Raw genomic sequence first — 64,583 nt, forward strand, 5'->3', positions numbered from 1 at the left:
TTGAAGAAAAAATAGTATACTTTATTCGGCAAAGAAGCGACTTTTCTTGACTTGCCCTCTATTACGCGCCTCACTTCGTTCGGCGCGTAATATCGGGCGCGTCAAGAAAAGTCATACTTCTCCGCCTCATAAAGTAATATACTTTTCTTATAGAATTATACATTTTACACAACTAGACTTTGTTATAATTTAAAAATAATTGAAAAACTGAAAATATCACCTTGAAGTCATGTCCACTAGAGTGGACATCATGCAATATGTAACTTAGAATTCCACTCTTGTGGTATGTTTTATAAGTGTAATTTTCAGAGGGGTAGTAGGTTTCTTGTTCACATATTTTTTGTTATTTTCTTGTCAAAGACTTAGTATTTATTTAAGGATTTTCGAGGGCATTTTTGATGTACTTACCTATATTATTTTAGTGGAAATAAATAAATTTTATGTATTGACATAATATTACTTCTTTAATGGGAAATTTTATTCTATTTTAGAAAGTACTTTTTGCCGGTAAAGAAATAGGGATGAAACACCTTTATATTTACCAGAAAATGAAGAATTTATAGGTATTGACAATGATGACATTATTTATGATTTACCAGAAGGTTCTGTTTTGGAATCGGATTAAAGTGACGAAGAGATGTATTCGCTCGAACATGTAACGGCTGAAGACCAAATTGTTAAAAGTGCCTCAGAAGAAATACAGTTGTTTTTCCCATTGTTTATTGAAGTTATACTTCTATACGCACGGTCGGCGTTGGAAATTGGCACGGGAGTGAATCTGTAAAACTATTATTGTGCATATGTAAGATAATGTGTAAGAGAGAGACATAGGGTATATTTTCTCTCTCTTCCTCTCTCTAGAATAAAAATGTTCCTTTTGTATATATATATATATATATATATATATATATATATATATATTTAATATTAAAAATATATTATATTATATATAATATTATATATATATATATATATATATATATATATATATATATATATATATATATATAATAATATAATATATATTAATATTATTATTTATGTGATATGTTTTGTATTATTTATTAAATGTTCATAATTATTTTAGGCTTTTGTATTTCAAAATAATCACTGTATGACAGACAACTGTCAATTTTGAAATCCGTTAGTATCATGTCTAATTGGAAAATCTTTTACGTGTTTGGTTCATACGCTGGTGTACGTGAGTTCGAATCCCAATATGAATTTCCTTTTTTATTTTTGAAATATTTAAAATCCTCACGTTAATGTTACTAAATATATGTAATATACGCAAAAATGCTAAATTTTAAAATAAAATGAAAATTTACAACATAATCCGAGTTGTTTGTTTTTTTATTTTTATCTTCGTAAAGTAAGTCATGTATATTGGCTGTATTTATATTCATGTATTTTAACCTTTAATTGTGGCTTATTCCCATTTAAATATTAATTAATGTATATTGGCAGTATTAAATACTTATGAATATTGCATTTTAATTTGTATTGTATTATTATATTGAATTATGTTGCAGTGTATTGTATTGTAATTTTTATATTAATAACAAAATAAACAATGAATTTTACTGCAGAGTTTGTGTAAAAAAATTTTTTTGCATTCAATTCCTTTTATACATATATGTAAATAAAAATATATATGTATTTTTATTAAAATATTGATACAAGCCTTCATTTACTTTACTACTATTTCAGGTCAAATGTTTATATACAGCAAACGATGCACCATATACCTATATACCTAATTCTTTTTCTCTTTCTGCTATCTCTTACCTATAGCAATAAATATGTAATGATTGTGCAGATTGACTACCATATAAATTTGTAACAGCGAACGCGTGTATAGAAGTATAACTTCTACCGGCAGTCCCACTGTACTGCCACACCCGTTTTTTTTTATCACTGTTCACCGCAGACATAATGGATGATATCGTCTTTCAGACCAATTTTTATGCTGGCCAAAACAATAAATTAAATTTTGGTTTTACAAAATATGAGTTACATATATGCTTTCTTTGTAGTAAATAGATTTGATATAATTGACCCCACAAACTTGAGCTTGAGCTTATACTTACCTTCCTAACACATATATTCAGTGATTCTACAGTATTCACTGCCTTCTCTCGCTTAACCGTTTCCATCTCTCTCTGTTGTCCCATTTCCATCGTTTAGCCCTCTGTTACTCATGGCGTCGTCTACTTCGTTCCTCCAGGATTTTCGAGGTCGTCCCCTTTTCCTGCTTCCTATGGGGCTCCATTTGGTTATTCTCTTTATCCATCTGCTGTCGCTAGTTCTTCTACATGTCCATACCACTTTAGTCTTTTTTGTTCTATATATGTTATGTCTGTTTCTATTGATATATGTTTGTTTCTATTGATGTTCTTTGCTTTATTTCGTCATTACGTCTCCTATCCTCTCTTGCTGATGATACCAGTAATACTTGAAGCAGCTCTAATATTTCAACGCTTCATTCAATTATAACCGCTGATTTTCTTATAATCAAGGCTTGGTCAGACTCCAACTTACTTAGTTTTAACGTGGATAAGACAGTAGCATTATCTTATAAAGGAGTCATTCAACCCTTGCTTTTGAATGAGAGCCAAATCAGTATCGTTAATTCCGTGAAATTTCTAGGTATTCTTCTCGACAGCGATCTTAAATGGTCCTTGCATACTGACTCCTTAAGGAAGAAACTAGCCTCAGCTTGCTTTGCAATAAGATCTGTTTCGAAGGAACTAAATTTATCTTTTGTCAAAATGGCATATTTCTCATTGTTCGAGTCCCATCTTCGATATGGGCTTCCATTTTGGGGTTCTAGTACAGCGGCCCAATTTGGTACTATTTTTAAGTTGCAAAAAAGAGCAATTCGTTATCTATTTGGTCTCAAACAAATAACTCATTGCAAGACCTACTTCAAAAATCACGGAATTTTGACGCTTCCCTCTTTATTTATTTTGGAAACGGTTTGTTTGATTCGCAAGCATCTAAACATTTTTCCCGATAGACCTGATCAGGGCTACTCCATTTGAAATTCGGATTGTAACGTCTATTTACCGATCCCGTCCACTCAGTTAGTAAAGAATTCTATTCTATATAGCGCAAAAAAACTTTATAATCACCTTCCAAGAGAAATTAAATCCGCAACATCTTTCATTAAGTTTCGTAAGATGACAAAAATCTATCTCTCTGAAAGACCATATTATTCAGTTGACGAGTTTCTTAATGTATAACAAAGAAACAAAATTAGTATTGTTTATAATTACATTTGGGTGTCTCAAGCAGTGGCTACAATTTGTCTCATTTGTTGTTGTCTGTACAAATTATGTAAGTGATACAATAATTTTACTAATTTAAAATTGTATTGTTCTGTTTTTTATTATATTTGTTTTTGTTTTATACTTTTTGTACTTTTTGAGTGATTTTTTTTTAGCTTTGTCCATAAAATTGTCCAATAATTTTCAGTGACAATAAAGCATATTCCTATTCTATTCTATTCTATCCATTCTTGTTACTCTGCAGCATCTTCGCAGGCATTCCATCTCTGTTGCTACTATCTTACTGCTGTTTTTCTTGTTTATGATCCAATTTTCAGCCCCATATGTCATAATACTTCGCATTAATGTTTTATAAATCTGTGTTTTTGTCTTCATATTTAGGTGTCTATCCCACCATACTGAGTTAAGTCGTCGGATTGCTGTTCTTGTTTGTCCTAATCTTTGTAATCAAACAAATAAAATTGCGCCCTCTAAGAAATGCACGCTAAAGCATAAAAAATATAACATTTCAATGGACTCATTGCGATTCAAACATTTTTGGCATAATGTTTTTTAATGAAAATACTTAAAAATAAGAGAACAAATGACCAGGAAATACCACAGCCGTACTGATAAAGGCTACATCTAGGAAGTTGACAAGAACGATATCTAAACAAGTTTATAAATTCGTGGCAAACGTAGGAAAAATAAAAATACCAACAGGGAAATAAATTTTTTTAATACAATTTTTATCACACAATTTTAATCAACGTCAACAAAGTAATCAAACAAAACAAAATAATTTTCAAGCTTCCATCATATTATTGTTAGTTCAATCAAATAAAGCCAACAAAGCAAAGCATTCTCTTTGAACATGTTTAGGGATATTTGGGAGAACATGGAGTATGGGACTCAAATAGATGTACTGGCTCTAAATGACTGTAGTTAGACATTATCGTTACGAATGGCGTAGTACGGTGGTCTAAATGCCAATAAAAGAGTCCACCAGAGAGAAGCTGAACTACAGTTCTTCTTTTTCAGGTACCATCTCCGCTACGGAGGTTGGCAATCATCATAGCTATTTTAATTTTTGAGGCAGTAGCTCTAAAAAGTTGTTTTGAGCTGCATCCAAACCATTCTCTCAGGTTCTTGAGCCATGAAATTCGTCTTCTTCCGATGCCTCTTCTGCCATCTATCTTTCCTTGCATTATGAGTCGCAGGATGCCATACTTCTCGCCCCGCAACTACAGTTGGTTCATAATAAATTCCGATGCACGTCATTATCTACGTCAGAATCTAAATTGACATTGTTGCCAAATTACAGATTCTTAAATTTATTTTAAATCAAATGTATCACACAGTTATTACAGAAGTGGATTAAAACACAATAAATTTATATTCAATGTAAATAAATAAAAAAAATAGAAATAGAAAACAAGGATTAAGAAATAATCGTACTTTAAAATCAAGTTCAGCCGCTTGTGTAGTATAAAGAAGTAAAATAGAATAAAAAAACAACACTGTTTTCATTACTTATTTAGTTTGAAATGTTTTGAATGAAAACTGGATTTTCAAATGATAATCAATATTTTTTCTTCAGCTTTATTTAAGTTTCGGTTTTATAATAAGAGTTAGAATTATCTGTATGCCTAGTTTATGCTCTTGGTTATAAAAGTTTTTAACAATTACCCATATTAATTAAAGGGCTTAATGTGAAAAGCATCAAAAAGGTAAAAGTGAGACTTTGAATATTAAAAATAATATTATAAAATCCAGTAACAACTTTTGTTGTTTTGGTTTAGATATGTCGATGCATCATGCCCTAGAGAACTATAGTTACAATAATATTATTAAAAGTACTCCAAACTTGAGAAAAAACAGTTTTTATTTAAAAAAAAAATGTAGCCTGTTACATTATTACATTAATAATAAATACCCAAAATCTTATTTAATCAACCAGCTCGACGACCTTATCAGCAACATCAGGGCTGAAATTCTCTTGTAAACTATTGTAGAAGGGATGATACACTGAAGGTGTGTAGGGTAATAGTAATATCACATTTTCGAGTTTCTTTTTTGTAATCCGAATGGGCTCAAAATACTTCTGTTGTAACTCAGAAAGCACATTTGGACGTCCCTTCTTGACAACAGTAACGGGGTTGTAGGTACCATTCACAGAATGCTTACCGTAAAATGCTTTTCTGTTATCACTCTTAAATAAAAAGGAAAAAGTATTGGAAAAATCCAAAGATTGCTGGTCATCAGTGCGAGTACTCTTTTTGATGTTCTCTAAGAGTGGTTGTACATTGAAGAAATCTTCCTGCTTCATAACAGTTAAGTTGAAGGACTTTTTTTATTAGATTCTTTTATAATTTTATGCCACTCCTCAAGAGAGTACACAAGCGGAGCATACTTCGTTTTTCTATAAGAGCAAAATCCCTGTCAAAGGGAAGGTGAGTGTGTACGCTGACTAAAAAATGGTGTGTAATAGACTTAAACTTTTGTTCCTTCACTAACTGAAACAATAAAGACGTTAAAAGCCAATTTTTGTTTTGTTCGAGACAATTCATCATCGTCATCATCAGTAACTCGACAACCCTTTCTGGGTCCTGGCTTCTTCTAGGATTTTCTGCCATTCTGTTGTGTTCCTTGCTTTGTTTTTCCAGTTGGTAATCTTGTGTTTTCAGATCTTGTTCCACTTGTTCCATGTATCTAAGTTTGGGTCTTCCTTTTGACCTCCTCCCTAATGGTGTTTGCCTCATTATATGTTTTGGTGTTTCAGTCTTCAACATCCGTTCAACATGCCCCATCCAGCCCAGACTTCCGATCTTTATGGATGTTATGACGTCGGGTTCATTGTATGCTGTGTATAGTTCAAAATTATATCTTCTGCGCCATCTGTCATTTTCTTTCACCCCCTTATATATGTGTCAAAGGGTTTTTCGTTCAAATGTACCTAATAGGTTCTCATCGCTTTTCAACAGTGTCCATGTCTCTGATCCATGTACAAGGACCGGTTTTATCATTGTATTGTATTGGGTATTGTATATTTTGGTTTGGTTTTTTTTGTGATGTTGTTAGATCTTAGATGTTTAATTAGTCTATTATAAATTTTATTAGCGATATGTATTCTTCTCTTAACTTCTTCACTGACATTATCTGTGGTAACTAGTGAACCTAGGTATGCAAAATTTTTCACGCTTTCGATGTTATAGTCTCCTATGGTTAGATTTTGTAGGTTTTGTGCCGCTCTTTCTATTGCATTAAATGCTTCTATCATCTCTCTTTCGCTTCTAGCTATGATATCAACGCCACCTGCAAATGCCAATATTTTTACACTTTTTGTTATTATTAATCCTCTGGTGTCGACTTTTGACTCTCTAATTATTTTCTCTAATGTGATGTTGAATAGAATACCGATTAGGGCATCTCCCTGTCGTAGGTCCGTTCTCACATGGATTGTATCTGTTAGTGCGTTTTGAATTCGAATTTTGCTTTGTACTTTAAGTGTTTCTTTTACTATATCAATGAGTTGAGTTGGAATATTAAACTCTTTCAGTGTATAGATTAAAAATTCTCGACGGATGCTATCATAGGCATTCTCAAAATCAATGAAAAGATGATTTATGTCTATATTAAATTCACTAGTCTTTTCCAAGATTTGCCTTAATCTGATCTATCGTGAACTTCTGCCTGCAGAAACCACATTGATATCCCCCAACTATTTGTTCCGCATATAGTCTCAATCGGCCATCACAATATTTGACAGTATTTTATATGCCACAGTTAGTAGCGTTATTGCCCAGTAGTTTTTACATTGAAGCTGATCTCCCTTTTTATGTAGTCGGATAATTACTCCGGTATTCCAGTCTTGTGGCAGTTGTTTGTTACTCCAGGTGTTATTATTAGTCCGGGACAATTATCCGTAAAGAAAACGAGATATTCTACTTTAATTATCTTTGAGCTCAGAAATTTGATGAGTACTGATGCAATTTCATCACTTTCTCTTTTTGAATCATGGATTCCTAGATTATACATCCATATTTTTCTGCAATAAAATTTAGAACCAGTGGTTAATTTGGGAAACGGTAACGCTTGCTGCAAGTCAAACGATAAACACATGTCTTCTTATCAATTTTGGACCAGGCTGTTTCGCTCTTCATCTTGATTTTTGTCGATAGGTCACTTAAGTCAAAAGATATCTAATTTTTACTTTACCGTCGAGCTGATACAAATTTTATTGAACATTGATTTCGCGTGCGTAACTGTCATTCAAAATCGACGGTCGCTTCAAGCCTTGTTTGGGAGAACGGTTCATTCTACACAAAAAGTGCAAATAAACATTTTTGTTTAAAATTATCTCAGCTACATTTTTATTTAAAACATATACATATTTTTGGTAAATCGACTTTTTGAGTTTTTACCACTCTGCGAGGGGGTTTTAGGGGGAAGCCCAGAGGTAAAAGTGGTAAATTTTTTTTCATCTTTTTTGGGGTCCCATAATTTGTATTCCTGGCAAAATTTAGCTTCTTCGAATGATTTTTAGAGATTCAGTGACAGTTTCGTCTCTGACGACTGGAGTATAATGTTGATGCTTTGTTTTTTGTCATTTTAAATAATTGTAAACTTCATTGTAAATATTTATTTGTTTTTAATTTTTTTAATATAATTTTTTATCGAAAATAATTTATATATTATAGCATGTACTTTTGGATTGACTGTATTAAATGAATTACCATTAAACATACAGATTTCATCAATAAAAACTGTTTATATATAAAGATAAGAGATACATGAATTAACTTTCCGTTTTATGTGGCAAATATTTTACTTTGTATATATTAAAATAAAGATATCATCAGTAAACAATATAAAAACTACAATAAATATTTGCGAAATATTGCACATACTTTTTAAAGATTGTGTTTAAGATTTAAAATTTACTTTTAACCCGTCAAATAATCCAGCAGCTGGGTACTTTCTGTTTTCATGGAAGGGTGGATAATTATAGAAAACTTTTCTATAATTATCCATTTATAGGAAACTATTCTATCATATCTAAAATTTTTCGGTACACGAAATGTAGGTCTACCATCTCAAAAAGTGGTATTAATTTTTATAAACAATTTTTTAAAAATAAATATTGAAATTTAAAAATGTTAACCTACAAATAGTCCCATCCTGTCCCAAAGTACGGCTAAAATACATTAAAAATGCTATAAATATAACAATTTTCAATTGAAGGTGACTTATCTACAAAATGAACTGAGAGCTAACGGCAACAATGTTAAATATTAGAAGTAAATTCTTACCGCCACTTACCGGGGTCATTTTTATTGCGTATGCTTTGCCAATGTGGATAAGTGAAAAGTAAGATGGTTCCATAAAATTGGCCCACGTAACAATATACCTTCTACATTACCGTTGCGATTTACAAGCGAATCGTTGACCAAGTTCGTTAAATACTTTAATACCTCGGTACACTTATCAACACTTCGTTGGTCTATATATTTATGTCCTTGGAAAGAGTCTATATTGGAGCCAAGTAAGAAAGTACTTACAACAACCAAAGTAAGAAAAAATAATTGATGACCGAGGAAATTCTAGAGTTGATGAATGAAAGGAAAAAAAACAAAACCATCAATACGATCCGCTATAAACAGCTTCAAAACCAAATAAAAAGAAAAATTAGGGAGGCTAAAGAAACCTAGTTGTCTGAAAAATGTAAAGAAATAGAAGAACTGCAAAACAGATATGACAACTTTAATCTACACAAAAAAGTCAAAGAACTAGCCGGAGTAGGAAGTAGAAGAACCTCAAATATATTGCTCGATAAAAATGGAAATATTATATTGAAGACAGAGCAAAAACTACGACGATGGAAAGAGTACATCGAGGAATTATTTCATGACCAGAGAAAAGCTAGTACATCTGTAGATAGCCAAACGGGAGATGTAGGCCCAGAGATAACCAAATCAGAGGTTAGTCAGGCATTAGACTCAATGAAAACCAATAAATCTGCTGGTCCAGATGAATTACCAAGCGAGCTATTAAAGTTGGTGAACGAGAAAAACCTAGACATAATAGTAGAACTGTTCAACGCTATCTATACTACGGGAATCATCCCTAGAGAAATGTTGACGTCAGCATTTGTGTGTTTGCCAAAGAAAGTGAATGCCAAAGAGTGCAGTGACTATCGAAGCTTAATGTCACATACCTTGAAAATTCTGTTGAAAATTATTCACGCCAGAATTCACACTAAACTGGAGCTGGATATTAGTGACACACAATATGGGTTCCGCAATGGTATGGGTACCAGAGAGGCACTATTCTCCTTCAACCTGCTGACGCAGAGATGTTTGGATGTTAACCGTCCTCTTTACGTCTGTTTTATAGACTACAATAAAGCGTTTGATAAAGTAAAACATGACCGACTCATGGAAATTCTAAAAAATAAAAACCTACATGAAATAGATTTAAGGCTAAGAACAAACCTTTATTACAATCAGCGAGCAATAGTACGAATTGAAAAAGAGACATCTGAAGAAATGGAAATAAAGAGAGGAGTCAGTCAAGGCTGCATACTATTACCTCTATTATTTAACACGTATTCTGAAGAGGTAATTCGAGAAACTCTGGAAGATGAAACAGTCGGCATAAGAGTAAATGGAATCTTAGTTAACAACATCAGATATGCAGATGATACAGTAATAATAGCCGATAGTTTACAAGACCTGGGAAGACGCATAAGTAAAATAGTAATGTGTAGTAGGGAGTACGGACTCTCAATATCAAAAAGACGAAGTTTATGAAAATTTGTAAAAACAACCATAATACTAACGAAATCTTGACAGTAGAAGGCCAGCAGATCGAAAGAGTAAAAAAAGTACACTTACCTAGGAACACTTATAACAGAAAATAATGACTACACTGCAGAAATCAAAGTCAGATTCGAAAAAGCACGTTCTAATTTTATGAAAATGAAAAAGGTCCTATGTGGCTTAACATTAGCTCTTAAAGTACGCCTAACAAAATGTTACGTATACAGTGTACTATACTATGGAGTGAAATCATGGACGTTAAATCTAGACACAATGAGACGACTTAACGCCTTTGAAATGTGGACAAATAGAAGAATTATGAGGGTTTCCTTGGTAGATAGAGTTACGAACAATGAAGTACTGAGAAGAATATGTAAAGAGAAGGAAGTTGAACTTAAAATTAAAGAAAGAAAGCTACAGTATCTCGGACATGTGATGCGGGACGAGAAGTATGGCATCCTGCGACTCATAATGCAAGGAAAGTTAGATGGCAGAAGAAGCATCGGAAGAAGACGAATTTCATGGCTCAAGAACCTGAGAGAATGGTTTGGATGCAGCTCAAAACAACTTTTTAGAGCTACTGCCTCAAAAATTAAAATAGCTATGATGATTGCCAACCTCCGTAGCGGAGATGGCACCGGAAGAAGAAGAAGAAGAAGGAGTGGGAATTGGAGACATAGTTTATTCGTTTGGTTTCTTCATCATCAAACGTCCACATCTGCATAGGCGTGGTGTGTTCTTCACTAAAGAGACTTTAAGGATAATAATAAAAGGAGATTTAAAATTTATATATGCCAAAGAATCTCGTAATTCTGTCTTAATAGAAAGAGATGATTTATTTTCATGGCGACGAAGATATCTTCACTCTATTAGAGAGGTTCTTTCTGACCACAACACGATTTATTATTTGGACTAAACGTGGGTAAATGCTGTTCACACAGTATCTAAGATCTGGCAAGATATTACTGTAACGAGTTATCGTCAAGTATTTGTGGACGGTTTATTAACAGGTTTACGAGGAACAACGGGTAACGGGCAACGACTGATGTCGCCCATATAGCTAGTGAGAGTGGCTTTTAAGACGATAGTGCACTAATTTTTTTTTATCCAAAAAACAAAGGATTATTACGAAGGCATGGATGCCCAACGCTTTGAAAAATGGTTTGAATCTCTTCTGTCATGCGTCGAGTCAAATTCGGTAATAGTGATGGATAACGCTTCCCATCACAGCCGATTAGTAGAACATCTGTCAACTATGTCCACCAGAAAAGCAGACATGCAGAGTTGGTTAGGACAAAAATATTTTCCCAGGACATGGCTAAGGCCGTTCTTATAAGTGTCAGTAGATAGCATCGTGATAGATATCGCCAGCATGTTGTAGATACAATGACTCGTGTTAAAGGATAACCATTCTATAGCTTTCTCCTTACCATTGCGAGTCAAACCCGATAGAATTAATCTAGGCTCAAGTAAAGCGTTTCGTAGCCCGTGACAACGTGACATAAAATTTTTGATGTCTAACGTTTGTTAGAACTCGCAATGGAAAGGATACGGAAAGCAGATTTTGCTAATACCGTAGCCCATGTGATTAAGAAAGAAGAGAAAGTGTGGCGATTGGAAGGAATGGTAGACACTGATTTTGACAAAATATAAATTAAATGAGGAGTGACACTGGTGGATGCCTAGCACTGCCTGGATATAGTGATAATTGATCAGATATCGACCAGGGTTAAACAGACAACTTAAAGGGCGATTTAAAATCTATTGGAGTTAGAGCATGGAGAAGAGTTGCCAGAGATAGAGGCGAATGAAGGATTGTTCTGAAGAAGGCTTTGGCTCATAACGACCAATAATGTACTGATGATAATTATCAATGCAAGAATTGCTTTTCCTGAAGCATATTGGTCTTCCAGTAACAACACGTTAGCGATAGTTTTTTACTCTATTATTTATGATTCGTGTGTAAAATTTATATGCAGAGTTTAATAAACTGATGTTTGTTTTAGTTACCGCATATATTGTTGCTTGCTTTTTTAAATAAAGAAAACACCCCTGCAGTTTTTTATTCATCTGGTACATTTTTCTGTTTCCTGCATTCGTGTAATAAGTATAAGATTTTACAATCTACTATTAAGCGTCCATATGGTGCCATTTCATTGGTTTTGGATCACTCTTAGGTTTTTTTTAATGTTAAAAGATCGCTTGTGTAAAGACTTTCACTGTAATCTGTGTCTGTTGTTGTATTTATTGTTAATCTTTGTATTTTTCTCTTACTTTATATGCTGTCCATAATTCACGATATTGTGCTTTCCATGTGTCTATTATGTTTGGGAGGGCAGTGTTTCTTTCTTATTAAGTGGTAGCAATAGTTTATAAGGTACATCTTTTCGATCTTGTCCACCATGTATATAATTTTCAATATTTTTTATTAGCTTATCCCATGATTTTAAATGTGCTTTTCTTACAATAGCTTTGGCTAATTATCTTATAACTATAAAGTAATTATAGTAATTATAGTAATTTTTTTTATTTGTTTTTTTATGTAATAATTTTGTATAAGTTTATGTCTCATATTAGTATCGATTGCTAATTATTGCTGCCATTGAGTGTTCTGGTATGTTATGCAAGTTACATAGCTTTGCCTTGATTTATCAGAATCAAAAATAATTTTTACCGTTTTTATGATTGTTAAATGCACAAAAAAATATCATGATATCGTCATATCTATTTTAAAATTATTTTTTAATTTTTATTTATATACAGATACACTTTAAAGCCTTTATTACTTTTTATAATTGTCAATAGAAGTAAAAAACATAATCATTAACCGTAACTACCAAACATTTCCGAAAATAGCCAACAAAACTGCTCGGATAACCAAGAAAAAATTATCACCTTTTTTACCAGTTACAGTTCATTAAGTAGGATCAACAAACCGTAAAATCGGTAACAAAACTTTTTGTTTTTTCTTTAACCTTGAGTTTACAGAAGCTAATACCGGTATTAAGTTTTTATAATACCTAATTTTTGCATATCATCATCATTTTGGTTAGTTAATTAGATGATAAGGTCGTATTGTTATTTATTTCATTTTATACTCAAATAGCAACAAGATAATTTTTGTAATAGGCCAGTTTGAGTATTACTAGGAACCGAAGAATGTCAATAAGAAAAATTTACTTTACGTTAGAAATATTATATTTATATAATAATAGAGAATGTTTGGCTAGCCAAACATTCTCTATTATATATATATATATATATATATATATATATATATATATATATATATATATATATATATATATATAAAGTAGTTAGGTATTATTGACTGACACGTTATGTAAAATAAAGTTTTATTTTGGGGTTGCAGTCATTAATAGGGCAGGAAAGTGAAACTCTTTGTTCTCTATCTAGCTTTCGCAAAATTTATTTGCTTCTTCAGGATATGCTAAAATATGGTATCAGTAAATACAATGAAATTAAAATTAAATAGCATTGTATAAAACTAGTATAAAAACTTACAACATGAGGTTAATCCATTAAATTTTCAAATTTACAAAACATTAAAACTTAACTTATCTAGTTATGTAAGTACAATATTTTAATTTTATTTAATTTTGTACAAATTCATTATGATATTGATTATGTTGATATTTGATTTATGTCAGAAAGACACTCGTTTCTGTTTATTATATTTTTTGTTGTTGATAACTAGCTCTTGATTATTATTATGGTTACGTACAAAGTGGCGCCAAATATGAATATTTAAATTTTTTGAAATTATAGTATTTATAGTCAGAAAATCTAATATTAGAAAATTATAGTATCAATTTTCGTAAGACAGAATGTAATTATTGATATTGCTTAGTTTATCAATATCAGTTTTTTTATTAACACATTGATATTTATTTATGCATACCATTTCTAAGAATTCTCTTTTATTTAATTGGTTTTCACGTCTTAATATATTAGTTTCATTGAAATTAAATGAATGATTTTTATTAATTGCATGATCTATTAATGCACACGTATTTTTATTATTTCTAAGGTCACTTTTATGTGATGTTAGTCTGCCTATTAGATTTCTAGATGTGTGTCCGATGTATGATTTATCACAATTTTCGCATGGTATTATATAAACTACATTTGAGCTTTCCATAATGCTAATAGGTGATTTAGTTTTTGTATACAATGATGCTAATGTTTTAACATTTTTAGTTGCAATTTTAATATCAGAATAGTTAGCAAAGACTTTAGTTAGTTTGGGTGTTAATGTTGGTATGTAAGGTAGTGATGTGAAAGTAAATTGAGATTGCACGATTTGTTGATTTGGTTCTCTTGTTTGATTCATGTCAATCATTCTATTATTAGGATTGTTAAATAAAAATTTGTTAATTATTTTAATTGGGTATGAATTCTCTAATAAAATGTCTTTAAGTTCTAATAACCCTTTGTTGATGATATTGATGTGTGATAATTTGACTATTCTGTTTTTTAAAGCCAATATCAAATTTATTTTTATATGAGGTGGATGTTGTGAATGATAATTAATAAATCTGTTACTAAATATAGGTTTTCTGTAATTACGTAATGCACAAAATGTATTAAGCACTGAATGGTACATAAAACCTATATTTAGTAACAGATTTATTAATTATCATTAATAATAACCATAATAATAATCAAGAGCTAGTTATCAACAACAAAAAATATAATAAACAGAAACGAGTGTCCTTCTGACATAAATCAAACATCAACATAATCAATGTCATAATGAATTTGTACAAAATTAAATAAAATTAAAATATTGTACTTACATAACTAGATAAGTTAAGTTTTAATGTTTTGTAAATTTGAAAATTTAATGGATTAACCTCATGTTGTAAGTTTTTATACTAGTTTTATACAATGCTATTTAATTTTAATTTCATTGTATTTACTGATACCATATTTTAGCATATCCTGAAGAAGCAAATAAATTTTGCGAAAGCTAGATAAAGAACAAAGAGTTTCACTTTCTTGCTCTATTAATGACTGCAAAACCCAAAATAAAACTTTATTTTATATATATATATATATATATATATATATATATGTATATATATATATATATATATATATATATATATATATATGTATATATATATATATATATATATATATATATATATATATATATATATATATATATATATATATATGGGTGTGTGTAATTTATCCTTTCTTGTGTCAAATAATTACACTATTGTGATAAAACAGGCCAGCCCATTGAAAATATAGTATTATCTAACATGCTAAATGTAATCGTATTAACTTTTAAATATATGTATATAGATGAGAAAGTTAAATATCTAAAAGATTTTATAAATATTTTGATGATGTAACTGACAACTATTTCAATCATTGATTTAAATCTTATAAATTTCGATAAGCATGTCTAAACACCAATCTATTACAATAATTCTATTTTCGATTTCACTTGTTTCGCCAATTTCATTTATATGTTAACACAAATATTCTTTTCGTAGTAATATAAACTGTGAGAGTTACCAGATGGCAAATACGGTTATCGTGTAAAAGTTAATAGTCCTATTTAGTTTAGAAACTATATGTATATATGGCCAGTTTTTTTTTAGTCTGCGTCCCAATGCTAAAAATCGAAAAAGTTCTCTCACAAGTACAACTTTTTACAGGCACTGTTGATAATTTTACCTTAGTTGGTTAAATACATAAAACATTGATTTTCCATTATGTTGAGACATCCAATCGAACTAGTCGAGAGCTTTCGAAGGTGAAAAATTTTTTTACTTTTTCTTATGTTTAAGACTATTACTTCAGCTTCTAATGCTAAAGAATCCAAATAAAAATGGTCTGAGGTGTATTTTAAATCTTGATTTTATAGCTCTTCTATTAGACTATAAGCCCATGGGACATTTTTAAGAGGTCAATTGACCCAGCATTAATCACATATAAAGCAATACTTCAATATGTAATAACTAAGAAACTAGACCGTCAATTTTTATCGATACAGGTAGCGACACAGGTAAGGTAAACTTACCACTCAAATGGGGCGGGCATTTTTGTCAAACATTTTTGTACAGTATTTATAACTTAGGCATCAAGAAATCATTTGAAATTGATGCCGTACATTTTTCAATGACCTCAACCAATGGAGTTAAAATCAATGGTTGTGCCCTAGATTTGTCACCCCTATACCATCCGATGGGTAAGGCACCGCAAAATTTAGTAATTTTCTCTTTCCATTTCATACCAGTAAAATTTCCTAACATCGCTCCGTAAAATGTACTTTTTCATATCATAAAAAGTATACTTAATATGATAGCCCATATTAAGTATACTTAATACTTTCTTTTATCAATTCTGACCATCAAAATGATTGTTATATCATATAATATAAACGTAATTATTTTGTTATTTATGTTGAAAACTATTCTTCTTTTTCTTCTTTTCGTGGTCTTCCAGCTGATCGTCTTTTTATTGTGGAGCCGTCTTTACTACTCTATTTATTGTCATTCGGCTTGTGTGATCGTTCCTTTCTACTCTTATATTTCTTACCCAGTCCTTATTGTTCTCCACCTTGTATCTACGTCGTATATCTGTACTTCTAGCTCTGTACCATAGTGTCTTACCATTAATTTTGAAGAGTTTTCATCTCTGCTGTTTCTAACATTCTTTTTGTCCTCTCTGTGTCTGACGACTGTTTGACTGTTTTGTAAATTCTGCCTATCATTTCTTTCCCGATATTCTTGTTTCTCCATATTGTTTCATTCAGACAACCTGCTGCACTGTTTGCTATATTCACTTGATCTTCCACTAATGTGTCTAGCTTTCTGTAGCTAGGTAGTGTAATGCCTTGATATTTAAACTCGATCACTTATTGGTGCAGCATCAGTTATTAGCACTTATTATTATTATTCAGCACAAGCTTATATATTTCTGATACAGCTTTATATTTCCGCAAGAACTTTCTTTTATTGGCGTGTATTATACAACCTACATCTTTTGTTTCTCTTTCTTTTTTATAAACTTTCTAGTTCTTTTTCTTCATTTCCTTTCTTTTTCGTTTGTGTTAAAGCTGTGTTTGGGAAAGTATGTAGTATTTATTTTCATATTTTACATTCTTTTACTTTCTTTTACTATACTATAATATGATCTAATTTAATGGTGTATTCTAACGATTTTGCTATAAAATATATTGTTTCCTGTTATTCAGTAAAATCTCATTGTTAAACTGGCTAGCACATTTATTCTGTTTTTAAGTTCAAAGGATTTGACTTTCTCTTTTGTTATTTTTGTGTCGCAAACACATAAACTGCTGATAAAGTATCATATTACTGTGACCATTAAGTTAAATTATCGCTATTCAAAGCGCAATATAATAGCGCTGATTTATGGGGGTACACTTATCCTATGAACCACCTAACGGTCAGAGGGTTCTTTCTGACCATCTCAAGAAACACTTCCTAACGAGACAGCGTACAGTAAGCATATCAAGTGTATCGATTAAGTCCTCTGTTGAGCCTCGGTGCCGGGCGCCCCTTAACGTCGTGACGCGCAGCGACCAATTCTACTGCCTGCTACGATTAACAAACCAATATTTCAAAGGGTAAGCCTATTCTTTGTACAGATAACAGTAAACAGTAAAAGGCAGTTAATTCTCGTAATTTATTCAAAATTAATATTTGCTATTTTCGCTAATTTATTTACAGGCAAAATATTGCATTTTTTCTACGATTATTATTCTACTTTCATTTAACCAGCGACCTCTAAGTTTTATACAATACAGCTTCTTCTTCTTCATGTGCCATCTCCTGTAAGAAGGTTGGCAACCATCATGGCAATTCGCACTTTTGATACCGCTGCTCTAAAGAGGTCAGCAGAAGTGCAGTTAAACCAAGCTCTCAAATTGTTTAACCAGGAGATGCGTCTTCTTCCACGACTCCTACCCTGTATTCTTTCTTGTATTATTAATTGCAGCAAGTTATAACGCTCGCCCCTCATGACATATCCTAGATATTGCAGCTTTCTGACTTAAATTGTATTTAAAACCTCTTTATCTTTTCCCATTCTTCTCAACACCTCCACATTCGTGACTCTATCCACCCAACTTATTCTTAATAACTTTCTGTAGGCTCATAACTCGAAGGCTTCTAATCTGTCCAAAACATCTTTCTTTAATGTCCAAGCCTCCAACCCATAAATAATACGGAGAACACGTAGCATCTCAGAAGTCTTATTTTTAAAGAAATTGAAATGTCCCTGCTGCAGAGTACTTTTTTCAGTTTGTTGAAAGAATTTCTTGCCTGTCCTATTCTTGCCCTAATATCTTTTGTTATCTCATTATTTTCGGTAATTATTGTACCCAGATATGTATATGTTTCAACTTTTTTAATTTGTTCTCCATGTATTGTTATGTTTTCTTGGCGCTGTTGGACTTTTGTAATTACCATAAATTGTGTCTTTTTCTGTGTTTAGGGGCAGTCCGTTTTCTTCGCTGACTTCTACCATTCTGTTAACCATTTGTTGTAAATCCTCAAGACATTCCGCTAATTAAATAGTGTCGTCGGTAAACCGTATATTATTGATTGGTCGCCCATTTACTTTTATTCCCATAGTTAGTTCTTCTAGTGCTTCCTGGATTATTTCCTCTGAATACAAATTAAACAATGTAGGAGACAGGACCCTGAATGACGCCCCTCTCAATCTGTATTTCATTTGAAAAGACGTTGTTCTCTTTTACCACAGCGATCTCATTATAATAGAGAGCGCTAATGATCCTGATGTCTTTCATATCTAAGTTTTTCTTTTTAAGTAATTCGATAGTCGTCTGACCTTATCGAAGGCTTTGTTGTAATCCAAGAAACACATATATATTGGCTTATTAACATCTATGCACCTTTGTACAAGTACATTCACAGCGAAAAGGGCTTCCCTCGTTCCCAGTGCATTTCTAAATCCAAATTGTGTGTCACTTATGTCCTGCTCAAGTTTGTTGTGCATTCTCCGGTGTATAATTTTTAAAAATATTTTGAGCGTATGACTCATTAAACTTATTATCCGGTGGTCTTGGCATTCTTTTGTATTTGGTTTTTTTTGGTAATGTTATGAATGTTGACATCAGCAAATCTCTGGGAATGATTCCTGTACTGTATATTGTATTGAATAAGTATCGACCAATATTCCAATTTGCTGTTCTTCTATTAACCGTATTATGTCTACAGGTATTTCGTCAAGACCTGTTGACCTGACAATACAGCTAGGAAATCTAAATTTGCCTTTTCGAACTCCATTCTTACGCAGGTCAGTTAGAGTCTCAGTCAGACTTAGTAACAGTTCTTGCTTGACTATTTTTTATACTTGTCTCTGTGTTTCATTTAACGTTAGCCTTTTGTTTATTCGTGCTACCTAGTTTTCCTTGTTCTCGCAAGGTCGCCATCTTCGCTTCGTCCAGTTAGATATTCAGTTTTTTTGGTGTATTCTTTGTTTCTATTGTATATATCAGTCAGTAACATACTATTTTATGTGGTTTATTGTTATCAGCGATTTTTTAAACCTGGTCGCTATAAAATAAAAACTCATTGTGTACGGTAGATATATCAAGTTAAACAAAATGACGGAAAATTTATTTAAAATGCGTCATTCTACTATTAACAAAAGGTATTCTACACTTTTATTTACCTTGGGATTCATAAAATAACATTGGGTTACGGTTTTAATACCTAAACGACGCCAGAAAAGCGTTTAAAATTATATAGATATAATTTTATTTAATAAGATCTTAAAAAAGATATCATTAAATAAGTTAGTGTTATATTTATAAATCAGAAAAAATATTTTTAGGGCATCTTGTTATTTAACCTTTCAATCGTATTCGTCTATATTAGTACATGATAATATTATTTTCCAAAGACAAATATTAAAAAACAGAATGACAATATTTGTCCAAACTAACATATGTCGATGTTATTAATAAAAAGGCAATTTCGAAATCCTGTTTATAACCAAAGTTCAAAACTGGACTAATATAAACAAAAAGTGCATGCGAAGGCCTTCGCCTGGGTAAACAAGATAAAATAAAAAATTGTATTTATTAATCTCTAGTAATTGAGAGAAATAAGATATTCCTATTGTAGTATAAAAGCAGTATAAAAGACGTATCTTAAAAATATTGAGATACATACAGTGATCTAAAAATATTCTATTGCAATAAGGGCACACGTATTGGATAACATGCATGTCTTGTTTGAAAATACTTTCACTACACTTCAAGTTTAACCTTGTAGATTCAGTAGTTTTATAAACATAATTGGCCTAGTAAAGTGTCGATTTGTAATAGAATCTTGATGTTATATGAATGTAAACAGAAAGCAATCGAGGGTACTTAATAATTGTAATTCCTTCGTAGTCGGTATTCAAAATTTAAGATATAATACGTAATTAATTAAATAAGTAATGTCATCCAGTATTAGTTATCGCGTTGTGAATAAAAGTAAATAAATACAATACATCACAACGTAATATATATTTATCAATCCTCCCAAGTATTCAAGATATAATCGTATAAGAAATATCTCCAATCCATTTAGGCATTAATATAATGGCGATAGGTGACACGAGATATATATATATATATATATATATATATATATATATATATATATATATATATATATATATATATATATATATATATATATTTATACTGCGACTTTGACTCGGCCAGGTTTCTGACAATTTTTTTGAGTTTCATGGATCTCGATAATCCAAACCTTTGTTTCCTGGAGCGGGTTCGTTGGACTTCGATATGCTACCGAATATTTCTCTCTATTCAAGTATTCTTGTTTCAAATATGAGTAAGAGGTTTTCATCTGTCTTGGATATGGTTCATATTTCATATCCACATGTCCATACATTTTCCCTGACAGGATAAGGATTTTGTTTAAAGCCAAATTAAGCCTGTTTATATAAAGCCATAAACGAAACTAAATTTCCCAAAAATTAATAAAAATAATAAGACTAAAATAATTAGAAAGTATGTAAATAAAGAAAAAACAATTACTAATAAAAGAACTAAATTTCAGATGCATGCTGAGACATCTAGGTACTTATTATCGCACAATTTGGCAGAAGATAACACAAACATTTGTGCACTTAAACCACATTTCTAAGGAAAATGAATGTCTAATAAAGTCTGTCTTGACAATCCAGCGTCGACTTAGTGATTGACATCAGGAAAGATGTTCCCTTAAACAGAGATTTCCTACATGCCATGACAACCTGTGCCGTCCTGTTGGAAATAGTTCAGCTGTAAATACTTGTGAGAACACAGTGAACCTGTACCACGTGGCTCACATAAGGATTAAGTATTTTATACAAAAATGGAAAATAATACACCCTAATGTATATTTAATATAATTTATTATATATTCACTGTTGTTAAACAACGCGATTATGTAATATACTAATTATAATTTATTTATTTCAAGTAAAATGTACTTTTTCATTCAAGTGAGAATTAATCTAAGTCTGTCAAAAGAGGTTTATTCTGAGGACTGTCTTGCAAACACAGAGAAGATAAAAGTGCCCAGTTGTCCATGTCGTCGTAGTTTGGCTCATTTTGTATCACATTTGAAAGGTCGGGTAGAAGTAGATCATTATTTTCAAGGTCATTTGGTGCAGTAGGTTTTGTAAAGTTTGCGATTAAGTCCTCATGATCAATATCCAGTATTTCTTCCCCTTCTTCGACTTCTTTGTCATCGTCATTATACTGAAACAGTTCAAAGATAAAGTATATTTATTATAAGTTTATAAAAAAATAAATAATGTCTTATGTTTTCGTTTTTTATGGGATTTAATATACTGGACGTTGACACGTGACGCAATCATAAAACTGTAGAGTGGGTAGCAATAAAAAATATACAAAATATCGTTAAACGTCATAAATTATATCGTAATTAACGTCAGAAGAAGACAAAATTGGAAAACAACAAATATACTGATTAACCACATGTCTTCATGGACTAAGTAGAAATGTTAAATTAAATTTCTTGTTTTGTCAGAAAAATATTACTACGCCCCGGATAGTACCTAATAGACATGAGCTGGGCGCAAATCAGAGGAGGTATGCAGAATTAGTTTGTGGTTTAAATTACAGGGTTGCCACGCGCCACGGTTCCTATAATTATTTATTGGTTTGTTTATTAGTACAAAATGTTGTTTACATGAATAATTGTTTGCAAAATAACGACTGTGTAACGAGTTAATTATTTAAAATCTGTAAATTTTGTAAAATTGTAAATATTCTTTTAGTGCTGCTCAAACAAGGTCTATCTGGTTTAAATTCGGATTATATAGTGGGAGCCTTAATACGCCATGTCCGTTATTTCTAGTAGTGGAATCAATTGCAAATTTTACTTATTTCGGTTTGTATAAGCCGGTCTGGTCTGGTCTGAGCATGTTTGCAGGAAAAGAAATATTTCTAGTTATTATCCAATCATTTTACTCTGTGGTGATGCGGATATTGGTGCTTTATTCACTTGAGCTTTATGATAAGGTGCACAGTCCATCACGATGACACTGTTGGAAGGTGGATTACTTAACAATTTTTTTTATTAATCACTTTTTGTAGTTGACAAAATTCATATCAAGGTAATCATCCGATTGTGTTTGGGAATTCCATTTCTCACAAAATCCACAGACAACACCTGTATCGATCTCTGCATTCACAATAATCAAACGTTGGTTTTGTAGACGAATCCTTTAACAACACTGTTCATTACATTAGTCCAATAAATTATTACTGCAACTATGGCTTGAAAGTAAATACGTTTCATTAGTAAACACAATAAATCTTTTTAATTTCGAAACTGTTTAATCTTTCATACATACTGTAATTAAAGGCGTCTAATATGATGTTTTTTATTAAAAGTTTTTGATTCTTGGCTGTTTTTTAAACGAAATCCGAGATTCCTAATTTCCAAATGCACACTTTGTTTGGCTCCTTTGTACACAAATTCTTTAAAAAATTCCTTATGAATTATATTTACAGTGCAATTTTTTGCTAAGGCTGCCCTTTAACGGTGGGATGCAGGCCTTGGACTCATTGTCCTAGATTTCCGGTTTTTATGAAGATTTATTCCTATTTGGGATTGTCGTCGGACCCCGATTTTAGACGCCTAGTCTGCTTGATAAAACCGGCAAGCCTCTCAAGCTTTTTCTCCGTAACTAACTCTTTAAGGGTTGTTTGGTGAGAATGAAAGCATTGCTGACTCGCGTTAGCAAAGATTAAATAGTCGCCCACGAAGTGTTCGGCGGTCTCGTTCTGTTATCAAAGCTAGGACACATTGCTTATTTTCTCAGCCCACAGATATTTTGGTGATTCGCGAGTTAATGTGACCTGTGACGGCCTGTAGAACCTACCAAATTCCATCTCTATGTAAAGCAGTTAATTGGTTTCCTAGCAAGACTAAGCCGACGGGATCCTTAGTCTAACGACAATCGGTCCTCTCGTTTCATCCTGCCAGATATTCCATTTACTTTGTTATTTTTAATATCACGACTCTGTTGCTTGATAAGATTGATCAATGTTTTCAGAGCTGTTAATCCGGGCTATCTGAGTACATAATTATATCATGATGCTGAATTCCAGCTGTGATCATTATTTCTATCGCTTCCTGAGAGCCAATGTCTTCGCCTGAAAAAACAGTAATATAATCACCAAGGTAAAAGATAGTTCTGTCTGGCAAAGGAAGATCGCCATTCACGAAGACCATTCATTTTCCAGTTTTCTTAGTTTTTGAGCCCTCCATTTAATATACTACCGTATTTATCTTCCCTTTCGATACCTCCAACATACCCTCTCCCTCCACTTTCTATTTAAATATACGATTAAAGATCCACTGGATCCACTGGAAAGAAAGACTAAAGTCTTTCGACATTGTTAGCATGAGAAGCACCCTCCTACCTTTTTCACATATGTTCACATGTTTACAAACTCTACCTTTCCTGTCAACTAGTCTCTTCCCAGCTCATGTTCCAGATTTTTCAATTCAATACATGAATTTATATGCCTCTGCTTTTAGGTAAATATCTAAAGGATGAACTAAATAATGAGGGACCTATCTTTTAAAGGGATTTTTAAATAAATCCAGAATTGACTGCATTAATCCAAACACCTCATCCATGAAAAAGTGCCAATCTAACAATGGATTAGGTAATACCAAGGTAAACTCTTGGGCATTGCATCAGAATCGATAAGGTATTGCGAATACTGCTTACTGCATGTGGTTTCCATGATAGTTTACTATCTATGATTACTCCCAGATATCACACTCACGTCTGTGCAAGGCTGAAAGCTCGAAGTGTGCTTTGTGCGAAGTTATGCGATGTATTAAGATTCCTTCATCTAAGGATCGCAGCAAAGTCGTTCGCATATATCTCATCATAGCGTCCACACCTTGCTCTTTTATCGAAGAGGGAATCCACCACTATACTCTAAAGTAAAAGAGAAAGAATGCCCCCATTGCGGATATCCCTTTTCAATGAGCCTATTTGGTTTCGACCCTGCTCAATCCACGGAAACTCTTCTGTGCCATAAACTCCATTCACTGGGCGACTGGCTCAGGAACACGGCAGATACTTTTAGTGGATACTTGTTTTTCAGTTATATGAAAATTATTAATTTGCCCAGGTAGCAGACTTACCCCTAACATGCCCGAAGTGGATACAAACTGCCTACAATAGAGAGACGTGGAAGAAGGAAGAGAAGGTCTATGTCCAAAATTGGACAGCAAGGGCTGTATAGATAGAGATAGATTAGGAATAACAAACTGGATACATTTTGCGGCCCTGCTTTGCAATTTGTTTAATGCTACACACATAAACTCCTGAAAGTGCAACCCAAAAGATTTAAGAATATTTATTATTCTTCGTATTAAATTATTTATCAAATTAGATGGGAAAATAATAAAGCATGATGCAAGGTTTAGATATCTGAGAATGGATATAACTAGTTAAGGAGATGTTGAAGAAGAAGTACGACAACAAAGCTTAAAATCAAGTAAAGCGACGGGATCTCTTAATGGCAAAATCTGGAAGAACAAACACCTAAGACAAGACACAAAAACAAGAATCTATAAAGCAGCAATTAGACCTACATTAACAAACACGGCGGAGACACAACAGAGATGAAAATACTCCGACGAATATCAGGGAGAAGTCTGTTGGATAAGGAAAGAAGCGAAAACATAACAAAAGCATGCAATATAGGAGACATAAATGGATGGGTGACAAAACGGAAACAGGAGTGGAACGAACACATTAGTAGAATGGCAGAGGATAACACGAGATAGTACGAATAGCACGAGGATAGTACGAATAGCACGAGATAAGTCACCAAATGGACTAGGAAGTATTGGTAGACCAAGAAACAGGTTTTAAAGCCGACATACAAGAAGAAAGACGAAGCAAAATAAATTACATGCCATGATAGCCATGCGCTCTTGTACTTTTTTCAAGTAGATAATAGTTTATTATCAGCTGCTTCTCGCAAAGCGAGATTTAAGCAAATTTTAACAATGTGTGTTTAACGATCTTGAGGATTCAACATTTTTCGCTTCACTTTATACTGTTGATCTATTTTTAGATTAAATGAACAATTACAAGATTCAAAATCACCATTAATAATAACTATTAAAAATTGAGATTTTATATAAAACTTGTCAACGTCGCAAATTGCTTCTATAGTAAAACCAAAGAATATAGACGCTTAGCTATCTATATTCTTTGGTAAAACTATCGATTCAGTTCCCGATCAACTGAGTGCTATTTGTTTTAATTTTAAATTTGCTAGTGCGCACAGTATTTCCACGTCTATTCATATTCTGGTTTTATTGTAAGTGTAATAATAGAGCAAAGAATTGTGAAATTTTACATTAAACTGCTACTGAACTGCGTATAGTTTACTGAAAAATGCTTCTACAATGCTTAAGTCGTTCCTTAACTAGAATTATGTCTCCGTTAAATCTGTTTCAAACCTCTTGTAAATTTGTAAATAAACGCAATTTAGAAGATTCTTCAGGGAAGAAGACAATTCCTCAGAAGATACGTAATTAAATAGACTACAAGCTTTTTACGTACCTAGATATTATAAAATAGTTTAACAATAGAATTTAGGCCTGCAAACAAAGCTCGAAAAACAGATTGAATTACATACAGCAAAATTTAGCCTTGTATATAATAATGATGATAAAGAACCTGGATATTTCATATTATTTACCTGTGTTACAGGGGTTGTAGATTTATATTGAAAAGCGTTAGTGGTTAAATCAACCTCCACCGGAAACAGCGCAGGCCCATTTAGTAATTCTACAGTTCTTGTATGCAGTTCCGCCAAACCTCTTATGACCTTAACCAAATGACCTCCAAGTGATTGTACATGCTTGTTATCCAGCAATTCCATTTTTACCAATACATCTGCTCTTAATTTAGCAAATCTTGATCTGGCGAGTTGTCTACATCGTAAAATTAATCTGAAAGTTTGAAACAATTATTAATACGACTATTAGATAATACTCTTTTCGGTAAAAAATATTGTAAGTTATTTTGCTGGAAGCCGGAGAGTTTTCCCATTTAAGAGTTTTTGAATCACTGAATCTGAATTGGCACTACAGCCCTTCGTGAGCCCTGGCCTGCCTCAAAACATTCTTTCATCCTTTCCTGTCAAATGTGTCTTCTCCCTACCTTTACTCCAATCTCCCTTAAATCTTCCTGCACATTGTCGAGATACCTAATTTCAGGTCGCCCCCTTCTTCTTCTTCTGATCTGCCTATTTAGAATGGTTATTTAAGAAGGATTACTTTTATCAATCCTCATAACGTGGCCCACCCATACTAGGCGGTTTATTTTGATGGTTTTTACGATATCTGCATCACAAAAAGTCTATAGAGTTCGTTAACTCCGCCATATATGGTCATCAATACTTTTTTTTCAAATACTCGTAGTAGCTCTTCATCTCGGGTCGTCATTGCTAATGTTTCCAATCCGTAGGTGAGCACTGGGAGAATTATTGTTTTATAAAGTTTGCACTTTGTTGATCTTGACATATTTTTCGCTCTTAGTTAAGGACCTAAACCAAAAAAAAATTACAGTGGTTAGCCATGCATATTCTTTTTTTTATTTCTGTGGATGTGTTGTTTTTGCAGTTGACCAGTGACCCTAGGTAGCAGAACCTTCCACCATTTCCATAGTTTCGTGTTGCACCTCCAAGTTATTTTGTTGAATTCTTGACAATGCCGACATATATTTAGTCTTTAACAAGTTCAAGTGATACCCATTCAAGTGTGACATTGTTACGTTCCTTTAGACTATCACCATTCTTGCCCAGAAGCCACCGTCAAGTAAGGTAGTCTCTTAGCCACTTTAGGAGCTCCTAAGGATACCTAAAGCCCTAAAGTCAATTGACTATCTACGCATATATTTATCCGCTTAAGTTTAAAAGTCTTACTCTTGATTTATCCTTGTCTAAAGCTCTTTCTTGTTGTTTCCCCATTACTGAGAATCATGTTTTTCTCCACTACTCTCAACAAATTTTCTCCATTAATCTCTATCTTCAGCTTCTCTAATAGTTTTGGCTGAATAAATGGTCCGTTGAATTCTGAATATTTGGTCTGACCATCTAATTCATGACCATCCTATTGGTCTTCTTCCCGCAACGTGTCCAGAAATAATTAATCTCTCTAAATTATTGCTATCTCTATGAACCACGTTACCAAAGAACTGTAGAATTTGCTGCAGAAATATTGTGGTCACCCTCTTTTTAATCTTAGGTTTATTAAGAATTAAACGTTGGTCTGGTGAGCCCTCCAAGCCATACACAGCATTCTTGTCCAACACCCCAACACCACATCTCAAATGCATCAGTTTTTGCCATTCTCTATCTACTGTCTACTGTTTGGTATTCCTGCAAGTCGTTAGTCAACTGAATACTACCGCCGTTATTAATTTCAAGACCAACTTTATTGCTTTCTCACTGACTCTTCGCAGGAGATCAAGCATCTTTTCATTTACTGCTACAGGTGTAGGGTCATTAGTACCACTTAAACTAAATACAATCAAATGCGTTTTGGTAGTCATCGAAGCATATTATCATAGGTACTTGCAATGAGTAGTCTCAGGTTCAGCATTTGATCACTTATGCATTTTTCCTTTACAAACCCCTCGTGTTTCTGCGATATTTGATGATGTAGATAAGTTTTTAATCTATAATTGATGGTATACAACAAGGGCTTACTGGTATGTGTTATTACTGACAATGCAAGTTAGTTTTCACACCTAACATTGCTTCTTTTATATGTTGTGCAATATAAATTGAGGTCCTTTAATTAGATAACTATTTTTCCGAATTCCAAATAGCGATACAGATACAGAATAAATGATTTGTAATACAGCATTTCTCCTCCTGGCGATGTATTTCTCTTTTACTTTAAAGAGCAAGACAGTAGATTCATTAGAGTAGCTGAAGGGCCATAGATTTTCTGCTGAAATCTTGTTATTTATATAATCCAAGTATTTTTAGGACTAATATCTACTTGATCTAAAGAAAGGTTTTCTTTTAAGTCCTGCCTGTAATATAGAGGTATAATATTCTATTTGAGTAGAAATGCTAACATTATTTCTCCCACTACTATAAATTTCTATACCCAACTCTTCCAAAGTTTAAGAACCGTTTGTCTAGCAGATGTAACTCTACGGGTTGTGTGTCTCCCCTGCTACATCCCTCTCCTGGGTGGACCTCTACCTGGAAAAATACTTTCCCCAATTTTGAAGTTTATTATATAAAATTTAAATATCGACGATATAATTAACTTACCTATATTCATAGTTTCCAGTTTCAACTCTATATAGTGGCTCTTGTAAGGCAGCGTAACTGCATTCTTCATCATCCATTTCTTTAACTTTTAAACAATACGCTAGATATTCAAATTTGGTATCAGCATATTTTTTTACTGTGAGTCTTGTATCTGGAATTGCTTTGTAGAGATATGTTCCAACATCTGAAAGTACCTAAAATAATTTTAAAGATTTTTTTCAAATCATTCTATAATAGATAAATCTTTATTAGAAATAAAAAAAAACCAGAAGTATCTTCTATAGAATAACAACTAATTTTTGCAATTTATATCTTAATATAAATACTAAAATCTAAGGTAGTATTTCATTGCCCCGAAAAGTGGACTGCATATAGAATATGGAAATTTAAATTTCCAAATGACAGACATGAAACAGAAGTTGTTACTATTATAGCCGAACATAAATCGATAAAATAAAACTTATACCGGACCATCAATTTGGTTTCCGAAACAAACATGGCACCGTGGAACAGATTAATTGTTTAGTAGAATAAATCAGCAATGATCTAGAAGGCAAAAGTTACTGTTATGCAGCCATAACATAAAGCCTTAATTTACAAAATAAAACAAAACCTACCTCACCCTTTCTATGAAATGATCAAGTCTTATCTGGGTATGCGTAACTTACAAGCCAATATAAACACGACGCTCTCCGAAATGTATTCCTATTTCTGCAGTATCACAAAGAAACATACTGCAGCCAACCCTGTGCTTGCTATTTACTGCCGATCTAAATACCTGCAACCAAATCAACGCTAGTTGCTGATGACACTGTTATTATGGCATCACATACCAGGCCTATAGAGGCTTACAAATCGCTCTCGACAACATACAAAACTGGTTACACATTTTGCGTATGAAAGCAAATGCCAGTAAATCTATCCATGTAACGTTTACTACAAAATGAGATAACCTAGGGATACATCTAGGAATACATCTGGACCGCAGATTAACATGGCAGACGCACATCTTCGCTAAAACGAAACAATTAGGTCTGAAACTGAAAGAGTATTATTGGCTCATAGGAAGAGATCAAAACTCGATTTATGGTATCCAAGTATGGTAAACCGCCAGCAACTCCAACATATTTGAATACTACGCACAATAGTGAACGTATCATTGTATGTACCCAATGGCACAATTCATAGGAATCTTAATGTTCCGAGTATTAAAGCAGTGATCAAAAAGTTTAGTGTATCCTATCGAGAACAAGTGAAATTACACCCAAACAAACTAGCAAGAGATTTAATAAACTTACCAGAAGAAACTAAAAGACTCAAGAGGTTTAAACTATCTGACTTACGTACTAGGTTTTAGTTTTAATTAAAATATAAAATAAGTGTTAAAATATTTTTTTAGGTTAAGACAAATCTTATTTTTGATAGTGAAAGGTGAATACTCATTGGAATATTCCCTACAAGTAATTTTAAATGGTTTACCTAATTTATAAATTAACTGGTTAATTAAAACTGGTTAATTAAAAACAGTAATTAGTAACACGTATTGTCAGTGTAGACAGATTGAAAAGAAAAGACGTATTTATTGTCTTTGCATCAAAAAAACATTTTGCTCTTGAACTGATTGCTAGGATTATATTAAAGATGTTTAATTCTTTATAAACACATAGGTACAATTTTTTCAGATAAATACAAAATTATAGACTTACTGGTTTTACTTTTTTTACCATTTCCAAACCCATTTTTTCAATGCTGCGATGTTGTTCACCAAATAATCGAAACGCTTCACTTGCTCGGGGTTGAGGTTCTCGTACAGCTATTCCAGAAAAAATATCACCCATTGCTTTAACTGCCTGTTGCAACTCCATGTGAGCCTAAAAGAGACAAGTAAAATTAATTTTTAATTCTTGAGAAATAGCTTTATAAAATCTCGACAATATTAATCTATACTATAAATAACTGTTTGGGAGATCTAATAAAAATGAATAAAACAAATTAAATAAGTATTTATTCAAAAAAGCAATACGTACTTGCAACATTCTTTTACAATGGTCAACAAGTCCTCTATACATAACTTCGGTATCTTGCAGCTCTTGCATTTTCTTTACTAATGTATCGTTACACAAAATTGCTCTGGATAGACCCAACGCGTCGGCCGTTGAAGAACTCATATTTTCGACCAGCCGATGTTTCATTTTCTTCATAATGATATCCAAGCTTTTACCTTGGCCAGGATCAGCATGTAACTTATTATAATTGATAATAACTTCATCCTAAAAGTAATAGTATAGTAAACATTTTTTTATTGCTGAGAAACAAAGAAAAACATTTTAATTTTTTGGGTTTAGTTGCAGTTCTTGGTACATTTAAATTTTTGTATGAAGTATATCTTTTAAATAGGTCTTGTAATATCGCTATTTGGTTTATTCTCGATGACTTCGTCCCATGTTTTCTAATCGTAATTATATAAGGTAAGTAATAGTAGTTGTAATCGTAAGGTATTAAAGGGGAAAGGCGCAAAATGTCGCCTGTCAAAATGTTCAATGTGTTTTAAATGTATCCATTTTTTTTTCAAATCCTGAGAAAACTAAAAAGCATTTTTGAAAAATTTAAAGGCAGAATGAAATATTTTTTAGAATAAATAAAAAATTTCTTTTGCATGCAATATTTTCAATTAAAAATTATACTATATTTTCTCTTTTATTTTCACCCCTGTTACATAACATTAAAATAAACATTGTAGAAGTTTTCAGGGACTTTCTGCCCTGAGTAATAATGTAATCTTTCATTCTGCGTTTAAATTTTTCAAAAATATTTATTAGTTTTCTCCGGATTCGAAAATAATGGATACATTTAAAACACATTGGAAATTTTGCCAGGCGAGATTTGGTGCCTTTCTCCTTAATTAAATAAATGTATCTTTTACAAATGGCAAGAAACTTTTTATTTTTGAATAAAATAAATAAGTTTTATTAAAAAATACAATTTAAATAAGTACAATTTAAAAAATATATTTATTTAGTTCAAATAAATGTTTCAATCATATACTCTACGACACTGGTCGTTCATCTCTAACCATTCAAAATACCCCCGTAATAGGATTATAAGGTATTGTATTCCTTCAGATATAAGGTGGGTTAGTCGAAAACATCTTAAACCGTCAGTTTTAGGTTGGTTTTTACTATTATATCGTATTACCTATCCTCTCTGTATTTCAGTTTTCTAATTAGGGTTAAACTTGTAGTGAGCTATCAACAAATTGTGAACCAGCTATAGTTTTTTTAACATTATTTATTATTATTGACATATTTTCTTTATTTAAAATGTTTATTTACGTAGCACAAAAATAGTCCCCGATTTTTGTAATAGTTTGATTTATTCTCTTTTTTACTAAACAAATTACAATTAATTTAAAATTAGAACATAACATATCAGTCTTCAAGAACTATCGAAAACAAAAATAAAACATTATTTCACTAAAAAAATATTAAAGATGGAAAAAAACATAATAAAATTAAGCCGGAATATTGTTACAGTCATTGCAAATTGGATTTACATGTTGCAAATAATGATACTTTTTACAAATCGAACAAAAATATTTCGTTTTTCGATTCTTTTTCCATCCACAGTCACCACACCTCCCAATTACCCCCGGAGTTCTTTGAAGTGGCACGACATCTTCATCCAAATGACAGATCTCCTTTAGTCGACTCCTTATTGTTTTGGATATGTAGACATTGTGGCTTCGATTCTTCTGGTGGTTGTACACAAGGCTAAATGCTAAATTTGTCAAAACTTCTCGTCACGTCTTTGTGGGATTTGGAATGTTACAATTGTAAATAACAAAGAAATTTATTGCTGTTACATTTAAAAGGCTGTACAAAACAACCATATGCCATCTTATACTACAACGTGCCACATCATACTGTGCGCATAATTTATCTACGTTATTAACACCGCTTTTTGTGCTGTTATATGCTAATATGATTTCCGATTTTTCCAGTAACAGGATCAACGTCGTCCCCATGGTGCATAGTGGTATATAACAGAACGTTTTTGTTTTTTTTGGTTTATATGACACTAGTGTTCCTCTTGAACCAAACCCAAATGTACTAGAACCAATAAGTTGTCCTTGATTGCTAGAGAAATATGCAGGAATTTTTCTCCTCTTTACTTTTAAGGTTACCAAGAGAGTTATACCATTTCCCTTTAAACTTATACCAAGATCAAGGCTGGTGTACCAATTTATTTTCCGTGGTAACATTTCTCGTCGGTTCTCTATGTCGGTTAGATTCGTAGAGATGTTGACAAGCTGGTTCCGCCACTGCCTTGGTACTAGTGTCTAGATAGTATGGACCACCCACTTGGTTTTTGCCAACGTATACTTCCATGTTACTGGTATAAAAAACCTTCGCATCAGACAGTGCAAATATTTTTATACCGTATCTATTTGGTTTAATTGGTATATACTGACTGAATGTGCACAGTTCTCTAAAACTCTTCAACTTTTCGTAAACGGTTACGTATTGCGAATCAGAGAAACATTTTTTCTGATTTTCGTTCCACTTGGTAATAAGATCTCTTATTTGCGCTAAGTTATCCAAACTAACTCTATCATGTCTTGTATTGATATTATCAGTTCGCATGTACGTTAATAAATTTTTGAATTTCGTGATGTTCATTGTCAATCGGAAAACCTCTATACCAGTGCTATCCGTTTTCCACAAATCTGTTGTATTAAGGTGACTTGCCTTTCTTACACCTGCAAGATATAAGGGACCTAAAAGGGCACGAATTTCATCAATGTTTGTTGGGTATATATCTCTATCGCGACTGAACTTCTGCTTTTCTGCTTCTATTTTTGAATTGGTCCCATTAACAATTATTTGCAAGAACAATAAGGCTCCGGATCCAGATGGAATACTTGTAGAAATGTTGAAGGAGGGGAATGAAATTATTCTCGAAGAATTGAAAGAACTTTTCAACGAATGTTTTCAGAGAGGAGAAGTCCCTGATGATTGGAATGAAAGTTTGACAATACTCCTCTTCAAAAAGGGAGACAGGGGAGATCTCAAGAACTATAGGCCAATCTCCCTGCTCCCAATGCTCCCCGACTGAAGGATAATAGATGGAACCACGAAATATAACAGTGGAGGCCATGGTTAGGAAAGAGAAGCAGAGGAAGACCACAAATGAGATGGGCTGATGATATTAAGAAGATCGGAGGACACAACTGAAATCAAGTGGCGCAAAATAGAAGACACTGGATTGATTTGGGGGAGGCCTATGTCCAAAGTTGGATTACTTAAGGCTGAAGAAGAAGAAGAACAATTATTTGCAATATACAAGTATCAAATGGATTGTTCCAAATATCTAAAATATCGGTTTTTTGTCTGACACATTTTTTCTGAATATTTTTACTTCGCGTTCTGACGTTCTTATGGGCAATATGCTTAGCCCATTTGGTTTTATTATCTTTCGCCCAAAAAATATGGACCAATGGCAAAATCTGTCTCATCTTCTAATTCTTCATTTTCCTGTTCCGTATCGCTTCCCTCCAAGTTTTCTTCTACATGATCTTCTTCTTCCGATTCTTCTTCATCATCATACTCATCACCCGTCGAAACTTCTTCAAAAAGTGCTAGAATAACAATCTTTTTTGCTCGTTTTCATAATCCATAATATATGAGAAATAAAGTTTTATTATAAAACTATTACTTGAAAGTCACAAAATTCTATTACTTCTCTAGACGAACACGATCCACTGCACCGGTTTTACAAATTACAAACATACAGTTCGAGTAATTACATCAACACTGCAATGAGCAATGATACACAGTCGATAAAAAAATTTACCTATCAAAAGAACTCAAGGACTCCCACCGGTCTCCTAGACAAGCTGCGTCTACTGAAAGGTTAATCGTCTAGAGCTAATATTAAAGTTTGCCCAATGATTGAATGAAAGTTTGAGCGAGCTTGATTTTTATTGTGCCATATTTCTCCATTGCATCGAAAACATTGCGCAGTCCGTATTTTGCACTAGAGCGCTAGATTTGACAGTATTTGGTTTTTACTTGCATTTATTAGAGAATAACGTCATCTGCGAATCTAAGACGGTAACCTTTCGTCGTCGATATTGATACCTCTGTTCTTCCAATACAGTCATTTCATTCCGCATTCGAGGACAATTATAAAAAGTTTAGCCAAAATGTGAAATATGGCCTAACTATATGGATGAACAAATCACCGCAACAATTTGAAGTAATACATTACATCGCATATTCTCTTGAATTATATTTATTAACCACGCCAATAAACCGTGACTTTCTAAATTAAGCGAAACAATAATATCAATCATAAAAATAATTGTGGCTAGAATATTGGTGAAGTAAAAAACTGACAATGTACGTTTCAAAGTTATATTAATTAAAACGGATAAATGTTGAACTTTAGTTAATTAATAAAATTAGTTTCTAACATTATTCAAATTTAAACCGCCCACTTTTCAAAGTTCTGTTAATCAAAAATTGTAACATTTAATAGACTCAAATAATTATTGAAGGATTTATTAGTTGGGAAAATTTATCGCAGCAATATAAATAAATACAGGGAAGATGATTTAGGACTAAATTTCCGTAGATTGTGATTTTAGTGAACGCAAAAAGTAAACAAAAGGATCACACTGAACGGATCACGGAACTATATAATCCTTTTAACACAGCCGGAAACCGTACACCCATAAAAACAGACATTAACATTGAAAAGGTCGTTAACAGAATAAAACAGCAAAGTATATACCAATACCATCATCATCATTCTGGCTTCACAACCCTGCGTGGGTCCTAGCCTCCTCAAGCATTTCTCTCCAGACGTCACTTCTTCTTCTTTAAGTTCCATCTTCTATCGAAGGTTGGAAATCATCATGGCTATGCGGACTCTGTTGACTACCGCTCTAAAAAGTTCTACACTACTGCATTCAAACCATTTCCTTAAGCTCCCTTAAGTTCCAGACGTCCCTATCCATTGCCTTTCTATGCTAAGCACGTATTCCCATATTTCTCGTGTCTTTATCGATGTAATCAAGGAACCTTGTTCTGGGTCTTCCTCTTCTTCTCTGACCAACGGGTCTATCAAGGAGCGTTTTTCTAGCCGGGTCATTTTGTTTCATCCGCATTACATGCCCTATCCATCTCAGACGTCCTATCTTAATATGTTTTACGATATTCTATAAATTTCCTGATATATTCTATAAAGTTCGAAGTTGTATCGTCTTCTCCACACTCCATTACCATTTACTGCTTCATAGATTCGCCTTAGTACTCTTCTTTCGAAACAACGTTACAGATTTAATAGAAATCAAAAAAATCGGTTGCCTGTAAAGTCGGTTTTACGGGCGAAGATTTTACGTGACAACGTCTTTTTCTCGGTAGAATATTTATTGATATGAATATTATTAAATTGCACAATAGGAACAAGGAATTGAATGACATTAATAATTTACTTAACACTATCAACATTTGTCAATAGTATGACATAACCTATAAACTCAGTTTCTCAACTTTTGTGTCAATCTAACAATTGATCAATCAATCATAGTTTACGATAATGAAATATTAGTGTACAATTATTTACCTTTATTGTTGTAGTTGTTGTAAATAACGAATCTAAGCACTCCACATTTTCACTACAGACACAGCTGACGATACTTTAACCACACGTGTGAACTTGTATTATGACGCTTTCTCGGTTTTCCAACGCCAAGAACGCTCGAGAAAGACAGAGACACAAGCACGCACCGATTCAACGCGCCTAATTCTCTAGTGCTGCGCGCACAGCGGACCGATCATGTTTGAGTGGGAGAGAGACGCAAGGCATTCGCCGGTCCGGCGGGCCTCTCTCTCGTTCGGTGACTCATCGTAACAGACGTGAGCGGGCGTTACACTTTTTCATGAGTGACTCCGAGCCACAACCTAATTTAAGACGTTGTCACGTCAAAAGAAGTAAGTCAATGAAATCGTATATACCGTGCACTCTGTATATTTTTATAAACATGATCAAGGAAAATTGTTGCCTGATGGCTATCGAAGAACCGTCTATGACCAACATATATTCTTACCGGAGATCTATGTACAATGTCAGTTTTTTTAGTCGTGTTCGTCGTATATAAAATAGAGTATGCAGCTCGTGACAGTTTCCACACGTGTCACAGACTCAAATCGTTAAACAGCAAAATATGTATGTCATGCTTGTGTTATATGCCCCGCGTCGTTTCATGATATTTCATATGTTGTAAGGCCTTCTTCTTCTTCAACATCTTGTACATTTATTATTATTATCATCCATAGCACCCTATCTCATTTGATAGTTGGATGGCTTGACAGTCGATCGACGCAAAAAAGTAGATTTGACAGTTGAAATGACAGCTGCTAAGAAGAATAATTGACAGTCGACGCAAAGAGAAATATTTAATAATTGAAATTACAGCTAACAGTTGCTGATAAGAAGGAGAATTGACAGATAGAATAGAAAAAGACTTGGCAGATGGCTCGACAAAAAGAAAAAGATTTAACAATTAAAATGACGGCTGACAGTTGCTGATACAAAGAATAATTGGCAACACCGAAAAGAAGAAGAATTTACAGACCGAAAAAAAGAATAATTGACAGTTGACATTACCTACTGAAAAGAAGAAGAAGAATTGACAGATGACAGCTGAAAAACAAGAAAAATTGACGGACGGAAAAAAAAAGAGGAGGTCATTTTGCAGGGCCGGTCTTTGTGAAGCCGGTAGGTGGGGCTTCGTTCTCATTGGGCGGTAGGCGTTGCGTGTGACGTCAATGGGCGGGGCTTATGACGTCAGAGTGGAAGTGGACGGGCTGGTCTTAAGTGTCCTATACTCTGCTATTCCCTTAAGTCTATCGAATACCTTAGCCAATTACATAGCCGACTAAATGGTCTAAGTTAAATGAAAACATTACCTACTGAAAAGAAGAAGAAGAATTGACAGATGACAGCTGAAAAACAAGAAAAATTGACGGACCGAAAAAAAGAAGCGGAGGTCATTTTGCAGGGCCGGCCTTTGTGAAGCCGGTAGGCGGGGCTTCGTTCTCATTGGGCGGTAGGCGTTGCGTGTGACGTCAATGGGCGGGGCTTATGACGTCAGAGTGGAAGTGGACGGGATGGTCTTAAGTGTCCTATACTCTGCTATTCCCGTAAGTCTATCGAATACCTTAGTCAATTACATAGCCGACTAAATGGTCTAAGTTAAATGAAAATATCAGAAAAAATGAACTAAACTAAAAACTGAAAATTATGTACCTCTATAATAGCCCACTGTCAGAGTAATAGAAGTTAGAAGCCAGAAGTTTTTCCTGAGTCAGATAAATATTTTTGCACAGCCAAGATTTGAACTGCTACATGAGGTCTTCTTGCCCGACCCATAATCAAGTTATATTCCCATTCAGGTTGGGAGAGTTATGTTACAGCCCTAACATATTTCTTAATACTGCTCTGCATATTTCTTTCTCGATAAAGATATTTTTAATAATACAGAGTACGACTCTGCACTGTATTGCTTTGAAATATTTACTTATCGACAAAAAATTCGAGTTTTATTAAAAGTCTTAAATGTAAATTTTTATTACCTCATAAATCTCTCAAATTTTCTACCTCTATCTCTAACTCTATTTCTATCTCTGGCGCCTATCCCTAGATACAAAATATACAGTTTAATTCGATATCTGCATGTTCTATTCTCACTAAAAGATTTTATTAGCTGGTAAAATATTTTATTGCTGTTGAATTTACGAAACTATAAGCCATAAACCACACACCTGTATTTTTTATTGTTCTATTTTTACTAAAAAGTTCCTTAATAGTCGGTCATTAAAAACAATTTGTTGCTTTTAAATCTACAAACTAGAAAACCATAAAAAAATATCTTTAAGTCCTCACTTGCAAAAAATCCCTATAAATTGCCGGTTCTTTGCCATAACAAACATTCTTGCTCTAGTCCGCAGTCAGAGAACACATTACGCGCTTTATCAACTTTATCTTTAACGTAATATTTTAAAGTGTCTGCGCTTCTTCTAAGTTTTAAACCTTTTTCCACAAGAGGGTAATTTCTCTATTATCTGATCAACCATTAATGAGAATAAATAAGGATCAAGTACAGTGACCTGGTGTAATCCTACTTTCACATGGAATCTATCAGTTTCTTCCATAACCCCAATATATTGATTTTACTCATAAAGGAAACCTTTATCCATAATCTTAGTTTTTGCTGTACATAGCAATTCTTTTACACTGCAGCACACAGTTAATTTACAATTTTTTTTCATTATTAAACAATCAATGAAATTTTTGTTACTCATATTTTTAAGGTAAAGCAGTAGGTAATCAGTAAAAAGAGCAGCAGCCAAATATTTGTATAAATCGCTAAAGTTCAAAACCTACCTTTGCAGCTTGAATCATTTTCGCTACTTCTACTTTTGTTTTTCCTTTTACAGACTGACCGTTCACGGAAACCAATTCATCTCCTGATTGCAAGGTTCCATCTTTTGCTGCGGCGGTGTTGTCAAAAATTTGGACAATATATAAACAAGGACATAAAGGTGACCCGCCACCAATGCTGATACCGATCAAGTTATTATCATCTTTTCTTATAGTGACACTTCCAGACGTCACCGTCATTCCCCTTTAAATTAAATTACATGATTAATATAGCGATTGGCAAAAATAAGTTATTTGTGTACGGTTGATAATATACAAGGTTTTAAAAATCACGGCAAACATAAAATGAAAATTCTGGAACTTGTTGTATATCGATTATGATATATAAATAACGTTTCCTAAACTAAATGGCATAATATAAACTCCTGGACAAAATGAACAAACTAAAATGAATTTAAAAAAAATACTAATGAAACCCCTAGCAGTGAAAATGACCTTTGATGGCAATGTACCTGTGTTGGCACAGATACATACTTTATTTTTTGGCATGTATCTCTGGTTGCCTAATTTATTCACTGTATGCTTTCGACATGGACCGCTTAGTTTGTAAACGAATTTACGTTTACGTTGTAAACGTTTTAAGATTATATTTTTTAAAAGTTTTTAGTGTTTTTGTGTTACATTTTACCTATGATGGTCCCAGGCTACTATACCTAGGATGGCCCTAGAGCCATCATAAGAATATGAGCCACCATATAAATAGATGTAATAAATAATCTACTCTTTTAATTTCAGAATAATTCAAAAAATAGACAGCAGTGGGATGAATAAAACATGGTGCAAGCCTAGAAACTTTACGAAATAAAACAATGGGTTATACAACAGCAGAAAAAACCTTTAAAGTACCTCGAACTACAGCGCGTAGAAGGTTTAAAATTGATTAAGGCAGTATCAAAGGATATTTAGCTGGAAGCCTACATTTAATGTCCAAGTTGAAACCGAAATAGCGAAGCATGTTGTTAATTTAAGAATTTAAGAACGCTTGTTTTTCAAATAGCAAGGAAACATAAAATTAACCAGCGATTTAATAAAGAAAAAAACATTACTGGTAGAAATTGGCTGAAAGGGTTTCTTGCAAGGAACCCATAGATAATAGCTCCTGAGCAGATTTATATCGCAAGAGCACATACTTTCAATAAAGAAAACATTAGAATGTTTTTCAGTCCTATTGGTGAAGTTATGGAAAAAATATCCGTTTTTTGCTGAAAATATCTACAATGTAGACGAGACTGGTATGCGCACAGTCTCTTCAAAGCTTCTCAAAATTCTTGCAAACAAAGGAAGGAATTAAAATTATTAGCAGCGCTGAACGTGGTCAAAATTATACAGCTGGTGTATAAACGCCATAGGAACATTCGTTCCTCCTGCCTTTATTTATCCTCGGAAACGATTTAAAGCTGAGCTAATGAATGACGCACCTGTACGCAGTGTAGTATTTTAGGGACAATGGCTGGATGAATACATAAACATTTGTCAAGTGGCTCATGTCATTTGTCAAGTGGTGCACGTTAAAGCATGGAACGAAAATAAAATCCCATTTATTCTTGATGGAGACAGTAGTCACAAGATGTTGGAAGTACCGGAATATAGTTAGGAAAATGGAATTATTCTATTTTGTCTTCCGCCACATTGTTCCCATAGCGTCCAACCCCTTGATGTTGGCTTTTTTGCACCACTACAATTTTTTTATAATATGAAAATACAAAAATGGACTAGAGATAACCCTGTATGGACTGTTACTTACTTCTAAGTGACAAAACTTTTTAATAATGCATATCTCAAGGCGGCGAATCCATCTAATGCAATTTATTTTCAAAGTTCTTTTTAACACTTTAACTGGCATGTAAATTCAGAGTTAATTTTGTACCGAGTCTTCTGGGCCAAAATATTCTTTTCTTCTTAATTACTCTATTCGTGTTTATTTTTAGCAAAAACCATAAAATCGGATTTGTTTTTCGGTTATTTTTGTAAAAATTGCTGTGTCCTCATATGGTTCACGCGGCCTGCGATTGTGAAATTGTTACTAATGTCTAGTTGCAGGCCATGTGTACCACAGACGGACACTGAAGGTCAAATAGTCTGTTATCTTTCCAGTAAGAGAGTGACACGTGTAAGATGTTTTAGTTTGTTATTTACTTCCAATGGGAGTATATCGTCGACTTCACGATTGAAAAAAGTTAATATGGCGCACAATAACAAACAACTAACAACGAGTTTATAAAAATTAACATGAGTGATAATTTTTTTGATTATTCGAATTCCGATTTGGATCCTACATATAATATAGATTCAGCGTTGACGACTGAATCCGACAATGAACCTATAGCGAAAAACAAGCGAAAATTTTTAGAAAAGGTTTGTTAACTAAAATCTTAAATAAAATTTTAGTTTGTATAATCCAATTTTTTTTACTATTAGATTGGCTTCACACAAACGAATTTACGTTTGTTTTACATATTACAAATATATCATTTAAATTGACACAAAACTTTGATTTGCGCATAGATAGAGTAAGCATTATCTGAAAATAAGGAGACGTGAAACCCAATACTTTTGCAGGACCATCCCGTGTTCAGTCATCTCGAGTAATGGAGGAAGAATCAGACAGTTCTTTGACTCAAGATGATGATTTTTTGGCAGATACTCTTAGATCAGAAGAAAATTCTTTACAAGAATCAAACTGGGGACCTGTTTACAGAAATTTTCGAATTTTTGATTGTCCTTTGAACTTTGGCATTCCTGAAAAGCCATTTGAAAAACGAAATGGCTAATAAGAATGAACTGTTATTCTTTGAACTGTTTGTCTCTGAAGATGTTATAAATATGATTGTCCTCAAAACAAATAAGTATGTAGAGCAACAAATTCTTACTGGACTAGTAAATGAAACAATTACGAAGGAGTCACGTTTTAATTATTGGAAAGAGACTAACTACACTGAAATGCGTACATTCATAGCGGTCCTTCTTTGGATGAGACTGACTCAAAGCTGTCATAAGCTGATTACTGGCACAAAATTTCATTGTATAAAAGTGATATTGCTAAATACATGCCCCAAAATCGGTTCGAATTGCTCTTGCGCATGTTTCATCTAGCAAACAATAACGAATGTTCTGGAAATTACAGACTTCATAAAATTCAATGTCTGGTCAATGAAATGAACGCTAATTTCATCGATGTATGATTCCAGGCTCAACTGTTTGCATTGATGAAACTATGATCCCATTCAGAGGCAAGTTATCTTTTCGACAGTAAAAAGTCGGAAGGAAAACGTCATAAGTTTGGAATAAAGCTGTTTAAAATTTGTTTATTAGAAGGCTATACCCACACAATTAAAATATATTGCGGTAAAGAAAAAATTATTGGACAACCAGTTGCTGAAAGAGTAGTTATGTTAATGATTAAACCTTTATTGGATCAGGGTAGGACTCTTATTACGGACAACTGGTATACATCAGTTAACCTGGCTAAATCTAAAAACTAGATCCACTCATCTTATTGAAACGTTGAGAAAAACCGAACAAATCTTCCCAAAGATGTTGTAGAAGCCAAACTCAAGAAAGGGGAGATCATTGTCAAACAAAAAAAATGATATTGTAGTTATGTAATGGCATGACAAGAGAGACGTACTTTTTCTGTCTACAAAACATAGAGACGATATGATAGAAGTAACGCATAAGGAAGGTCCTAAAAGAAAACCTGCAGGCATTGTCGAGTACAATACGCAAAAGCGTTTGCGGACATGTCAGATCAAAAGACACCTTACTCAAACTGCTTACGAAAGTCTGTCAAATGGTACAGAAAAGTGGCATTTGAGATGATAACTGGTACTTCATTGGTGAATGCTCTAATTATTTTCAATAACATCAACCAAAGCAAAATGTCAGTTACACAATTCAAAGAAAATGTGTGCATGCAACTTCTTTAATGTAGTAATATACCCCTTTCTGTACAAGTTCAAACCAAACATAAACTTACTCAAATACTTTGAATAAAAGAGGCAGATGCACGATTTTTGCAAAAAAACTCTGAACTATATGGTCGAATTTATGCTGTAAAAAAACACAAAGCGAGTAAAATGTGTATGCATCGGAAGTGAAGACAGACCGTTTGTGTGTTTAGAATGTTTCTTTGCCAACCATGTTTTCTCAAAAATATAACTAAAACATTTACAACAAAACTGACTCTCAGTACTTAATTTTCTAGTTAAAAAATGCTACATTCTATGTACTTTTGATTATATAATATCATGTGCTATCATAAAAATAAAAAAAAAGTTGATGTGTATTTAATTTTGTTTTTAATATCTCTTATACCTTTAAAAATTAAAAAAATCCACGATATTTTTAAATGTCATAGTTCTACCAAAGAATATAGACTAAGCGTCTATATTCTTTGGTTCTACGCCAGGCTCAATGATATTCCTATTTAAATACACTGTAAATGTGTACCAGCCATGGACACATGGCTAAAACGCTGATAAAATCGGCGTCCATTATATGTACATTGTACATATGGCACAGAACTAAAATTGCCTATGTCCATATATGGTACATGGCAGTTAAAGTGTTAAAAATCTGGCATACATCCGTTTAATCCAGATGTTTTGAGGGCTGGTCATTTTCTGCTGTTTCAGTAACAAATAAGGAGTTGGAAAACATATATAATAAATCACAACTCATAAATTCAAACAGCAAAGAAGAAACCGTACTTAAAAATGCAATTGTGTTGTTTTTCTTATGAGCCACCATTTTCAATTATGCAGTTTAACTCGAATTTCCTAATGACTTGTGAGGATTACTTTTATATTGCTGTATTTCTAGACCATAACCCACTAAAAATTATGAGAATATCGTGAAAACAAAATGTAATTACTTACGACTTAAAGCTATAAACAATCACAGACAAGTGGATAAAACAATTTAAGACTGGCTGATATTCTCCGAAAATAATTTAGTTATTTAAAATCCACAAGGAAGATGAAATTCTTTTAGTTAGTTGTATACCATGAATTACAAAAGTTCTATTTAAAGATGCTTTATAAAAGGTATATAACTAAAAGAGCTTTTCGAAATACATCACAGAATGTTTTCGGACTAAAAAGTTCATCATCAGTGTGTTATTACCAGGTATACATGAGTCAAGCTAATAAATATCTGTGTAAAAACCCTTAAAAAGTTACAAAATTTGTTATGTGTTACAATATTGCTGAACATATGTTGTGATCTTAAAGTATTAAACAGATACCCTGCATATCAACGTAACACTCCTAATGGGGGTTGTTGCTGACCCTCAGACAAGGTCTGCCCTGTTGCCATGCAGGGATCTGTTATATACTTTAACATCACAACATGTTTTCAAGAATAATGCAACACATTACAAATTTTTTAACTTTTTAAGGGTTTTTACGTAGATATTTGGTGACATGACTCATGTATACCTGGTAATAATACACTGATGATGAGCTTTTTAGTCGAAAACGTTCTGTGATGTAGCCCGAAAGAGTCTTTTTAATTATATACCTTTTATAAACTATTTAAAAAAAAATTAAAAATTATTTAAGTTTATTTGTGTGTTAATTTTGCCCAGAAGTTTATAATGATACAAATGTTTAAAGCAGATGCATTATACAGCAATACAAGCCAAGCATTCTAAACAAATAATATTCTATGGTATTTACACAATGACGTAGAATCATAAGATATACATTACCTACATCAACATCATCCGATATTGCAATAGTAATTTCAGTTGCCCAATTACCTAAACTTTATTGAAAAAATATGGTCATAAATTAACTATATAACATATTAAACATTTTAAAATAAAAATAAAAAAATGTTTTGATAACACTGCGTACGAAATTGTTACGCACATCTTGATCCCGATATCGAATTTATGGAAATTTATATTACATAAGATTTAGGATTTATATTCTTAAAAAATTCAATCTTATTATAGTGAAGATATCTATCCGCTGATATCCAAACTTAAAAATCTTTTTGTTTGAAGCCTTCTTATCTTTACGTTATCATCATTTTTGGCACTATACATGGGAGTTTCAAACTATGATTCTATTCATCCATTGGAAAACATATTTTCCTCATTCCTCTAAAAAAATTCCGGACAACAGAAACAAGTATGGCGCTTCATAAGACAACAAGGAAGCGAAATGAAAGAACTAGTTGAAATAGAATACATACAAGAGGATATATGGGTGGCCTTCCTGACAAAAATGTTTAAAAAACAAAACGAAGAACCTTTACCAGAAACGTCAAATATAATAACTGAGGAAAAGAGCGAAATCTCCCAAAACGATGTGAAAGAAGGAATAAACAAATTAAAAAACAGAAAGTCACCAGGAAAAGATCAAATACCAAATGAACTCTTAAAATATGGAGGTGATCACCTTGTACAACAACTGCAACTTCTTATTAATAAAATAATCACCACGAACAGAATACCAGATGAATGGAGGAGAGTGATCATGGCGATGTTCTTCAAAAAAGGAGATAAGAAAGACCCCAATAATTATCGAGCAATAAATCTATTAAATACAACACTAAAATTGACAAGAAGAATAATAGCGACAAAAATAAACGAACGAATATCTCTGCAAGAGGAACAGCAAGGATTTCGGACAGGAAGATCATGCACGGATGCAGTTTTTGTAATAAGACAAATAAAAGAAAAGTCGCTGGAATACAACAAACCAGCATATATAATGTGTATGATAGATTTGAAGAAAGCGTTTGATAGAGTGAGAATTCGGGACGCGATACATTTATTATATGAAAAGGGAATATCAGTGGATTCGCTAAGATTCGCTGAGCCCATTAATATTTAATCTGATAATGGATGAAATCATAAAGAAAGTTAAAAGAAGAAAAGAATATAGAATGGGAGAAAAGAAAATAAGGATAATATGCTACGCCGACGACGCCATAATAACAGCCGAAAATGAAGATGACCTACAAAGATTATTTAAAGAATTCGAAGATACGGCGCTCATATTCAACATGGAGATCGCAACAGAGAAAACTAAAGCATTAGTGATATCAGCGGAACCGAGACGATGTAAACTAGTCGTAAATAACAAAATAATAGAACAAGTTATGAAAACTGAATACTTGGGAATAAAACTGTCAAGCTACGGAAAAGTGGAAAAAGAACTACAAAAACAAGGGAGCATGGCAAACAGAGCAGCAGGATGTCTCAACAACACAATCTGGAGAAACGAATACCTCACAACGGAAACGAAAACCAGGATATATAAATCAACAATAAGACCGATAATGACGTACACAGCGGAAACAAGAGCAGATACGGCGAAAACACAAAGACTACTGGAAACAACAGAAATGAAAGTCTTACGAAAAATAATAAACCAAACTCTAAGAGACAGAGTAAGAAGAGAGGAAATACGAGCGAGATGTGGTATAGAGGAAATAAACGCGTGGACCAAAAGAAGAAAAGTGGAGTAAAATCAACACATCGAAAGAATGACAGAAAATAGAATAGGACGAATAGCAAGAGACAAATCTCCAAATGCAAGAAGATCATTGGGACGACCGAGGAAAAGATGGTCAGACAACGTCAATTGAGGCTAAAAACCGAAGTAAAACAGGCATTTTGCCTATTTATAAAGTAGGAAGAAGAAAAAGAAGATGAATGACAGAATGAAAATACGATGGAGAGATTAGATGAAAGAATTTATAATAATATTATAATAAACATAGTAATAATGATGGTAACATGAGAAAAATAGTCGAAAAAATTATAGAGCAAGTATTATAAATGTTTAAAAAAAAAGAATCGGATAGTCTGCTACATAAAACATAATTTTCAATTAAAACAGCTTTAAGTTCCACAAGTCTACAACACATAAGCCAAATTAATTCTTGTGTCGTATTCTCAACTATCTCGACAGAACATTTTACTATGTAGTAAAAATTGGATATAATGACATTGAAAAGGGCTCTTTTCGTTTTCCAGAAGCTAAAGTTTTCTGCTACAGTTCATCAAAAAAAGCATACGACACATAATTAATCAACCAACTCATAATCCGAGTGTAGTTAAAATTTAATTAAAACCTGAACAACTTTCAAGCAAGTTTGTTAATGAAATGTAATCAGAAACTTCTTTGATGAAGTTGTTTTATAACCCAACGACATTTTTTCTCACGTTTATAATACGTTAACGGTCTTTAATTAGGCTTATCCGTGACTAAAGACGAATGCTGAAGTGCTTTCAGCTAGTTTAAATTAAACACTATTGTATGCATTTATAAAAGAAAGTTCCAATATGATCGTAATAGTATTATGCAACAGTAATTGTACCTCATACAGGGTAATATAAAAACATATTTTTTAAGATCGACCAGAAAATATACATTTTCTGGACAATTTTTTGTCCAGAAAATAACGTTTAGCCGGTCAAAACCGAAAACTGGACGTCGAGGACCGCCAGAAACTTTTTCCGATCATTATTTTTTCTTTCCAATCGCTGTTTGATAATAAAGTCTGCCTTGATTTCGTTACAAGTGTTAACAACATGTATAACAACGTTGCGACTTAGTATGAAGTAACAGTTGATTTTTAATTTGTTGTTTGTCAAACTTGTTTCGCAAATGTCCACAAATGTAAAAATATCAATTAAAATTTTTTATTTATCTGACACAGAAAATTAAATTCCAGAAGAAATTTTAGAAACAGCAAAGACAGCGAGTTTATATACATTTTCGAACTATTCTATGATTGCTTGCGACCGAAAATTGATTAAGTAGTATAACATATTTAACTGCGTGTTTGTTGTCTGTGATAATAAAGTCGATCTCGTTTTTGATCTTAAAATCATCATATATTATCATGAAATGTTCGTGGCCTTTTCTAACAGCTGTATATAAGTTATTGTAACGCTGGTCTATTTCTTCATCGGTGTGATCCAATGTTGGTGCATAGACTTAAATAATCTTTTTCGGGTAACGGGTTATAATTTTACAAGTTCAGTGGTACCTCAAGTTTTCCCTGGAGTTTAATTCGTTCCGTAACCTTACTCGTATGTCAAAGCAATTTTCCCCATTGAAATTAACTGAAATGTCATTTATGCATTCTTCACCTGTGGTCTTCACCTGCAGATCGTTCAAAAAAACTGACCAAGGTTTGTTTCTTCCTCGTTTTCAGGAATTACAACTTTTTCAGGTTAATTTTTGTCCACGAACTCTATAACTTTCTCCCATATTTACAAGATTTGCTTTATACCTCTTGTACACGTAACCTATCCCACCTCTGGCTCCTCGTCAAAACCAATTTTTTGTTGAACCACCGTATGTTGTTACGAATGTAGCTGGCGTATCTCCTCGGTTCTCAGCTTCTATTCGTCGACGAGTTTGTTCATATCTCTCGTATTTACCTCCATACCCATGGATTTTTCCAAAGAAACAATCTCCTCTAAGATTAACACTTCGGGTTCCAATTTGTCGAGAGCCCTTTCAGCTACAGCCTCAGGCCACAAATTTGTCCATACAGAGGTTAAAATAATCATTGTAACACCTAGCCAGACCTAATCAATAATTCATAGGCATATCACGATGTTACAGTGGTCTTTTCAAAACTCTCGAAGGTAAAGTTTGTGTTCTCTGTCATCTCAAAGCAGCGCCATAAAATGTGCTTAGGGTACAACTTTTTTAAATTAGAAATCATCTAGTATTAGGATACCATTCCGTTAAAAATAGTAGTATTTAGTGGTAGGTGGAGAACCTTTATAAACTTGAACGATTCGAGTAAATCATCTCCGAGATTTGGTATGTAAGCAGGGGCATTTTCGAGGACAAGAAGGGCAAGTAGGTTGTTTTCCTGTAGATATTTTTTTTAACAGAAGGGCGAAACACCAGGTTTATCCACGCCACAAAAAATTTCCTGGTGACCCACGCGTTCGGATTTGTACTCCACATAACTAACAGTTTTTCTTTTAAACTCTAATGTGAGTTTAAGGCTCTGGAATTTTCCGAATGGTATATTAGCAGAGGCTTGATTTTGCAAGTTGCCACTTGCATTGGCGTAAAGTGCTACAGTTAAACTATCCTTCATGGGTTTATAACCTGACATTGTCTTTTACCAGAAAAGTCCTGTTTCGTCACAGTTTAAGACTTGCTGTGGGAAGTATCCCTAGGGTTCTATCAGTTTGGAAAACTTTTTACTGTAAGCCTTAGGTGCTTTCACATCCGAACTTGCTGCCTCACCATGCCTGACGACAAACTGAATGCCAGTCCTTTTTCTAAAGTTGTCAAACTAGCTTTGGCTTTAAACGAGTCTTTTGATTCTTCGTTTGTGAAAGTGTGTGGGATCTGCTTCAGCTAACCACCGTAAACCGTTCCTGCCATCTGCCACGTGATGCTTTGTGTCAAGGTTCCCTTAAAGCTGCTTCTCGGTCACCCACACTATCAGCAGTTTCTCCATCTTTTCATGGGGAGGTATGGACCTAAGGAATTATTGTAATTCCCTTGGCTAGCGTTATACCCTTTATCAACTCCTTCTGTTTAAGCACAGTACATATCATTGATGTGCTACGCCCTTACATCCTTGTTAAGTCAATTACTCGCACACCTTGCTCATGTTTTTCTATAAGTTCACTCTTTAATTCAATAGATATCATCTTCTTCTTCAGACCCATGGTTATAAACTAAATGTTTTGTAAATATACAAAAAGCAAAAACGATGAACCCAACTTATCAAAAATACTTCTAAAATGAGGGAAACAAGCATATAGACTGGAAAAGACAAAAAAAAATAAAAGACCACGTATATTTATTGCACAGAGATCAGAGATTGGTGAGTAGAGCAAAAAAGTTAGATTGTAATGTCAACGAAGAGACTGGTTCGTGAATACAGATTAAATGTGTATAAATAAATACCTTCAATAAAAAAACTCCGATAAATAATTTGTTCCAAAACTTTTAGGACATTCTTCTTATTGCGCCATCTTCTAACGAAGGTTAAACGCTTTCCTATCTTTTGTAACCTGAAATATCTGTTCAACACTAAGGTAAGTCCAATCTTTGATATCCCTCTGCCAAGATTTCTTCTTTATTCTCAAGCCTTTTCTTTCCTCTACTCTTCCATGTATGATGACGTGTAGAAAAGAGTATTTATCATTTCGAAGTATGTGGCCCAGGTACGATGTTATTCTTATGTTAATTGTGTTCATAAGCTTTCTGCCGTGACCAATTCGTCTTAACACTTCTTCTTTTGAGACTTTAAAGTCCAAGGAATTTTAAGAATACGGTCGGAATTCCAGGATATACGTTATGATTCTCAGCTTATTTTTTATTACTGAAGGACCCTATACTTCCATTTTCATCGTTCTTTTCTACATAATAGCAAATATGACTGAATTTTAAAGTGGATAGGCTTTCTCCATTCCTTCTAATCTCTGCAACTCCAACTACGTCCCAATCTAATTTAGTTTACTTTCCATTTTGATGAATTTTTATAACGAAATATAGTTTAGTTTTTTAGTTCATATTCATAAATCTTTAAATTACATAATATATAACTTTACTAAATATTTTAAAGCATCTAAAGCCATTCAATGTGCCTTTTTGTAACTTGTGAAAAGTGCGTGTTAGTGTATATTGAAAAACAAAGTGTTCTCTTATGTTTGTTTAAATCCAAATGGTGTAAAGTTGCAACTTTATGTTTTCACTATACTAAAACTATACTACTACGAGTTTTTTACGTTTTTTGAAAATATAATTTCCACTTACAAAAACCCATCTGTAGCAATACAATTTTCTATATATCTAGGAAAACTATTCTTACTAAAAGTTCAAGTGTTTAGTGCTAAAAGCTCTTGATACTAAAATCATCTAGCAATTAGCATTTATGAATGGAAAAAAGTTATTTTTTATACAAAGTAAAAGGGAAAAATTTCAGTGGTTGGCTGTATACCATAGTTAAAAAAAACTTTTATTAAAAAATAATTGTAAAATCATCCAAAAGGATTAATCAGTGAAAAACTTGAAAGTATATTTCCACTTTAAAATGATAAAAACATAAGGTAAAATTTTGACTGTTGAATTACAAAACATGTGCAAAATACTTATAGAAATGCTTATATTACATGAAAATCATGGTTAATTTTAATATTGTAATGATACTAGGTCGACCTTATAAAATTTAAAATGAAACATATATATATCTTCCTTGTTCGAAAGGGGGACAACTTTGTCCGACTATTAGAACCAGCTAACTGACTAAGTCGGGAAGGAAGTCAATTTTTGTTAAAATTACAGGTCTTCAAGACAGCCAAAAGTGGATTTTTGGCGGACACTCAAACAATAGCTCAATCAGGATATTGTGTTGTGAAATAATCCGTTTTGAAGAATTATGTTGTTGTAATAATTAAAATTAAAGTGAATGAATTAAGTTAATAAGGTGAATTAAATTAAATTTAATTGTGAAAATTAAATTAGTAGCTAGTAGAACAAGTTAACTGCATGAATAGAGTCAATAAATCAATTCTGCATTCGAGCAATGACGTTACCGACGGGCAAGAGTGTGTAGTGTCAAAATGATAATTACTTTAGAAGTCGTTAGTAGTCGAAGTTAGTAGAAGTCTTTACTTCTATGTAAGCTTTTTTATTTTTTATACTGGGACCCAATAATGTAAAATTATACAATAGATACCCTTGCTGGGAAATGAAATAATACAAATAGGAAAAAGCACTCTGTTTAAGAGTGGGGGGGGATCAAGATATATTATGGAGTGGGATTTATGGTATCTGAGGAAGTAAACAAAGCAGTCGTAAATTTTCAAGCAGATTGAATATATTACTTGATAGTAAAAGGAAAGTATAAAAAGAAAAGTATCATCAACGTACATGCGCTCGCTGAAGATAAATATTTAGAAACAAATACAGAGTTCTGCGAAAATTAGCACCCTAATAGGAAGTATACAGAAATGTGATATAAAAATAATCATTGGAGACATGCATACCAAAGTCGAAAAAGAGGAAATATATAGAAGAATAACAGGGGGCTAAATTTTGCATATTAAATCAAACGAAAATAGGAAAAAGTTGATCAAATTTTCTACAGACAATAAAATAAAAATGGCAAGCACAAGTTTTGATCATAAAGATATTCATTAGGTAAAATGGCCTTTCCTCGATGGAAAAGTAAAAAACAGATAACAAGAGTGGCCATACACTAGTAATAAAAAAGTTAAAACATGAATTACCAATATTTCCAAAACCTGTTAGAGACCAATTAAATTACCAGCTAGAGCGCCTTTAAGAGAAACAGGTGGTAAAAGACTAGAGGAAAAAATAAATAAAAGGCTAGAAAATTCAGTCAAACAGGAAATAGATAAAAAACGGCAGACTATACCGACAGCCATTTTGGAAGTACTGGTATAGGAAGAGTGCACATAAAAAGACGTCAAAATTGGTTTGATAGAAATGCTTTGGAAAGAAGAGACAAGGCAAAACTACGAAAATACTCAAAATAGATTAAAAACTGTGTTGCTGGAAGAATAGTTAAAAAACAGCTAGAAAAGCATTTGGAAACATAGAAGAAACCTACATACACAAAGAGGTAAACAACAGAAAAACTAAAAATAATAATAAAAAGTATTGCAGAAAGAAAGAAGAATTTCTTATAGGAGTAAACTACAGAAAAATTAAACAGATAAGCGAAATAGTTCAACTATTTGTTAAATACACATCAAGGAAAAGAACTTAGGGAAATAAGAATCAGCAAGAAGATGAAGAAGAAACGTGACAGAATTTGAGTACTTGGAGTAACTATAATGAACACAGGAAAAGAAGAAAAAGAGATAGACAAAAGATCGAAGGGAGCAGTGCGGTGATAAGTCTAAGAGACAGTAAACAGACCCACGATAATATATGCCAGCGGAATGTGAATTATGAACCAGTAGGAAAAAAGGAAGTGGAAATCTGGAAAATAAAAGTGTTTAGAAAAATATTCGAAGGAATACAGTCGGCAGAGAATATTTGCAGAGACGAAAAAAATAAAGAAATAATGAGTATTTATAAAAAAGAAATTATTACAGCGAAAATACTAGCCTACAGAGCTAGATGGCTCACATTATATGAATGCCATAGAACCGAAATGTTAAAACAATACTGACTGGAGGAGGTAAAAATGAGTAAAAATAGGAAGTCTAAAGACCAAATGGTTGGAAGTAGTAAAACAAGACTTGGCAGAAATAGGCTTGATAGATGGAAGAGAAAAAGCAAGGAACAAGAAAAAATAAAAAGAAATATATCAAGTTTGTGGAAGACAGGGGTCTTCAAGGCCTGACAGGTCAATTTAGCTAGACGTTAAAGTAAAACAAAACCGTTTTAATAACCTTTACTTTAATTTAATTAAAATATCGTCATATTTATTTATGTTAAAAAACTTTTTTCCATCCATTAAAAAATAAAACTCTTTCTAGAAAAATACTTTATTTTATTATAACTTACATTGTATTTTCTCGATGATATTTGTCAACAAGTGTCAAATCAAATTGGATAACTTCCAATTCTGGAGTATCCAAATATACTTCTGTGGGTTGTTCCGACGAAGATGCATCTTCATTTTTTTCCAAACTAACAACAAAAAAAATAAGAAAGATTATATATATATATATATATATATATATATATATATATATATATATATATATATCACGTATCAACAAAATATAGGACAAATTAATTAAAATAAAGTAATTTGTAGTAATGTGACAAATAACATAACACACAAAAATTATACTAGTTTCACTCAAGGTAAAATATTGCAAAAACTCCCGAATTCTAAAGAAGAATTTAGATGAAATTTTGCAACTAAGCTTATCGTGCCTTCCTCTTCAAAATTGATATGACTAGAATAGGTGATCTTTGTTTTTAAAGGATGAAAACTGTCCATTTTTACAAAAAAAATAGCAGATATAAGCGTTATTTAAATCTAAATTATGTGTAAGTATATTAAATCAAGATTTGTTTCTCACATAGAAATGTATTTTATAGTTTATAACTATTTTTTAACCCTTAAAAACTACCCTTTACGTAAAAATTTGTAAAAAACTAAACAGAATATTTTGCCACTTTAAATTGTGTAATGGTAAATTTTGTAGTGTTTAACCTTTCGTTTATGTTTATAATTTGCTGTAAAAAGTGCAGCGGCTAGCTTGTCTGGTAATTACAGGGGCAATGTCAACATGCACCACTGCAACTTTATAGGCGATGCTGAACCATCTTCCCTGGCATAAGGAGGGAGGCAGTAACTACCGCCTTAGAACTGCGACAGACACAAATAATAAAACCTGGAGATTTAGTTGGCCACCCAAAAATCTTGAAAAGAAATTCCATTGGATTCTAAGAACAGGCTGACAGATGCCATGCCAGTCAAATTCGATTTCAGAACACCGTTTGTGTTCATAAAAACCACCAAATGGGTGAAGAAGTTAAACGGAAATTAAAAGATGGTTCACTGGTATGGTGTACGGATGGATCTCAGATAGATGAAAGGGGACGGAGTGGGAGTTACTGAGCCCAATTTCAGGCTATCCAAATCTCTTGGAAACGCCTCAATTACCTTTCAGGCAGAAATACATTCTATAGACAATAATGCCCAAGATTGTCTTAACCGAGATACTCAAAGGACAAAAGTCTTTGATGTGGGTACCAGGTCACAAGGGAATTGCAGGAAATAAGGAAGCTGACAGCCTCGAAAAAAATGGGCTAATACCCCATGAGTTCAAATGCGTAGCACTTATTGGTAACGGGGTAATTGTTTATCTTATTTCTCTGGACTATAATTTATTTAAAAACTATAGTCTAATATACACTTTATACAAACATTATTAAGATTATTGCTTGACAAACGGTAGTGATATTAAAATATGTGGCACTATTAGTGTTGATTTGTTTTTATTATTATTTTTTATCAAGACTGTCTTTCTAAAGAAACACTAATACTTACAACTTCAGTAAATCTTCGTTATCGGGCGTTGTCATCTTGTAATAATAGATTTAACTGTTATTCCAACGCTTATCTAAAATGTCAACTATTAGATAATAAAAGACAATTAGTTATAAAACCTACCTAATTTACTGCATCCTATTCTAAGGATAACTAACAAGTTAAATTTTTTGGTAAGGGTCATTTATTTTTAATTCTCTTCAGAATTCTTCTCCTTCAAGAGATCAAAATTCATCATAGTCATAGCCATACCCAACAGATATTATTTAGATGACTGTGAATAAGAGCAGTGTGATGAACTTAAGCACCGTCGTGTACAAACCACATTCTTTGTCGAATATTAAGTGGAACCTTTTACAAATTATTACTCAGAAGATCCAGATATACAGTGCTAGTCAAAAGTCCATTCACCCCCTCGTATCTTTTGAACGGTTATTGTTATAATAGTGAAATTTGGAGGGAGGTCATAAACACACGTAGGCTTCTCAACGAGTGACGTAATAGTGACAGATGACGTTACAGCGCCACTGTGACAGATAATTTTAAATGGGAAGTTTAAGCTCATTTTAATGAATAAATTAAATAAATACTAAAATTGTAGCTTCTCATTTAATTAATAAATATTTAACAACCAGTTCTTATAGTAAGGGTACAAAATGTGCTCTATCTACTTCCTGAGAGTAATGCATCTTATTTCTAAACTCTTGTCTTACTCATTCAAATGTGTCGGGGGAAATTTCTTTACATTTTTCAACAATTCGTTGTTTCAAAATGTCAATATTGTCGGGTGCTGTATCGTAAACTTTAGATTTCAAGTATCCCCACAGAAAAAAATCTAATGGTGTGAGGTCCGGTGACCAATCTGGCCATTCTATCGTACCTCGTCGTCCAATACATCTACCACGATATTCCTTATCTAGGTAACGTCTTACTTCACGATAATGGTGTGCAGGAACACCATCTTGTTGAAACGTTATTTCCAAGTTTTCGAATTCATGTGGATTATCCTGCAGAATTTCAAGTATTTACGGTTCAATTGCATTTTGTAACATCTTCAGATACCTACACTTCACCTGTTAGGTTAGTATTGAAAATAACACTTTCAAACGAGGTATCACTTGCCATAAGGTCCTATTTGAAATTATCTGTCACAGTGGCGCTGTAACGTCATCTGTCACTATTACGTCACTTGTTATGACTAGTTAAGAAGCCTACGTTTGTTTATTACCTCCCTTCAAAGTTTACTATTATAAGTATACCCGTTCAAAAGATACGAGGGGGGAAACGGACTTTTGACTAACACTGTATAGCACTACTCATACGATCGTCAAAAAAATATAGACCAATTATATGGTGCCAAACAATACCACCCAAACATATATAGACCACCTACATAGTTTAACTATGACTGTTAATAAAGTAGGAATTGCTTAATGCATAGTAATGAAAATTATGTCGATTCACTGTTCTATATTTATGAAATGAAGCCCCATCTTCAAAAAGTACATAATCAAAAAAAATCGGTCATATTATGCACTTGCTGCTGAGACCATTGACAAAAAGCTAATCTGCGATGGTAATCACCGACTATTAATTCTTAATGCAACTCAGATATTTTCGCTAAAGTTTGACTAAAGGCGAGTTTATATAAATACATTGATTCGTTGGCGCCAGTAGCCACGCCAGTCTCATTTGCACGCCAGTAAAGGCAAGTAAAATTTTGGCACTCCACTTTCATTGTAAAGCTTGCACTACAATATTCCTCTCAATTCTGTTATCTCATGGTTGTTTCCACAATAGTTATATGTCAATCGAAGAAAAGAAATTTGGAATCCGTGTAGGGTGTCGGGATTAGCCGTGTGGAAAACCAGTAGACAGAAATTTGGCGCTTCAGATAAACTTCTGAAAAACAGAACTTTTAACCAAAGATCCAGAAAATTACAAAAACTGTTTACGGGTGTCTGATTAACAGATTAAAATTTTTGTTCAGAGAGTAGCACAATATATTGAAAAACTATCTGCGAAACTATAGTGACATCTAACATTGAGGTATTTATCATTTGAAGACTTCTCAAATATGAATATCTCACCAACACGTATTGCTCCACATATGCGGAATGTGAAAAAATATACAGGGTGTCCTATTTAAAAAATGGTATTTTTGGATATTCTATATGATAATGGAATTATCAAATCCGGGACTAAAAAGTCTGTTAATGCCAAAAATTAAAAAAAAATCCAACTGCTTCGGAATGTGTCACCAAGGTAGCCTATTATCGAAAAATGAATTTATTCCATAATTTTGCTCCTCACTGTATAATTAAGCTTTTAGAACAGACTGCAAATAATGCTTGTTTTTTCTTGGTGAATAATACATAACAAGAAACAATATTAAAACCTCTACAAGTCCTAGTAATATGCCCATTTGTTATTATATGATATAATTATATAAATGTATAAATAGAATCAATAAAAGAAATATATGGCAAGCATAAGCAGTAATTAGTAAAAAAGCAAATAGCCTTGTTAGAACAATAATATTACGTGCAGTTTAAGCAGCGAAAAATCTAAAAGTTACATTACATGCGATCCTCATGATAAAACGTAGGGTAGTAATATGCCATTGGATACATTTCTGTATAAAAGTACTGGTACATTTAGACAGATCAAATTAATTTACTTAGGCACTACAGAAAAACAAAAGTATATAAATAAATGTTTAACTCAAGTTATACAAAACGTGTAGTTATTGTACTAAATTTGGAAAAGGTAAATTTTGTTGTAATGAGGTCATTTAAGTGATTAAAATAATTTGAATATCACATACATAACAAAATGGCAGCGTAGTACCTACTTAATTTATTTTTACCCGTATTTATCGGTCAAGTATGGAGTATTGACTGTTTATGCCAAATTATACTATAATAGTTCACATAAAGAGTGTGCATATAGTTAGAGTGCCCGTCGGCAAAAATTTTCATGGGTTTTTCCACTATTTATTATTTTTTTTTTTTTCGAAACATGTAGATTTTAAGAAGTACCGAAAATTTAAATTTAATTAAATCACAACATCTGGAGATTTTGTGAACCAAATAGACCACGTATTAATAGAAAAACGATCAGCAACAAGCATTCTGGACGTAAAAAGTAGACAAATGAATGCTACGGCTCAAACCACTAAGAATGGAAGAAAGGAAAGATGAACAATAGACGAACTAGAGAAAGAAAACGGTATTTGAAAACAAAAGACAAACAGCTGATAAAGTGTGTAGAAAAGAAAAGAGAAAACACATAAACAAACAACTAATAGATATAGAAATAAACTTAGAGAAGACAAAACACAAAATACATAAAAATTTATCAAACAATAAAACAAGGTTATAAACCAAAAACTAATCTGTGCAGGAATATAAACGGTGAAATAACTGGAGCACTAAAGAAATTAAAGAAACTTGGAAAACATATTTTGAAAAACTGCTGACCGAAAACTCTTACAATGATAATATAGAATACACAGAATATGAGCTATTGGCCAACGAAAGGGCAATCAAACTCCAAAAAAATAACAAGGCCCCTAAATGTAATGGAACACTCGCAGAATTGTTCAAGTTGGGGGGAAGAGAAATACCGAAAAGGATATATGAGTTCATACACAGAATACAGAAATAAGAGAAAATGCTAAAAAAGTGGAATAAGAGTATCATATGCCCAATTCATAAAAAGGGCGATAAACAACGCCTCTGTCAAAAACTATAGCAAAACTACTTCCTGTGTTGTGTATATAAAATATTTAGCAGTAGTAGGCATACGTAACCATAGACTACAACCTCTCGCAGAGATCATCGGAGAATATTAAGCAGGATTCAGGCAAGAAAGATCAACCATCGATCAACTATTCACGGTTAAGCAGGTCTTAAGCAAATCTTGGGAACGTGACATAGTTAATTTTAAATATTATCCAAACTAGTTAGGCTCATCCGAATCACGATAACAGACACAGTGGCTCAGGTACAGATACAACATGAGATGATAGACTCATTTCAAATAATATAAGGGTTAAAACAGGGTGATACGTTGGCATCAACATTTTTAATTTAGCACTTGAATACGTACTTAGAAAAACATCAGAAGGTAAAAACAACACACTTATCAATAAATCTGATAAAACAAATAGGTCTGCCAATAAACACAAAAAAGATTAAAATCATTGTACAAAGTCGATCGTAGAGAGAAACATGACCCAACCTGACAGTTGATAATATAGCGTCTTCAATGGTCAGGCCATGTATTTAGGATGGAAGAATACAGGCTCCAAAAAAAAACCTGTTGAATGCAAGAATGCAGGGGAAGAGACCGATTGGAAGGACGAGAAAGCGATGGGAGGATAATGCGGATGAGGACGCAAGAAATCTCTTTGGCAGTCGATCATGGAGCAGAATTGCTACAGACCGTAACAAATGAAGAGGTTTGCTAAGGGAGGCCAGGGGTTGAATTGGGTTGTAGAGCGATAGGATGAGCAAAATGTGTAGTAACTTCCAGCCATTTCCAGTCGATGTTAAAGTTTGACCAACATGGCAAAAACTTAATTAACAGATATACTAGACAGTTGGGACTGGGTTGAGTGAATAGAGTATACTTACTTAAAAGCTGATAAATGGCTTTAAATCAAAACAGTACTTATATACTAACTAAGCAAAAATTTAAAATAGTAAATTAGTTAAAATCTCTAATGACAATGCAATACAGAAAATATGTTAGAGAGAAAATACATAACATATCGACGGAGAAGAGACAATAAATGGATTTTTACAGAAGCATTAATTCTTAATGCATGAGCAAGTTAAAATATAAATTTCTTTTAAGAAATAGAAATATTTAGATTAACGAATTCGTCGTGAAATAACAATTATTTTATCTTAAAAGAACGGAAATCAATATCAAATGAATTATCAACGTTACTCTGAATGTCTCGAGTATTTACCTTATTTAGTACAATAACCTTACTACATATAATTAAAAAAGCGTGGTAATCAATATTAAACTTTTACAACTACTTACATTTTATCTTCTTCAAAAAAATAGTCAAATTCTAGATCCAACATACTCTATCTAGTAATAAAAGCTACTTAACCTGGCGGAAATAAACTATTTTATTAAATAATTACCGGAACTAGGTACAAAGATAAACAAACAAACCAATAAATTTGATAACTTTTATCACTTGTGGTACATGACAGAAACGTCATGCGTCGAGACGCAGGCGTCAGTTATCGATTTCATTTTGAATTTACTTTGTCGTGACATCTGTTGTGGAGAGTATCAAGTGATAAGTTGAAATGTTAGAAGTCTGTAATATGACAAACCTGCAGTATTGCTATATTAAATTAAATATATAGGTATGTGTTGGTATAGCACGTTTTAACTTAAGCAATAATATAGTTAAACATTTTAATTAATTTGATAATATAACGTACAATAACTTAAGCTATAAACATATCTGGTTAACTGTGATTATAAAATATATAATATTTTTATAGACATTAGATGGCGCTAAAAATATTGGTAATAACTTGTTTTAAACTATTTTAAATATATTTTAAGATTGTAAATAAATAGAGAGTGGACAATGACTTATAATAGATGCTTTTTATGTACTAAATACAATTGAATTAAAAAATGGTATATTTCAAACACCGTAGTATATTCCCAGTAAACAGATTAGCTCGTTTTCACGCTGATAATAGCTGTCGGTGATAGTAACTAACTGTCACATGAATTATGGAGAACTATCATCATGTAAAACACAGACCACTAAGGTGATTTTTGATGTAAATAACCCGATAGTAGCTATCATTCTGTCCCGAAAGTACTCTCGCACGGTGCTCGCACTGTCTCGCGTTACTAGATAATTCGACAAAACTTTCATGATAGTTTGTCGTTGCTGTTTATATAAATTGCACGTGGTACGTGATTTTCACAGTATTAAAGTATTAAAATAATTGTAAAAAGTGCAAAAAACAGTAGAATGAGCCGCCGACAATTTGATATAGTAAATTTAGTGAAAAAATACAAAAGGTTTCCATGTTTATGGAAAAAACAACGTCTCCCAATTTTCAAAACAAAGCGAAGAGCTACCATGCTGAAGAATTGCTGCTGCCCTTATTTGGACTTCTTACTCTTAAAATACTATTAGAAAATTAGAAGCAAAAGATGTATATATATTCAAGGAGTTGCCCAAACAATGAAGTATATGGGAACTGGAATGGGTGCCAAAAATGTGAATAAACCGAAACTTGTCTGGTTTTTCGCAGCTGATAGTTTTTTAACATATAATGTGGAATAAAATGAGTTAGAACCTAATGTGGTAAGTTTTATTGTTCCCTTAATTTCTACACATAACAAAATTAAAGAGATGCTTATGTATTTTTGGAGTGTTTTCTCTATTCTATCATACTGCCAATCGACTGCACCTGCCCCTATAAAATATTTGGCAAAGTCTTCTCTTCTTTGCCGAGCTTCAGGCAAATAGTTTCGCTGCAAAATTGCTCCTAAATCAACTAGACCATTTGAGTTTACACTGCGCCAATTTCCAGGAATTATACGTCTTGTTTCATTATCCTCTTCTTCACTATCATATCTGCACTCTCGTATCGTTTTCCACTTTTCGTATCCAGTTGTGTAAACCATATGCAGCTTTTATTGCTTTTACTACTGTGTGAGGAGCAAGTAATGATATTGGGGATCTGAATACACGAAAACGGACTGAAATGATTCCAAACGCATTTTTTACTATACGTCTCCCCCTAAATCAAGGATAGGGCTTCATTAAATACAGCTTGAGTGCAATTACTTCATCTTCTAATATAACAGATCCCTCAGGTTGGTACAATACATTTTCCTCAATGGCTTTTCGAAGAGACGACTTAACAAATATTTCACCATCTGAACTGCTGTCGTAACTCCCAATATCAATAAACGTAAAATTATAGTTACGATCTACCAGTGCCAGCATTACAATACTTCAATTCCATTTATCACTTCATTCCACTCATTTTACCTAGGGTTACCTGAATAATAGAAACACGTTTATTGAAACAATTCTAACTAAAAATATTATTTTATATATTTTTTATTACAGATGCTGTAAGATCATTGTCAGCAGAAAGTGAAAAAATGCACATCAGATGAAGAATCCACTCAATCACCACCAGTCCGGTGAAAAAGACACGGGCGAACTTTAACAAGCCCAATGATCCCACATCAGAGCTTCTTCTTTTCTGTGGGCTCTTCATCAGGGCCCACATCTGATGAAGAATTGGCGCAAGGACCTAGGGAAAATGAAAAACCATCTTCTGTCTCCGTTCATTTAAAAGAATTCAGACAAATGCCAAACACCTACGAGTAACAGAACAAATAAGGGGGATGATTCTTTAATTCCTGTAAAAGCTTTGAATGAAGTGGCATCCCAAAAATCGTCCCAAAAAGCTTCTTCCATTAAAAGATGCAATATAACTAAAACCACATCATAAGCTAGAATAATAAAAATAAGATAACTAAGTAAGTTATAACGAACATTAAACTATCAATATAATAATAGAAAACTAAGATAGTTGTTAACAAATAGGTAGTGGGCAGATCTTTACCACCGGACGTTGTAGGATGCCATTTGAAGTTGTCCTCAGACTAACAACGTGTATAATCAGTACAATGCCGCCAGTGCCGCAATGCAACTCAGTGATTTTGGGCAATTGCCAGCGAAGAGGAGGCTGTTGTTTATTTTTTATGACTAGAGAACCTTTAGTGAGAGATGGATTAGGACTATGCCATTTGGATCTCTCTCGAAGAGAATGGATATACTCTTTAGACCATCTTTTTCAAAAGTGACTCCTTATTCTTTGAATTAGTTACCAACTATTCAGATGGTTAATCTTTAAAGTGCTTAGATCTGGATGGGGAATAAAATCCACTACGGGTTTAAAAATTAATAAGTGACCGAGTCAGTGCCTGCAAGTCATTAGGGTCAGAGCTTACTGCACACAAAGGACAGGACAGGAGTAAAGAACTGCCTCGATTTGAGTAATGAGAATATAGAACTCTTTATAAGTCAAAACTTGTGTACTAAAAACACAATACATATGGTTCTTGAATGATTTGATCACAGCCTCGGCTAACCTAGTAAAATGAGGAGTGTCGGGAGGATTCAAATCCCAGATAATAGAAATAACCTCAGCAGCAAAGTAAGCTATTTTTATTATCTTTGCTGGCTCCTTTAAAATTGGTAGCTTGATCACTTCTAATTGTTAGGCACTTACCGTGTCGAGATACAAATCTACGAAAGATAACCAAAAACGACTTAGAACTAAGACTTGAAGTTGCCTCCAGATATTCATCAGACCCATCATCTAACGCAAGGCATGCATCTACGCTTCTCTTAAGACCTACGAAATCATTGCGATCATGGCAACCGAAAGAAAAATCCTTAGATTCTGCATGAGGTGGATCAGGCTATATCCGTCAGCACACATACATACACTTGCAAACATAACACCAATTAAAGACAGAATCCTATACCTTAGCAGGAGGTATGTCCTTAGAACCATTTCCGGCTCGAACAACTGAGCTAAACGAATACTGAAGGCTCCATGCAATCGCCGAGGGCAAATACTTACAAGGTTCCTCAAAGCAAAGTTGTGTTCCTCCAGCTAAACTTCTTCACAACACTGGACATGAACTCCCTGATGAGTATTTTGAAATTTTAGAATCAACCCCCATCAAATATCGCAGCTAACTACTGCACGCAAAAAATGCTGATCAAGAGCCGATCTATAGTATGGCTGGTAACCCCTGAAGTACCTCCTCGACATATGTGGTACAAATCACCCTGATTCCTCTTGCACGCTTTTAACACATCGCAAACAAGCCACCTTCTGAACCCCAGCTCCTTATTTCTCCACACAAACATCATTCATCACGTTTGTTACACCACCACTACTCCACAAAAAAAGGAGTACCCGTTCCTTAAAGAAACGTAAAGCTTAAACAAGGTTAAAACTCCGGAACCAACCACGAATACAGAAACATATCTTTTGTATGTTTTTGCACCTC

General features: G+C 33.1%; 1 protein-coding gene across 5 annotated transcripts; it reads right to left on the reverse strand.

Moving 5' to 3' along the window:
* Positions 1-21,517: 21,517 nt before the first annotated feature.
* LOC140448596 (PRKCA-binding protein-like) lies at positions 21,518-60,704 on the reverse strand. 5 transcript variants are annotated; one of them, XM_072541681.1, is made up of 10 exons: positions 60,537-60,684; positions 58,062-58,165; positions 55,479-55,551; positions 53,978-54,103; positions 39,435-39,675; positions 31,010-31,252; positions 30,689-30,853; positions 28,983-29,176; positions 26,391-26,643; positions 21,518-21,881 (listed from the first exon to the last, which is right to left on the reverse strand). In XM_072541681.1, the coding sequence occupies exons 3-10, from the start codon at positions 55,511-55,513 to the stop codon at positions 21,630-21,632; spliced, it is 1,509 nt and encodes a 502-aa protein (XP_072397782.1). In that variant the 5' UTR covers positions 55,514-55,551; positions 58,062-58,165; positions 60,537-60,684; the 3' UTR covers positions 21,518-21,629. The 5 variants fall into 5 exon arrangements, with proteins under 5 accessions (XP_072397782.1, XP_072397783.1, XP_072397779.1 ...); XM_072541682.1 differs by lacking the exon at positions 58,062-58,165 and having other exon boundaries at positions 60,537-60,682; XM_072541678.1 differs by lacking the exons at positions 53,978-54,103; positions 55,479-55,551.
* Between the last annotated feature and the right edge of the window lie 3,879 nt (positions 60,705-64,583).

The sequence above is a fragment of the Diabrotica undecimpunctata genome, chromosome 8 (assembly GCF_040954645.1).
Source record: "Diabrotica undecimpunctata isolate CICGRU chromosome 8, icDiaUnde3, whole genome shotgun sequence".
Taxonomy (NCBI): domain Eukaryota; kingdom Metazoa; phylum Arthropoda; class Insecta; order Coleoptera; family Chrysomelidae; genus Diabrotica; species Diabrotica undecimpunctata.

Excerpts from the sequence above, each read along its gene's own strand:
- LOC140448596 (XM_072541681.1), bottom strand. The coding sequence starts at position 55,513 with ATGACAACGCCCGATAACGAAGATTTACTGAAGTT. Across the intron at positions 39,676-53,977 it reads TATCATCGAGAAAATACAAT|GGGAATGACGGTGACGTCTG; the intron begins GTAAGTTATAAT and ends TTTAATTTAAAG. Across the intron at positions 29,177-30,688 it reads TGGTAAAAAAAGTAAAACCA|GTACTTTCAGATGTTGGAAC; the intron begins GTAAGTCTATAA and ends AAATTATTTTAG.